This window comes from Vicia villosa, linkage group LG6 (assembly GCF_029867415.1).
Source record: "Vicia villosa cultivar HV-30 ecotype Madison, WI linkage group LG6, Vvil1.0, whole genome shotgun sequence".
NCBI classification, from domain to species: Eukaryota; Viridiplantae; Streptophyta; class Magnoliopsida; order Fabales; family Fabaceae; genus Vicia; species Vicia villosa.
In genome coordinates this window covers 100,545,525-100,617,613 of record NC_081185.1, presented here as the reverse complement: position 1 = coordinate 100,617,613, position 72,089 = coordinate 100,545,525, and the positions used below count along the sequence as shown (strand labels likewise).

At 36.1% G+C, this 72,089-nt stretch overlaps 1 protein-coding gene across 1 annotated transcript; it reads left to right on the top strand.

Annotated features, from left to right (window-relative positions):
- The first annotated feature begins 27,793 nt into the window (after positions 1-27,793).
- On the top strand, positions 27,794-29,904 carry LOC131611954 (uncharacterized). The gene is made up of 5 exons (XM_058883776.1): positions 27,794-28,351; positions 28,622-28,698; positions 28,797-28,833; positions 28,943-29,015; positions 29,168-29,904. Exons 1-5 carry the CDS (start codon positions 28,069-28,071, stop codon positions 29,700-29,702), a joined length of 1,005 nt encoding a protein of 334 aa, XP_058739759.1. The 5' UTR covers positions 27,794-28,068; the 3' UTR covers positions 29,703-29,904.
- Positions 29,905-72,089: the final 42,185 nt, after the last annotated feature.

The following is a 72,089-nucleotide window of genomic DNA, read 5'->3' as shown; positions in this document are numbered from 1 at the left end:
ATAAGTTATGAATTGGATGCTTCCCTATATTAGGAATAACCCTTGATTATCTTCTTTTCTTTGAATCTAAACCACATTACAACCATAGAAAGACCTTCTGATTCTCAGATTCCACAGTACTTGATGCTAGCACTTTGGTGAACGTATGATATGGATTTTTGTTGATTTAATTGTTTGGATGAGTGTTTAACCCCTCTTTTAGTCATCATACTTTTTGATGAGAGTGATTAGTGCTGATTCAATTCCAATTGTGTAGTGTTTTGAACTTCTGGAGGTAATTTGCTTTCAAAGTTTGTTTCATGTGTATATTCTGAGTTTGCAGGTAGAAGAGGAGTATTTGACTTAGTTACTGTATTGAACCACTTGAGAAAAACTTTTTGAAAAACCTGTTGCATGATTGTCGGTAAACTTTGCTGGAGGTAAGTAATTTTGTTTAGGGACAAACAAAACTCTAAGTTGGGGAGAGTTTGTTAGGAGTAAATTAATGGTAAATTCATGTGTTAATATAAGTGATTTCTTCTCTAAACTAATGCAAATTGTGATAAATCCATAGGTTTTTATTAAGAATTGAACTGAACAAGTTTAGTTCATGCGTAAAGAAAATCGAATCACTTGTGGGTATTATTGATGCAGGTTTAGAGTTGAACTGGAGATTTAGGAAAACATGAAGAGGAAAGGAAGCTGGAAGTCTCAAAGGCAGAAGAAAAAGATGGAAATTGCAAAGGGCGCGCCGCAGAAGTCCTGTGAGGCGCCGCGAAAATATCTCTGTTTAAGGGCGCGCCGCGGAAGTCCTGTGAGGCGCCGCGAAAATATCTCTGCTTTGAAGCGCGCCGCGCCAGCCCGATGTCGCGCCGCGGCCTCGGCGTTAAAAGCCCAAAACTTCTATTTAAAAGCCCTAGCTTCCAAGAGAAAAAGAACTTTGGCAAGAGCGAAATTAGGAGAAATCTGAAGGTGCAGCCACAATTATCAATTGAAGACCAATTCTCTATCAAGTGAAGACATTCCTTTGATGAAGATGAATTCTTCCATTAATCTTTATGTGTTCTTCATGTCTATGGAGAGCTAAACCCCTCTTGTTGAATCTAAGGTAGTAGTTAACCTATGAATATACAATACCATTAATTAATTCCTGTGAACAATTGTTTGAATTCATTATCAATAAGAAATCTCGTTTTTATTCTTAAATTATCGTTGAATCTTTGATCGAAAGAAAGGATTTAACTTTTGCCCTAGGTTACTATATTGATTCAATACCAATTTGCAGAGATGGAATTGGGATTGAGTTTTCATAATTATCGTTCTTAATTACTATTATCGTTATTGATATTTGGAGAGATCGAATCTCATACCGGTAAGGGTTATCTAATTTGATTTGCAGACATGGAATCTTATTTGAGGATAAGTGAAGATAATGATTCAAAAGATTGTTCAATTGTGAATTAATTGATAATTGTATAGGAATAGGTTGATGAACCCTAAGGTTCAACATATTTCTCTAATCGTTAACAACAGTTCATTACTCGCTTTTAATTTATTGTTTACTTTTGATATTATTAGAATCATAAAACAAACCAACTCAATTTTCCTAATTCAAAATAAACAACTATAGAACGGCAGTGATATTAACCAATCCCTGTGGATACGATATATTACCGAAAATATTTACCCAAAAATACTTTCAACACCAAGCCAAGGAGGGAATCCAATATAAGCATAATTAACTCGGAGTTAAACTCCCCCGTTTACAACTCCTCACTTAAAACCTACCCAATGTATTCCAATCTATTCCTAGACCTGAGTATCTCCACTCACTCCCCCTCAATCACAACAGTGATTACACATAAACATTGCATAAATTCAAAGAGAAGACACACTTCAAAAACACACCTTGATCTGCTTAAAAGCTTCAATCAAGAGACACACTTTCGTGCTTAAAAGCTTAGAGTGACAATTAACAAAAACAACCTATTCCAATACAATCATCAAAAGGCAATTGCTTGGAGTACAAGAGACAGCTACAGAACTATGGTTCTTCACAATTAACAATTTACTCTCTCTGCGTTCCAAATTATGCCATCTGGTTGTTACAGAATGTGCTGTCAGCGAAATCTTCTGGACGAAATATTCAGCACACAATAAAAGGTTTCCTAAATTGTAGATTGAGAGAAATCAAGAAACACAGTTAATAAAATATAACATCTCCTGCTGTCAGACAAGGATGTCATGACATCGGTCATGACATTCACTAACAGAGCCTGTATTAGCTTAACACATTTGCAACCTGCATAGCAAAATATAAAACATGTCATGACATCAGTTAAGACATTAAACACTCAGGTATATGTTTTACCACAAATACAGCCAACATGAAAAACATCTACAACATATATCAACAACTCCTCAAGAAACGTCAATTGCCACACACTACTCAAATAGCCCTACTGTCATACCCCAAAATTTTCTCACTGTATTTCAAGATAGTTTGGCTCAGGTAGTTTCCACAGGCTCATACAATCTTTAACTGCAAGCATGTTCACTCTCCTCCTAAGCAATGAGGACCAAAATTAGGGTTTGGATTTAATCAAGGTAAAATCAGTTTCTGATACCTCAAGTGGACTTCATGGCCTCTCATATGCTTCAAATTATCATCATGCCAATTTCCAAGCCCTGATTCATAAGATTGCTCATTCAACTGCTCAAATTATCAATAGTCGACCAGTTTGACCTAAAAGTCAACTATGGTCAAATCACAGTCAAAACTCCTGATTTTTGGTCAACATCAACATTTTTAAATAAAATTCATCATTTGATCAAGGGTTGATCATGATTCATTAAGGAAAGCTCAGAAATCATCAAAATTCAAAGGTTTTTAAATTAAGGTTTTAGGAGAAAAGTCAACCCAACTTTGACTGATCATATCTTCCACATACTTTATCAGAAATTCCCCAACCAAAGCTCATTCTCAAGGAAATTCAATTTTATACAACTTTGATGTTGGGTCCAAAGTCAATAAGTTCACCATTTGAGAGATATGAGCCAAAACATTACAAATCCTTCTAGAAGCTCGCAAAAAGCTGTTTTTTGTCAGGAGCCATATCTTCAAGATAAAATTCTCAAATGCAAAAAAGGTTCTAAAGTGGCTTGTAAAGGACATCTTGGGCTTTCCAAAAATTCCTAGATCATCCCCATATGACAAATATTGATTGAGTTATGGCTTGCACAAGTTGGTCAATTTTGAGAAAATGCATGAAAACCTAAGTGAAGAATTTTGCACTTTTGAGTAATGGGCCTATTATTGCAAGTAACCCACGTGGATTTAAGATCATCAAAGTCCCATGAACCATTTAATTCTTATTTTATGGTTTTTATTTATTTTATTTTAAATTTATTCATTTAAAATCAAAGTAAATCAAAATAAAATCATTATTTAATAATAAAAAATGGTATGATTATTTGTAAAACCATATAATCAGATGGAAATTGATCTAATGGCTAGGATTGAAGGAAAAATATGCAAGACATAGAAGTGAACCTAAAATAGAAAGAATTGGTACAAAATCATAACATATTTCCTTCCAATCAAATCTTTGATTCTTTCTCAAACTAAAAACCCTAATATGCTCTCATATATATTCTGAATGATATTGACTCAAGAGGAGGATGAATTTTGGAGAGAAAGGCTAGGGTTTCAAAGCTCAAAATATCCAATAATAGTGCAATTTTTGTGTGCCTCCTTCGGACTGTTTCAAAGCAAACCAATCGTCCCAATCCACTCCTAAGGTAATAAGAAGTAAGAATGCGTCACTAACCAGGTCATCTAACTCCTGAGATGTTCATATCATAATCACCATTTTCATACGCATCTTGATTTCTTCATATCTTGCGTTTTAATTTGTTTCAATGCCTGCTAACCATATATCTGAGTTCTTGGCATCATTTAGGGTTTTTTTGAATCATTGTTCGTGCGTTTTAACGCAGGGGAACACATATGCCATTTTTAGGGCATAAACATGGGCGAGCTTTGTGTGCCATGATACAGGTCGATTTGGTGGAAATAAATACCACCATGAAGGTCGCAGGGCCCCGTTTAGACGATCTGGGCGATTTATTTTCTTGTTTAACACTGATTTTGTAGGTTTGAAGACCTGCATAAATCGCTACGAAAAACAATCGCATCAAAGCTGTAGCGAAACAGTGGCAGAACCATAGCTATTTTTGGTGAAGATGATGAACAGGATCGGAGACCTATGGGTCACACGTGTGACGCTATGATTCGTTGGTCAACAAAACAGACTTCTCTCTCCCTTTTTCATTCGCCGGTCAGACATGCGAGGGCCCCAGCTCTGATCCTTTGACTTTTCTATTTTAATTCTTTGAGTTTTGTATTTATTTCTTCTTGGTTAATACATTAACAACGTAAATCCTGCAGCATAGTGGCCAAGAACGCAAATCTATAACGCAAAGGATATGGGTTCTATCCAGCTTCTTGCATTTTTATTTTTCCATTTATTTGTTCTCATGTGTTCACATATCCTACGCCCCTGGCTCATACAGGCTCATGGTACGCCTACCACTCTCTACCATTGGATCTCCACACGTTCAGGTCTGAAGGCCCAGGAGCGATATTCCACCGTGGACCATCAAGCCGTGCCACACTGGAACCAAACGCCCCACTTTCTTTGCCTTCTTATTTTTATTACTTTTGTTTTCTTTTACTTTTATTTTGTTTAAACTTAATTAATTACCACTAACCATTAATTAACCAAAAAGAACCAACTAATTTAGTAATTTAGGTTTATTAGTTTTATGTTTTATTTTTTAGGACTTTAATTTAATTTAGGAATTAGGTTAGTTATTTAATAAATAAATAAAACATTAGTTCTAGGTTTTTTAATTAAAATAATTTTTGACATAGTTTTTTTAACTTAATTTAATTAGTTAGTTAATTAGTTTTTTTTAGCCAAGATAATAAATTTAATTAGTTGATTAACTTAGATAATAAATTTAATTAGTTCCTCTCCAACCGAGAGTAGTTAAGTCCCATTGTCTCACAAGAGCTTTTCATTATAATCAGAACCTGATTACAATTTGCTCAATAAAACTAGAAAAAGACTTCTCCTCAAGCTCGCAAGCAAGAGACTTCCTTGCTCAATCAATCCTGAAAGAAACTTCCTACTCAATCGACCCAGCTCAAGAGTTCCTTGCCTAAACACTCCAGTTTAGGACTTCCTTGCTTAAGCAACCTAGCTCAAGAATTCCTTGCCTAAACACTTCACTTCAGGAATTCCTTTCTCAAGCAACCTAGGTTAAGGCTCCTTGCCTAAATACACTAGTTCAGGACTTCCTTGCTCAAGCATGCATGCAAGAGACTTCTTTTTAACAATAGAATCTGGTATCAACCTTTGTGTTTATATGAGTGCTTCTTAGTTAAGCAGATACACAAAGATTTGCACTTTGAACATAATATAAAATGACTGCTCCTAAGTATATAAGAATGACATATTCATTCATTCATTCATCCATTCATTCGTTCATTCATCCATTCATGCATTCATCATCTTCTTCTTCTTCTTCTTCTTCTTCTTCTTGTTATTGTTGCACATATGATATTCATTGTTGTGCCTTACTGTTCTATTGATCTATTGATCATATTCACATTTTCTTTCTTTTAAGCCATTTACATTGTAGTAGAATGAGCTTGTATTATTAATGGAAATGGAAAGCAATTTCAGAAGTGTACGAACAGCTCATGAGAACAATTGCAAAAATAGTGGGATGCTGATACAGAGTAGAGAGAGAAGAGAAAATGATTACTCACTAACAGCATAAAAAATACCTCTACCCCATTACCCTTACATATAGACTACTGCTTCACAAATTCATCCCACATGGGGTGGTCCCGTTTGCTCCTGCTGCTACGTCTCAAACCAACATTTCTGGTCCACTCCCTTTCCTGGCGCGTGCTTCCCACATTCTCTGACTCAGCAACATCTTTTCCTTCTATTGTATTCTCATTCATAACATTACCATCCCCTTTAAAAGCAACCTTGTCCTCAAGGTTGAGATTAGGGAAGTTGTGCACAACATCAACTCTGTCTTCCCATGTTGCCTCGTTACTTGGAATGCCTACCCATTTGACCAGCACTTGAGGGACCTGTTGGCTGCCTCTGAAAACAGTCCTTGTCTGCAAAATGCTTTCAGCTTGTATAATTGGACCTTCCTCCACTGTTGTGAGTGGTAATGGCAAGTAAGGGTCAGTGACTCCCCCTTTGAATTTCTTAAGTTGAGACACATGAAATGTGTTATGTATCTTTGCTGCATCAGGTAATTTTAGTTTGTATGCAACCAGTCCCACCTTAGCAATTATAGGAAAAGGACCAAAGTACCTCATTCCCAACTTCTGATGCTTCCTCAAAGCGGCCGAGTTCTGCCTGTAAGGTTGCAATTTCACCAGCACTAACTCTCCCAACTCAAAATTAACGTCAATCCTCTTCTTATCAGCATGTGATTTCATCTTCTGTTGAGCTCTCTGCAAATTAAATTTCAAGTCAGCCAAAATCTTATCACGCTGTATCAGCTGCTCTTGCAATTCTGGTGGCTCATTTGAGCTAGGGTTGTACTTCACTACCATTGGAGGGTCTCGGCCATATAAAGCCTTAAATGGAGTCATACCAATGCTTGTGTGAAAAGAGGAGTTATACCAGTATTCGGCCCAATTCAACGCCTTGTACCATGATTTGGGGTTGTTGGTAGTGAAACATCTCAGGAACATTTCCACACACTTATTAACTGCTTCTGTCTGTCCGTCGCTCTGAGGGTGATATGCTGAACTCATAGCCAAGGTTGTACCTTGTAATTGAAAGAGATGCTGCCAAAACTTGCCAGTGAACACCTTATCTCTATCGGACACAATAGATTTAGGCATGCCATGTAACTTAACAACATTCGCCATAAACGTTTCTGCCACTGATTGGCTTGTATAATCAGTCTTAAGGCCCATAAAGTGAGCATATTTTGTTAATCTATCTACCACCACCAGAATTACAGTAAAGCCAAAAGATACAGGAAGTCCAGTAATAAAATCCATTGAGACATCGTCCCATACCTGAGTAGGAATCGGTAATGGCTGCAAAAGTCCAGCTGGGGATGTATTCAAAGTTTTTGCTTGCTGACACACCAAACAATTCTCCACAAATGTCTTTACATCTTTCCTCAATGAGCTCCAGAAAAATTGAGGAGTAATTCTTGCCACAGTCCTCATAATACCTGCGTGTCCTCCAACCGGGGAAGAATGAAATTCGTGTAATATTTGTTGAATCAATGGACTCTGTTTCGGTATGACAAGTCTTCCATTCCACAACAATAACCCATCTTTCACAGTATAGGGCCCTGTAGATCCAATCCCTTGACACTCCTTCATAGTAGCTTGTAATTGAGTATCCTGAGCAGTTTCGGCCTTTAACTGTTGTACAAAAATCACTTGTGGTTCAGACCAAGCTAAGTTCATCAATCTTGATAGAGCATCAGCAACTTGATTGTCTTTCCCAGGTTTGTACTCTATCTTGAAGTCATAGCCCATGAACTTGTGGAGCCAAGCTTGTTGTTCAGGCGTTTGTAGAGATTGATCTAAAAGACTTCTCAAACTCTTTTGATCTGTTCTGAGAATAAAATGGTGCCCCAGTAAATAATGTCTGAATTTGGCAAGAGCTGATGTAATGGCATGAAATTCTCTCACATATGCAGACTGATTCTGCATCCGTGGTGCCAATTTCTTGGAAAAATAAGCAATAGGATGGCCTGCTTGGCTTAAGACAGCCCCTATGCCTGTTCCGGAAGCATCGGTTTCGGGTACAAAAGGCATTTCAAAGTTGGGCAGAGCTAAAATCGGAGCACTAGTGACAGCTACTTTAAGTTCTTGAAAAGCTTTTTCTGCATACTCAGTCCAAACAAAAGCTTCTTTTTTCAGTAAGTTAGTTAATGGAGATGCTATTGAAGCATAAAATCGGATAAAACGCCTATAATATCCTGTGAGACCCAAGAATCCCCTGAGTTGTTTTAAATTCGCTGGCCTAGGCCAATCACAAACAGCTTGGACTTTGGTTTCCTCCATTGCTACGCCCTTGCCCGAGACCATATGTCCCAAATATTCCACCTCCCCTAGCCCAAAAGAGCACTTGGACAGCTTTGCATAAAGCACATGTTGTTGTAGTAACTGTAACACAGTTTCAAGATGTTTGAGATGTGAATTCCATGTAGGGCTATATACCAAAATATCGTCAAAGAAGACTAAGACACATTTCCTTAACAATTGGTGAAAAACCTTATTCATCAAACTTTGAAAAGTCGCAGGCGCATTCGTAAGACCAAATGGCATTACTAGCCATTCATAATGCCCGTGGTGTGTTCGAAATGCCGTCTTGTGTCTATCTTCCGGTTGGACCAAAATTTGATGATATCCACTTCTAAGATCTAACTTAGAAAAGTATTGAGCACCATAAAGTTCATCAATCAGTTCATCAACTGTAGGCATTGGGAAACTATCCTTAACTGTGATAGCATTAAGAGCTCTATAGTCGGTACAAAACCGCCAAGAACCATCTTTCTTCTTAACTAGAACTATAGGTGATGAAAATGGGCTAGTTCTAGGTTGTATGATGCCTTGACTCAACATATCTTGTACCATCTCTTCAATCTTTGCTTTTTGGCTATGCGGGTATCTATAGGGTTTAACCTTCACTGGTTCTGACCCTTCTTTCAAAGAAATGACATGATTGTGGTCCCTGGTTGGAGGTAAACCAGTAGGTGTTTGAAACACATTCTGATATGTGTGTAATAGCATCACCATATCGGGTTCCATGTTGGAAGGTAAGTCCAACCACCTATCTGTTGAATGCTCTGGCTCAATTAATTCCAACGTGAAGCCTTCAGCAATTGCCTGCATTTGCTGGAATCTTCTAAACAAATGTAACTGAGCCACTTCGGGTTTCTGGTTTTGTTCCCCTTGTAATGTAATAAATTTACCCTTCAAGTAAAATTTCATCATTGCTGTCGCATAATCAGCCACATGGGGTCCTAATGAAGCAAGCCAAGGTGCTCCCAAGATGACATCAGCACCTACCACAGGTAATAGGTATGCAGAAACCGTAATTTCTTGCCCATTAATTTGCAGAGACAGATCTTTTACCATGCCTTCAGCTGTCATTTTCTGGCCATTTCCCACTAGTACTTGCCACTTTGGAGCTGGTTCCACAGGTAACTTTAAACAATGGACAATTCTAGGTTGTATAAAATTGTCAGTGCTACCTCCATCTAGCAGTATAGAGACTGCCATTGACCCAATTCTGCCATGAAATCGGATAATTCCAAAACCTCCTGAGCCTTTCATTGCATTGAGGGATAAATGATGTTCAGGTGAGTCTTGTGTTATGGTTGAGTGAGGTATATCAACTGGTGGGGTTTCTTCAGTGGTGTCAGGCTCTATGTCTTCTGTTTGGATTAACATGAGGTGTTTGTTGGGACATTTATGAGTAAAAGAGAATTTATCATCACAAAAATAACAAAGGCCCTTCTCTTTCCTTAATTGCATTTCAGCAGGGGAAATTCTTCTAATGTTTGGGTTTTTCTGGTTAAGGTTCATGGGTCTAGTGGGTGGGGTGTTTAGAACAGGGGGGTTATTTGGTTTGTCAGAGAATTGGGTTTTGTTTGGAGTGAAGTGAGCTCTAGTGTTTGTGTTTGGGTTGTTTGAGTTGGTTGGTTTAGTGCTTAGGCTGGTTTTCTGGGCAATTTGTTTTTCCTCATAGACCTTAGCAAGTGCTGCGGCTTTGACAATGGAGGTTGGTGTATGTATCATCACATCCCTGCGTATATCATCATCTAATCCACTAACAAAACAATCCACAACTACATCATTACTTAGCCCATAAACTCGGTTAGACAAGCAAGTAAATTCCATATAATAAGCATTCACAGTAGTTGTTTGTTTCAGTTTAAATAAAGCACCCCTAGGGCAATCATATAATGAAGGGCCAAAATCTAATTCCAGTGCCCTAGTAAATTCTTTCCAAGACTTAAAAGGGGTAGTTCTTTGTAACATTTGAAACCATGGAACTACATCTTCATCCAAATTAACTGAAGCAATAGTGATACGATCAGCATCCGATGTATTATAGTACCCAAAAAATTGTTCAGCCTTAAAGATCCAGTCTAACACATTTTTTCCATTAAATCTCGGAAAATCGAGTTTGATTTTGCTTACCTGAAACCCAGCAGTCGTTGAGTTCTTTACACCATGCTGCACAGTTGTACCCTGTTCCCGCTCCAATAATGCTTCTAGTGCCTCGGTGATTCGCGTGAGTTTGGCATCCGCAACGGCTTGATTTGCTTCTATTTTGGTGAATCGTGTGTCATTCGATGCTGCCGCAAGCTCAATAGCCTCAGCGTTCTTTTTCAGATCTGCGTACAGTTCCTTCATTCGTGTATTGTCAGCCATGATGTAGATGAAAGCACCAATGTAATGATACTATAATGAATAGTAGAATGAGCTTGTATTATTAATGGAAATGGAAAGCAATTTCAGAAGTGTACGAACAGCTCATGAGAACAATTGCAAAAATAGTGGGATGCTGATACAGAGTAGAGAGAGAAGAGAAAATGATTACTCACTAACAGCATAAAAAATACCTCTACCCCATTACCCTTACATATAGACTACTGCTTCACAAATTCATCCCACATGGGGTGGTCCCGTTTGCTCCTGCTGCTACGTCTCAAACCAACATTTCTGGTCCACTCCCTTTCCTGGCGCGTGCTTCCCATATTCTCTGACTCAGCAACATCTTTTCCTTCTATTGTATTCTCATTCATAACATTGTGCCTTACTGTTCTATTGATCTATTGATCATATTCACATTTTCTTTCTTTTAAGCCTTTTACATTTTCTCTTTCAATATAGACTAAGAATAAACCCTTTAGAGAGGGAAATATTGAATCTTCAAACAACAGAAATAGCCGTTGACTGTTTACTATTTTTTTATCTTAGTATGACCATTAATTGTCATGTTATTCACACACACTAAGGCAAACAATAATTGATACTTGTAGCTCCTTAGAACTACGCTTTATATTTTGAATCATATATTATTTATCAACCCCTTTGAATCATTTATTTTTCTTTGTTTATAAACCAAATAACATTGTTGTGTATTATAATAATCTTGTAATTGCTTTTATCTCCTCAAAGGTAAGTAGTCATGAGAAAAAATCCTAAGCATAATATCATTTTAAGTTTAGGTTGCTTTGAAAAAGCATGTTTCAAGTTTGGAGTGATGGTTTTAATAGAAAATAATGCCACTTAAAGAGAATGAAAAAACTATTGAGAAAAAACTAGGTACCTATCATAAAAAAAGAAAAGACAAAAAAAAAAAAGAATTAAGAAGAAAAAACTAATGAATACTAATAAAATAGAGTCTCATATAGCTTAGGCCCAATCCCTTAAAATTGTAATGGTGATAAAAGAAACAAAAAGTTTAACGGATGGATGAATGAAGAAATTTAGTGCCTAACTTCAAAATATTGGCTTACTTTGCTTAAGTTCATGTGACCTTAACCCATGTCACGTTCCAACCTTTAAGACCTCAAAAGTGTGTGTAATAACATTAATTTGATAATTTGTTTTAGAAAAATTCCCAAGCGTATGGTATAATGATATTTGCATGTTGATTGAGTGCATCTTAATCATTTGAGTGAATTAGCCAGAAGAGAAAAAAAATGAATATATCTATTTGAAGTCTTCCGATTTTTCCATCTTGAGATATGAGAAGGGAAGTATAACTTGAGCAAGATCATGTAAGTACTCTTGTAAGTAGCGCAAAGCATAGAAATTATCATCAAAGAAAATAATTGCTCATATTTTATTTAAAATATCAATTTTAAAGCTCTTTCCTTGGGGACAAGGAAAGATTCAAGTTTGAGGTTGTGATAACAATTCGTCATAACATGTTTTTAGTATGCTTTTTAGTTAATTTAAGTGATTTTTACTTTTAATTAATTTATGTATTTGTAAGAATTAATAAAATCACTTTTAATTCGAATAACCTAATAAGGCGATATGAATCCTTGACAAGGTTCCAACAATATTACCTAACAAGGCGACGTGGATCCTTGATAAGTGTCTAACAGTATATCCCTCTAGAGCGATTGCTTTTGATAATTATGATTTCATCGAATAACATTATAAAACTTCTACCAAGTGGTGGTTTGGGGGAACTATATATTCATTCTTTAAAAGATGTATTACAATCTACACTGGCATGAAAGATACCAACAATGAGAGTACCAATAATATAGCCAGCCTTCAAAGGACTTATCTTGTTGATCAAGTAAGGAATTTTTTACCTCTCTCGCAACAAAAAGATGGCAGGTGATACAAAATGGTGTTCTAACAAATCTTAGGCGTCTCTGTATCTATGTTGATCATATAAGTTTTTTATCATTATTGATTCTTCTATTGGAGAGGTGACTTGCCTCCACCGCATTTTAAAGCTACTTCTACCCTACTTATTTAGATTATAAAATCATTATAATTTATCACAGACTAAATATATATATATATATATATATATATATATATATATATATATATATATATGAACAATCATCAGTCCTTACATCACTTTCATGAATCATTCAACGCCATAACTAAGTTGAAAGAGATATCCACCCTTTAAATTACAAGCGACACATATGAATTACGAACTAATTATAATATACCTTATGTTTGAATGATTTATCGTCGTTTAAATGTATAATTATCTTTGATGTTATCTGTGTTCATATTCAGTGAACCTTTGGTTCTTCATTTCAACTAGTACATCATTTATAATTGGAATGCAGAATGGTGCAATTGTCCTAATATACCCACCATCATATCACTAACCACTAATAATGGCGTCATCTTAGTTTCCACTAGTGTATGAGTGGTTTGAACTTGAGGCAACCTTTGTTGTTCTCTTTATCCTTAAGCTATCCTAATAACCCTTGTGTGCGGTCTCCTGATCTCCCTGAACCACGCTAATTCGCCTGTCCTCCAAGGGGTACTTCATGCTCAAGTAGAGTGTAGACACAATGTCTTTTGGGAGGTTAAAAGAGGGCAGCCCCTTAGTAATGTGAAGGATGAAAGTGAGTTAATGATAATGTATATAACTTTGATTTCCTTAATGTTATCTTCTAGTATGAATATTATTGTAAGGGTAATGTAACCCTTCACTAGTAGTACCTATTCGCTCGAGAAACCAATCAGAGACTCGGTGAATGCAAGCATGTCAACTAGATTCAAGTTCAACCCTTAAAAGGCGTCCTAGTACAAGACGCCATCCGAGCTTCCAAGATCTATCAAAACTCGTTTCACTTCCCAATCATACAATTGGACGGTTATAACCCTAAGGTTGTCTTCATGGAAACAGATCCTTGCTTCGTCTTCATGAGATAAATTGGTCTCAGGCTCTAGGGTTGATCTTGGTATAAGACGATAATCTTCAACAATCATGACCCAACATACATATCTCCTTTCGGAAGAACTGGACTTTTCGCCACAAAAAAACTCCAGGGCTATGCTATTGAGTGTATGGCCAACGAACATGTCTTATTTTGCTGAAGAATCAAGATACTGTCTTATAGGATTTGCTTGTGGCAAAGCATCTTCTTCATAAAAGCTCATATCTCTACCATGGCCTAATTGTTACAACTACTATCGTTCTAGTTGTTGTGGTTCCTCGGTGTGTCATGATGTTGAAACATATGACCGAGGAAAATGACAGTTAGATGCAAATGTGGCATGTGTTAGTATTATTGAGACACCATGGAAGATGGCAATTATGAAGGTGGAGAAAAATACAAGAAAAGGGGGTTTCAATTGGGTTTTCAATAATTCCCTTTCTTTTAGAACTCTCGCACGGAAGCTTACGAGGTTGCTATTCTTCAGAAGCTATAAGCTCTCACTTATCATAAGCTTATCATTTCTCAAAAGCAGTTTACCTTCTTAGAAAGTTAAGCCTTCTTTGAGCTTCTGATAATTGGAAAACATTAAACATTAAATAAATGAACACCAGATATATTCTGGTTCACTTGAGAGAATCTCAAACTAATCTAGTCCACCCTTCTGAGGTGATTTTGCCTTAAACAAGGTCTTAATCCACTATAACCAAACTGATTACAATTGCACGAGCCAACTTCCGGTAAATAACGTTGCACAGACAACCCTGTGACTAATAACTTGCACAGGCAACTCCTGTGACTAACACCTGCACATGCAACTCCTGTGGCTAACATCCAATGACATGTTCAGTGATCTAAGTTAACAAATATAACATTCATTGTTCCCTGCACAGGAACCCCTGTGACTAACTACCATTTGCACAAGTACCTCTTGTAAATGACCAACAATGAACTGTTCAGTGATCCGATCCACAAATATAACATTTATTTTTACTTGCACAAACCACCGTTTGTGACTAACACACTTGCACAAGAACCACTTGTGACTGACCAACAATGAACTGTTCAATGATCTGATCCACAGATATAACATTCATTGACCCCTTTAGACTCCTGACCTTCACTCGGTCTTCTAAGAGGATTTCCCACAATAACCTCAGTCACTGTCTTCTCAAGCCTCTGACCTTCACTCGGTCGCTCAAGGAACAATCAACATTCAGTTGATAAACTTGTGTTTACATGAGTGCTTCTTCTAAGCAGATTACACAAATACATTAAGCACATATTGTTTAACATAGATCTGAGCAACAAATCTTATGTTAAAACAATTTACAAGAAGAATCCTAGATCTAAAACACTAAAGAGCAACAACTCCAGTGTTCATTACATTGTTCTACAAAGATGTAAATGATAGAAAGTTGAGTAGCATCTTGTAGTGGTCTTCTTCTTCTTCTTCTTCTTCTTGAGCAAGATACGAGAAGCAGCTCCTTGCTTCTTCTGATTTCTTCCTAGATGCATCTGATGATCGTTGAATGGCATCTTGAAGAATCTTCTTCTGATCAGCTTCAGCATAAATAACTCAGGCTTTAGCAGCAGCTAAAGTTCCCAACAACATTTTGATTGGTGTGTGCTTTAGCTTCTCATTATGACATATGCTTCTTGATATTAGCTTGTTAGCACAGTCATCTTCTTCAATAGTATGTTCATGTTAATTTGTGTTGGTTGAGTTCCATTTCAAACCAAATCACAATTAACAACTGCAACGACAACAACCATTATAGAAGTAAGAACATAAGCGTGACATCTATTTTTGTAGCAATGCCAGCGACATCAGAAGCTACGCATAGATGTGAATAACAAAGTTGTTCCCAATGTCATTACATTGTGTTGGGTGATTCAATCTTCTTATATAGTTTTCAAAAAGAGACGTTGAAGGTTAAGAAGGTCTTTTGAATCCCAACGGCTAGTCCCCAATGGATAGAATCAAGCTTTTGTTGTGGATAGTACTTTATTTTGTCTTGTAGCTTGATATGTTGCAGTTGGTGGGAGACAGCTTATGAGGAATAGTATGTACAGATGGTTGAGAGATGTACTACTATACTATTTCCTTCTTGACCAAGTTCTTTAATCTTATCCTCATATAATGTACTTCTGGTTCTGAAGTAGTAAGCTCGGAGGAGATCAACTTGTCTTCTTCTTTCTGATAATGATTCTGATGTGTAGTTCAAAAACTACTTTGAGAGAATAGTATAATCATTATCTCATGAGAGTCAGAGTCTCGTTTATCAGAATTGATAGCAACAGCTCTTCTGAAGAAACGATACTCGACTTCTGATCAGGAGTTGACATGTGACATTGTAGCTTGTCTAGATTTTGCTTCAGAGTCCTTAAAGTTAGAACCTTGCTTTCCAGATATTTATGACAGCAACCAATCTAAAAATGAGTTCTTCCTTTGATGAAGACACTTCTAATTCTCGGATCTTCGTCTTCTGATCTTTAATACATCCTTGAGTCTGATCTTCTTATGCTTGACTTGACCTTTGATGTATCTGATTTGTATTCAGAATCTTCAACTTTGTCTTCAGAAATGGAGGCAACAACTCTTTTGACGAACAAATCTCAACTTCTAATTTTGGCTTGAAAGCTCGATCTTGCATGCTGATTTCTGATGTTGGAGTACTGGTTCTGACTTTGACTCCTTCTGATTACTTGCAACTTCTGAAGCAGCAGCTTGTGGAGAAGTGCACAGTAACTTCTTCTAATGATCATTCAGCAACAAATAGTGTTTCTGAGTTGCATTGATTGTTTCTGATGATTCTTTGCGGATAACAATCCAAAATCTCTTTGAACATAGTATCTGTACACTCAAGAAAACTATTAGAAACTAAATTATTACATACAAAATGTATGTGCTGTTATCGTCAAAACATTAAGACTTATGCTTGAACAAATCTTGTTCTTACACATTATACTTGTAAAAATACAATGAGGGGAACATGCTCACTGTATAAATACAAGAGATTTTTTATATGTTATAATTGTATTTGTAAAAAATACAATGAGGGAAACTTGCTCACATTTATGGATGCAAGAGATGTTGTATATATTGAATCTGTGAAAATAGTGAATCACCCCTCCAAACCCTAAGGATCGACTATTTATAACCATGCCATGTCGGTCGAATCGAGGGTAAAAATTGGTCTTTCCCTAACTCTACAGAGAAACGTGGAAATAGATAGACTTGTTCTTACTCCTATCTCGAAGGAGAAATTCCTTGTGGTCACGATTAAATCGACCATTTCTCTAATACTTTATATGTCACACAATGAGACACTTAGCTTTTAATAGATGTGGGCTCGGGTTTGGAGACCCATGATTTGCCACCTCACAAACATTTGATTTCTCCTTTGACTCTTCAAATCATTCTTGGTCTGATTGGGTTTTTTTGTTGGTCTTTTCTAGGATTCAATTAAAACAACTCAGTTCAAAATTGAATTTCTTAAATCAAACCAAACTGCGTACCTATATTTTAATACTTTTTATTTTTTCTTAGTATGATGTATTACTTTAATCTAATATTATTTTATTTTAACTTTTTTAATCATAATTCGGTAGTTTAATTAGGTTTTTTTAGGGTTTTATATGCTTCAAAGATAATTGATGAATTTCATTATATAATATCAAGTTCTACTATGCTATATGTTATATTTTATTTCAAATATATTGTTACTTCATATCTTTATAATATTATTATTAATTAAAAATGATAACTTTAGAAAAGTATAATTCCTGAAAAAATAAATGTTTTCTTGTAGGGCAATGTTCCCTCATCCGAAAATAAAGTAGGGGAATGCACGAACCAATGGACAACAAAGAGTAGCTATTTGAATTCAGGGTAAACAATACTCAAGTATTTCCTCCAATTATGAGAGTAGTTAAGCAAGAGAATTAATGGAGAGACCCCAATGCCACAATGCACGATTAAAAAGTTGACATATAAGTTGGATTTGCACAACCTACCATTTTCAAGAACCTCGTGATTGATAGAAAATGAAAAGCAATTTTCCTTTCCATGTCTTTTGTTGAAACGAGTCATGCACGATCCATGCATGCAAAGATGCCCCACACGAGTGAGGAATGAAAAAGGTGCATGCTTACCTTTGTATCTCTAACCACAAAATGCATTCCCTTAATTTGAAACCAAAGGAATTGAAGAATATATAACCACATAAAACACGAAAGTAGGAATCTATATGACTCTCTAAATAGAAAGTTACATGAAGATAAATTGCATATTTAATGGCATATATTCAAGTCATGTAGGCATAGTATGCTAAATAATTAACAATAAAATTAAATCTACCTAGATGTAATTGAAAAATCAAAAGAAAACAAAAAACTGAATAATAATATTGAAACAAAAACATAGATTAATTTGTAAATATATAGATAAGGAGGAACAAACCCCGTGATTCCCGACGAAAGAGCATATAGATTTATTTCATATATTATAACTTTTTTTCCTTAAAAAAAAGGTTTGAGTCTGTATCAGAGACAGCACAGCATTGATCATATTTCACAGTCTCACCACATGACATCCCCACTGCTGTCTATTAATTCATACATTTTTCACTGCTTTACAGATATATTGTAGCTGGTAACTATTTTTTATATTTATATTTACAACAAATAATATTATATTATGTTGTACTACCAACCCAGACTAAATTTTCATTGAATATAAATGAACGAATCATATTCATCCTATTACTGCATAGTCTGCATATGTATGTACATGGCTAGCTTAAATTAGGTATAAGAAGAATCAATGTTATATAAGTGTAAAAATATTTTACACTGTCTACCAATCACAAATAGGAGCGGCAAAGCGGGCGGTCTGCCCCGCCCCATCATATGTCCGCAAAAAAAAAAAAAGGGCCGGACAAGCCCGCAAATTGAAATGGACATAAAAATCTAGCCCGCCCCGCCAAGGTGGCGGGTTAGCGGGCGGCGGGCTTGTCCGTCTATTTTTTTATTTATTTATTTTTCATTTTTTAATAGATTTGTTTATATTTTAATTAGATTTTTCACATAGTTTTTAGAACAATTTTTTATAAAGCATTTTTTAACAAATTTCACTTAAAAATATTGCATACATCCACAAATAAATATATAAAATAAAATCATCAAGAATTAGAATTAGTAGAATTAACTTTAAAAATAACGGATTTTGACGGAGTGGAGGGTTTTGGCAGGCGGCGGGCTTTGGTGGGGCGGACTATGGCTGACAGCGAATTTTGGCGGGCGACCCGTTTTGCCACCCCTAATCACAACCATGTGATCAGTGGTTTTTACACATGTTTTTACTGTTATGTTTAGTTGTCTTTGAAGTATTTTATTTTATGTTTCAATTCATTATTCGTCATTTTATGCTTTGGTTTTGTGTTTAAGTGTTTGCAGACTCAGATGAATGAAGTGGAGAAAATCAGTGAAAAAAATGAAGAAACTGAAGAAAAGCACACATGCTGGTCAAATGCGTCCCTGGACGCGTTTCCTAGGTCCACACGCGTGCCCACACGCGTCCAACAAGAGAAAAATGTGCCTCCTGCCCACACGCGTCCCTGGACGCGTTTCCTGAGCTCACACGCGTGTCCAGACGCGTCCCAGTCACCAGACGCGTGCCCACACGCGTCCCAGAAGCCAGAATTGCAAAAGAAATGCCTCCCCCTGCCAGGACGCGTCCCAGAACGCGTGTCAAAGCACCAAACACGTGCCCACACGCGTGTGCACGAGAAAATTTGGGCTTTCTTGCTGAAAAGCCTAGTCAGTCAGAAATAAAAGGAGCAGAGTGCGTTTGGACAAGGGTTGGACAGTTTTGGGTGCGAAAATACATTGGAGAAGCTGGAGAATTCAGATTCTAAGCAAGGAATGAAGATTTCCATGAGCATTCGCGATTGAAGATCTGATTCCCTTTGTTTATCTGTAATGTCTACAATTCAAACTATGTTTTCTATTATTTTTATGAGTAGCTAAACCCCCCATTGCTAGGGGGGTGACCCTGATTTGGATTGTGATGAATTTATTCAATTGATGCAATAACTATTTTACTTTTCATAATTGTTAATTTGTTCTTCATCCGTTAATAATGCTTTATCCGTCGGAAAAACGGATTCTGAATATGAATGAATAGTGTAGCTGGACGGCATATTATTTGTGGACATGATTAAGAACATATAGTATCTATATCACCTAGGACTAGGGATATCATATTGTAACCGGAAATTCTTGTTATTGGAATGCTTGATCATAACCGTAATTATCTATGGACATAGTAATTAGGTTGTGAGGTCAAAGATCTTTTCACTAAGGCCTTAGGATTAGATACTCTAAAGAACCGGTAATTAACTATGAAAAGAATGTTGTTGCATTGAGACAGGAAATTCGTTGCATGAAGAATCATTCACCGTCCCTAGCAATCTACTCATCTCTGTTCATCGTTCTATTATTCTGTATATTTACTTTATTTGCAAAACCAACCAAAACCCCTTTTGAACTTTTTGTTTAATTGAAATATTGATAAAACTCTGTATCGTCAAGCAGTCCTTGAGATTCGATACTTGGGATTTTCCCATTACTACTACATAGGCAAAATAGTACACTTGCTATTTTACCGATCACCATGTATCCAATTAAAACACAATTTTAATTTAAAAAAAATTAATATGACATGGTAAGTGTAAGAATTTTGATTGGTTATATGTGTAAAGTTAGTTTACACTGTCGGTGCACTATATATATATATATATATATATATATATATATATATATATATATATATATATATATATATATATATATATATATATATATATATATATATATATATATATATATATATATATATCAAGTGACAGCACTTTTAAATGAGAGATGAGAGGATGAAATATCAGATTCATTAAGAGAGAGAAATTAATAGCTTCATTAATGTATTAACATTCTCTCTCTTGATGAATTCAATGGTTGATATTTCTTCCTCTCAACCATAAAGGTTATATACCAATGATCAGTTCAATCAAATTATTGGATTATTGAGTCATTAGTCAGATCAGTGGGATCATTGGTCGGGTCACATGATGATTGGTTCACTATATATAAAAATAAAAATTTTAATTGACATAAAATTGTGATTATAATGTTTTTTTAAAAAATATTTATAAAATCTTAACAAATTTTCAATACACACGTCAAAATCAAACTAAAGATCTCAAATAATCAAATTCGTATAAATTAAAGATAATTTTTTTAATAAACGATAATACAAAATTATAAATATATAGTCATTATTTCATTTCCATAACCCTCTTATCTAAAACTCTTTAGCAAAACTAAACTCAAACGATAAATTTTAAATGCAAAGCAAAAATGAAATATTAAAATTTTGAATAACAATAACAATAATGCAAATGAAGATAGTAAATTTAACAACAATAAGAAGTTAAATAATAAACACTAATCCTATAATAAGGAATGAGATTGATTATGTGAGTGAAGAGTTAGAAGTGGATTAATGGATGAAAGGTAGATTTTTAGATTTTAAAAGTTTGATATTATGAGTTTAGACACGAGGGAGTAAATGTTGTTTCTATTTTGGAATTTTTTTACTCCTTACAAAATGTGTTAGTAAAAAAATATAATCTGCCGATTCAAACAAACCCACAAGTTCACTGATTTGATTGTTGAATCGACCAGGTCACACCACTTGCCATCGGGTTAATTGCATATTTGTCCTGTTTAGCCACTTTGCTTAAAGCAGCTATAAAGGTTGAATGTCCTACAATAAAGCCTTCAATCCTTAATCTCAAAAGTTGAGAAACCTCAATCAAGTCCATACTAGCATATTTTTCTCATGCCCACACGTACATCAACACATATGATGACTGAAATATCGATCTTCCCTCATGTGGTTCAGTCAAGAAGTTCGCATGTGCCTCTTTCTTCATAGATATTCTCAATCGCCAAGATATATCAAAAATTAAATTCCTAATAAAGCCATGTCGATATTGGAAGTCTAGAATCTCCATAAAATGAACAATGTATTCCCCAAAGGTCTCTAAGAATGCCTTACGGCAAACAAGGTAAACCTAATCAGTATAAAGTAATAAAATCATGAGGTTATACATAAGGATAATGACTTATACTACTTGTGACATATGCTTTTCTAATCCATCAATAGGATAGGTAGAAGAAAATCATGAGCATGTGCTACTTCCAAACACCCAAAAATTCTTTTATGTCTTATGGTCATGTCAAACTTAACTTCTATATCCTGAACACTTTTACTAAAAACAACACTCTCCTAAGTATGATGGGCGTTAGGAGGAATGATATCATTGCTAGTAAAACTGTTAAGGTCAAAAGTCATTATCATACTAATAACACCATCAAAAACTCTGTCAAAATGAGATTTCATATCTCGTGACTCATTGTCTCTCAATAAATGATCCTGTAACACCTTAAATTTGTCCTTGGAAGCCACTCAAGAATATGAAGTAATCTCTACTATAGAGAACAAAATAAACACCAATCCTAATATGTAAAGAACCACACCCTTCATTGAAGGCTTCCAAAGAAAGGAAATTCATAAACAATTATTTCTTCAACTTCCCCTTGTAAATCTTTATAAAACTAAATACATGCCTCCTCTGCGTGAATCAGTTGGCACGTCATCATGCCAAAATAAAGTTTGGGGATACTCATGCAAGATTATAGTGGACGAATCTCACAATGAGAACCACTTAATTGAGGAAAAATATGCATTAACTCAACATCCATATCAACATTCTTCATGGGCAACCCCTTTATAAAACCTTTATCTCGGCTAGCAGCTCCTTCGATCAATTTAATCCCGAACAATGACCTCTCATTATATATATGAAACAACCCTTCATAATGCTTACAACCATCACATGCAGGCCAAAAGATCCAGGTCTTACAAATATTAAATTCATGGCCTAATCCTAGACCCATCTTTCAATTTATGCCAAATATTTTAGCCACTCCCTATGAATTTTCTATGATGGTCCCATCATCAAGATCACAAAAATGAAGAAGAAGCTTGCATTTGTCTATGATATTATAAATAAATGGATGTTGCACAAGAGCAAAAAAGGAGAGGCCCAAACGACTCTCCTTGTTGCAATCAAGTGGATGACATAATAAGTTCATCTCCAAGGTACAACCTTGTTTCTTGACCATTAAGAAACTCAACATCCCGCTCTCACCTCGCGCAATAGTGGTGATTAATAAAACATGTTGAAAGAATTTGAGAAATTTATTGTGAGAATGTCCAAAGAATTATATTCATCTCACTTGCTCAACACCCTAATTGCACTGTGCAATAAAGCCTCAACACCACTTGATACCCCAGCCACAAACTAAAAGTTATTGAGATGTTCACCACATATTTAACAACTCCTTTCATAGAAACCTTTGATACTAGTCACCCCTAATTTGCTAACTATCATCACATTAAGACCAAAATATCTCAGTCTTACACATATTCAATTCACGACTTAATCCTATACTCGTATTTCAAATTACACAGTGGCTTTAGCCATTTCCTATGAATCTCCTATGACAGTCCCATCATGAAGATAATAAACTTGCAGAATAAGCTTGCAATTATCTGTGATATTATGAAAAAATGGATATTGCATAAGAGCAAAAAGGAGAGGCCCCAACTGGTCTCCTTGTTTCACTCAAGTGAATGACATAATAAGTTCATCTCCAAAGTACAACCTTGTTTCATGGCCATTATTTAGAAACTTATCCCATAAATAAAATCATGAGCATCTCAACTTCACCTCGTGTAGCTGTGGTGATTAATCAAACATATTGATAGAAGTTAAGAAAATTATTATGGGCATGGCCAAAGAACTATATTCATCTCACTTAGTCAACAACCTGGTTGCAATATGCCTTAAATACTCTACACCACTTGATACACCAACCACAAACTGAAATTAATTGAGATATTCCACCACACCTTTACTAACTCCTTTCGTAGGTACCTTTGATACTAGTCACCACTAATTAGAACCAACAATAATAATGTGTGTCTCACCATCAAACTTTAATAATAATATCAAGGGTGTGGAAGCTACTAACTCTTTCAAACTCAGTAGATATCTTCCTTTAAACCATATGTTAACTACTGAAGTCATCACACTTAAAATATCTCTTGCCTCAATAGAACATTCTTTACAAAGTGAGTCTAATAGGTGTTGATCTTGAAAACCATATTTATTAAATGATGTCCCTTTGGAGAACAGTTTAATGCACCTAAGAATAATGCCAACTTCCTCCACAAGGAGAGCTTAAACGAACACTATGGTCGGCATGGAGGGAGGTAGCATGTATGAGTGTTTACCCTCCAAAACCTTCATTGTATCTCCATTATAGGGGGTTACTCTGGTTCCAACACTTTAATAGTTTATGTGTCCATCTATAACCATAGGAAGACATTGTATGATGTTAATGCTCACCTTTTTATCTTCATCTTTAATATGATCTCCTCCATGACCCAACCTCTCTAGTCTCTAGTTTCCTAACATACTATCAACTAACTTAGTGAGATTGTCTGATTCTCTCAATGTAGCCAAACCGCTTCAAATGTGATGTTATTATACAGGATTCTGATCACAGACCTACAATCCAACTTATTCTAAGGTTTAACCTTTAAAAGTGTAAAAGTAACAATCAAACAAAAGCATCTTTAGATCCCGACTCAACGATGATCTTTTAAAGTGTAAAAATAGTCATTAATCTGAAATTAGTTATTAATTATATTCGTTTAAAAAAATCTAAGTCAAATGTAAAAGATTAAATATTTGACAATTTCTTAATGTGCCGAAATATAAGAAAAAGATTAATGATTCGACAATTTTTTTAATGTGTCTAAATTTTATTTATCAATTTCACCAACCCCACATTGTCAAATAGTCTTTTTAGTAGAAAGTAAATATATTATTGAGGAAAAAAGGGATTACACCCTACAATATACAACATCAAAGTCAAAATGGCACAAGAAATGTCAAGGGAACAAAGGAAAGAAATGAAAAAAAACATGAAAAACACCTAAAAGAGCATCCAGAGTACAAAAAAGAAACATTTACAAGAACTAGAAACCCATAGAACACCTACTCGGTAAAAGTTCCACCTAACAGAGATCTGGCTAAAGCACAGACCTCCAGAGCCATCATTAACATATCAAATGGGCAAGCAACATTAAAACCACAAAGCACCTTAGGAGCAAGGTCAGAACTTTTGGTTTGCTTTTAGACACATGATAGAGTTATGATGACAGTCAGAGAAGGATGATGAGTTCAATAACGGTTAAGAAACCAATTCCAAGAAAAAAAACTATTTTCCTCCGCCTCATTCACATTTTTTTACTTACTATAAAAACACTTATCAATACGCATAGACTAAAGGGATCACACCGCTACATGCCAAATCAAAAGAAAACCCCCCTTAACTTAACCTTAGCACCTAAAGAATGAAAAAAATAGACCTAAGATCTCTGATAGAACCAATTGCACCCCTAACCACCTAATAATCAAATACTAAACACTAGAAGTCAAGCTACAAGTAATAAAAAAAATAAGAGGCTGATTCAAGCCACTTCTCACACAAGACACAAGAGATCCTCTCGAGGTCATCAATGGCCTTCGACTTAAAAGGTTTTCTCTAGACGGACACCTAGTAGAAGCTACTAGAAAAAAACTACACCTTGGAGGGAGCTCAAACCTCCAAAACAAGAGGCACATTATGATTCACTCTGGCAACAAAGGCCATATTATAAGGACAAAGATCTGCTTGGACTTGATAAACAAACGCCAAATAGAAACAAATATCCTAGAATAATTTCAGATACACCTCTCACTCTCCTCACTAAACTAGAAAATTTGAAGAACTATAAAGAACTCAGAGACTCAGGGTTCTATTCTTCATGAACGAAGAAATATCTTCTCTATCTAAAAAAGAAATTCTCCTCTCTTTCAACCATCTAATCTCACCCCACAACTGCATCCTAAAATTGGAAGATGGTGAAGGGTATGTGGAACCTAAACCCTAGCAAGAAAAACTCCCTATTCAAGGGCTATATATATATATATATATATATATATATATATATATATATATATATATATATATATATATATATATATATATATATATATATTTACTCCAAGTAAATGTAAAAGATTTACTCCAAATCTTAACCATTAATTTTCATTAATCTAACGGTTTTAATTGACCATTTATATAAATGGAACACTATCTAAGGGAACTACCTCATAATATTTTGTATTTTGTACAAATTTGTAATTGATTTATAGCTTATATATTTCATAACATTATGTAATAAACAATTAGCTAATTAGCTAAAAGAATTAATTTTGGGATTTACAATCGAAAGATACGTACACTCTGTATCATATGGATACAAAACAAACTCTATGTTTGACTTCGCATGCAGCTAAGAATTTTTGGAGTGAGACGTACAAATAATTATTATTTTTTCTTTGAATTTTAATTTTCCAATATTGGCAAAACATTGTATTCTTATCACCACAAGAAATAAACTAATGTTTCAAATTTTTATTAGTATTTTTTATTCTTACCTATTGTATATGTTATGTACGGGCCCCTATTATATCCTTATAATAAACAAATATAATATATATCAAATAGCTAATAGTTTATATTTTATTATGTCCCAAATTGTTATTCAAGTTGATACGATAAAACTTGGAAATTTCTTTTTCTACCTCCCTCTTTTCTTGGCCACCTCTGGTAAAAAACCTAAAATACCCTCACTTCGGAAATGCATTTCCGAAACGCTTTTTTTCTTCAAAATTTGTCTTATTTCGGAAATGCACTTCCGAAAACACGAAAAAAAGGTGTTTTCGGAGATGCATTTCCGAAAACACCCTTTTTTTGGATCTTCGGAGATGCATTTCCGAAAACACCTTTTTTTGGGAGGGGGTGTCTTCAAAGATGCATATCCGAAATATTCCAAGATCAAATTGGTCTTGGAATGTTTCGGATATACAGTTCCGAAAGAATTCAATAATTATTAAAAAATTAAAATCAAGGTGAATCAATATAGGTATAAAATCAAGGTGAATCAATAAAATGAAGGTGAATCAATAAAATCAATGTGAATCAAAATTTCCTAAACAATTTTAAAGTTCAAAATTATTTTTAACTTATATAAATCAAAAACATTTTAATTCCATAAGTAAATTTTAAATTATATAGAATTAAATATAAAATTTATTCATTAAATAAAATTAAGACAAAATCTTTTTTTAATTTTTTTAAACTAAATAAAAAATTATAACTCATTTTTAATTATGAATCAGAATAGAAATATATAAATATATAATAATAATTATTAATTTTGTAAGTGAAATATATAAATATATAATAATTAATATATAAATATATAAATATATAATAATTATTATAAATTAAAACACTCATTTTTTTTAATTTTTATAATTATTATATAAATATATAAATATATTTATAATTAATATATAATAATTATTATATAAATATATAAATATATAAATATATAATATTTTTTATAAATATATAATAATTATTATAATTATATATAAATTAAAACACTCATTTTTTAAAACTTTTTTTGTAAATACATAATAATTATTATAAATATATAAATAAAAATTATAACTCATTTTGTAAGTAAAATTATTTTCGTTTTTTAATTAAAATTATTTTAAATTTTAAAATATGAATCAGAATAAAAATATATAATAATTATTATTCATAACTCATAAATTATATCAAAATATATAATTATTATTATTCATTACTTATAAATTATATCAAATTTATGATATATGAATTAATTAATATCCTAAAATTAATTTTTGAGACTTTTAGATTTTTTTTTGTTTTTTCGGAGATGCATCTCCGAATTAATCAAAATCCTAATTTTTGGAATTTTTTCGGAAATGCACTTCCGAAGTCTGGAAAAATTTAGAAAAAAACTATTTCGGAAATGTATTTCCGAAGCAGGGGTAAAGTGGGGTTTTCACTGGGGATGACCCCGTAGGGAGGTGGATAAAAGAAAAAAAAGAAAAAATCTAAAACTTAATTGTCCTCACATGAAATAATCAAGTATATTCTTCCCATTCCTCGATTTCCATGCATATAAAAATATACACACCAACATCCTTACGATATGAAAAATAAATTATTTATTTATCATCTCAAAAGGGCCACAAAGAGAAGAAGAGAAATAGTGTTAGAGAGAGAGAAGGTATTCTAAATTCTATTTGTGAAGGTGAAGATCCATCTTAAGATGTTGCTAAGATCAAGGGTTTTCATTTTCAATGTCCAAGTTTGAAGGAGGAAGTAGATAATATAATAATCAATCTCAAACTATTTCATTTTATGAATTTTTTATTTGATTATTCTACCAATAGATTCATCAAAGAAAAGCGTAGAAGATTGAAAGTTGTGGAAGCTACTAGCTAGATGGATATGAAGGAGGAAGAAACATGTGGCTCAATATGTTCAAAGACAAGTGATTCAATTAATGAAGATGGTTGTGAAATTAGTGAAGGAAATGAAGATGATAAAGAAAGTAGTAAGCATAACAATGGAGGAATAAGCTCAAGCAATAGTACAATTGAAGAGATTTCGGAGAAGAAATCATCGGTGAGACCTTACGTTAGATCCAAGTTTCCTCGACTACGTTGGACTCCCGATCTTCATTTTCGATTTCTTCATGCTGTTCAAAGACTTGGTGGACAAGAGAGTAAGTTCCACACACATACAATAATTTTTTTATTGGAATGAATCAAATTCGATATCCTAGAGTTTACAACGGTCACACATTCTGATAGATTGTGGTGATCCGCGTCCGCATGGACACTCTGCTATAATTTTTTGTGCAATTTCTTACTTTCATTTTTATCTTGGGGATCTCATTAGTTTTAGGTAGGTTTAACAATTCAACGATTTGATTTTTTTTGGTATGTATTTTATATTTTTGAAAATGTATTATTAATAATTTTCTTGTTTGTAGGAGCAACTCCAAAATTGGTTCTTCAATTGATGAATATAAAAGGTTTAAGTATAGCTCATGTGAAGAGTCATTTACAGGTAAAAAGCTATAGATGAATAAATATTGTTGCAACCTATTTATTTTTGAATGTTTATAATAGTTAAATTAACTTCTTCACATCTATCTCTTTTTCCAGATGCATAGAACCAAGAAAGTAGTTGACACAAATCAAGGTACAATATAAGTTTTCTTTTTTTGTAAGAATTCAATTATCCATCACCAATAAGTGATTTTATTAGGGTTTTGTGCTTACAAGTCATTTTTATGATTGTATTAATGTAGACAGAAATGTTTATAATCTCACCCAAATTCCTATGCTTCAAGGCTATACTCCAAATCAAAGTTCATCATATAGGTATGCAAACTACATATACTACTTCCATAAGGTTTTTTTTTTCATAATAATTTTTTTCTTAAAACTTAGTTCGAAGAGGAATCTCTTCTGAGACGGTTGTAAAATGATCATTATAATAATTGTTTTATAATCGATGTTTCGATTTTTTATAGTTGTGGATATGGAGAAGCATCTCTTTCTATATATGAAAACATGGTCCATATGAGTTCAATAAATGAATCTAGAGCTGATTTCTATGGAAAAATGATTGAGAGAACCAATAATAAGTATCAAAATATTTTCCAAGTGGATTCTTCCAATTTTAGAGAACTATTACCAACAAGCAAAGTTCATGAGCCTAATGAAAATTTCCTCTCATTTTGTGGCCATGAATCTTCAAGAGAAGATCTCCATACTCAGCCAATAGCACAAGACTTCATGCAAAAAGATAATTTGCCTTCAAATCAAGTTCCATTGAAGACACTAAAAAGAAAAGCTTCAAATTTGGATCTTGATTTGGATCTATCACTTAAATTAAATTCAAGAAACATCATTAGTGATCATGATAATCAGAAGCAAGGAAGTATAGAGGATCATCATCATGAAGTTGACAGCAATTTATCTCTCTCTTTGTATACTCAATCCTCTTATGATGAATCAAAGGAGCAAGAGAAAAGAGTCAATGTAGGTTTGGATCTAACCATATGAATGAGACATATTCTAAGTGAGATTTGAGGTACTTGTCAGAAAAATATGCATATTGTAACAAAATTATTACAAACACATATCATAACCAGACAAAATTATATTTTCATTCTTGTCTTTTTCTATATATGGACAGTGAATAACAATTTGTTTATTTATGTTAGGTAGATGCTAAGAAAGAACCATGGTATCAATAGTGTTAGTTTTAGACTTTATATTACCATACAAGTGTAAGTTCAGTGATTATATATATATATATATATATATATATATATATATATATATATATATATATATATATATATATATATATATATATATATATATATATATATATATATATATATATATATATATATATATATTATGGCTAAAATTACAGTAAAAAACCTAGTTGAGAGTTTTTTTTCTTGTTATTTTTTTAAGAGGATAAACCTGCTTCTGTGTAACTTGTTTATTCATTTAGAATATTTATTAATAAGTATTAAGTGTTAATTGTAAAGAACTAAGTGTATATATATATATATATATATATATATATATATATATATATATATATATATATATATATATATATATATATATATATATATATATATATATATATATATATTATGGCTAAAATTACAGTAAAAAACCTAGTTGAGAGTTTTTTTTCTTGTTATTTTTTTAAGAGGATAAACCTGCTTCTGTGTAACTTGTTTATTCATTTAGAATATTTATTAATAAGTATTAAGTGTTAATTGTAAAGAACTAAGTGTTTTACAATGAACACTAGCGTATTGAAATGAAAAGAGTTTACTTAATAATAAGAGGGAGGGTTTGAAGTGAAGTCCTTAGCTAGTATGATCACTCATATCCATGTTTTATGTTGTGGAAGGATATTTCTGTGTTGGACAACTTCTAATTAAAAAATATAGGTCGGAGTGTGTTGGTGCACAAAGAATAAAGATGGTGACAAAGAGAATAACGGCGCAAACATTAATGAGAGAGAATAATATCGTTGTTGTTAATAAATGATAGCTCCTACAAGGTTATTTATACAAAAGAAAAATCTTGCCACATCAGCCCTAATAAAGTAAACTTAGTGAACAAGTCTAAAGGTACACATAGTACAAAACTAACAAATACTAAAGTACCCTTACTAATAAACAGCTAAGCTAATGGGACCCAGAAGATAACATCTTCTGGTCAACAACATCTTCTGAGCAATCATTAGAAGATCAGCCCACATCAGAACTTCTGATGCTCATCTTTTGATCAGAACTTCTGATGCTCATCTTTTGAATATTGAATTACTCTTCAATACCATCCCTTAATTCATATTCTTCAATCAAAGCTGACAACACCAATTTCATCCCTTAAGAGCAGAAATTGATTCGTCTTGATCGCCTTCGTCAGAACATCTGCCATTTGCTTCTGGGTGCTGCAGTGCACAACTTCTAATGTTCCATTCTGGACTTGGCTTCTCAAGAAATGATACTTAGTCTCAATATGCTTGCTTCTTCCGTGTAACACAGGATTCTTGGCAAGATTGATTGCAGACTTGTTATCAATCATCAGCTTCAGAGGCTTCTTTACTCTAATCTTCAGATCTTCTAATAGATTCAGAAGCCACACAGCTTGACATGCAGCTACAGCACCTGCGATGTACTCAGCTTCACAGGTTGATAGAGCAACAACAGTTTGCTCCTTGGAACTCCAAGAAATAGGACCTCCCAGAAACATAAACAAATATCCAGAATTACTCCTTCTATCAACTCTGTCTCCACACCAATCAGAATCAGAATAACTCAATAATTCTGATTCTTCCTTTCTCTCAGAAGGAAACAATATGTCATACTTCAGAGTTTCCTTGACATACCTCAAGATTCTGACAGCAGCTTGGTAATGGGACCACTTAGGTTTACTCATGAACCTACTAACCAATCCAACTGCATAGCATATATCAGGTCTGGTATTACACAAATACCTCAGAGAATCCACCAGCTGTTTGAAGATCGTAGCATCAACATCTTCACCTTCAGAATCAGAGTCCAACTTCTGATTCGTTTCTGATGGTGTAACAGCAGCCTTGCAATTCTCCAGCTTGAATTTCTTCAGAAGTTCTAACTCATACTTCAGCTGATGCAGAATGATACCATCTTCTGAGTATAGAATCTCCATCCCTAGAAAATATGACATTTTCCCAAGGTTTGTAATTTCAAACTCATTCATCAGCACCTTCTTGAACTTCATCAGATCTTCTGAACAACTCCCTCTCATCAACATAAAGACACAACTGAATCATATTTCTTCCAGAATGTTGCACATAAACTCCCTATTCCTTCTCAGACTTCTGAAACCCTTGCTTCTTGAAAAATGAATCAATTTTCAAATTCCAAGCTCTGGGTGCTTCAATCCATACAGAGCTTTGTGTAATTTGTACACCATCCCTTCCTGATTCTTTTTCACAAAGCCAGGGGGTTGTGACACATATACCTCCTCTTGTAATGGACCATTCAGAAATGCAGACTTTACATCCAGATGCATCAAAGACCATCTTCTGTTCGCAGCTAACGCAGTCACCAGTCTGATTGTTTCGTGTCTAGCTACAGGAGCAAACACTTCAAAGTAATCTAGTCCAGGTTTCTGAAGAAAACCTCTAGCCACTAGCCTTGCTTTGTGTTTACCAAATGATCCATCTGGCTTCAGCTTTAACTTGAAAATCCATCTGACGCTGATGGCTTTCTTCTTCTTTGGAAGTTCTGTCAGCTTCCAAGTCTTGTTTCTTTCTATAGCCTCAAGTTCTTCTTTCATTGCATTCAGCCAGACCTTCTTCTTGAATGCTTCTTCTATACTCACTGATTCAGAGGCTACTAACATGGCACACTGAATGACCTCTCCTTCTGAGTTAACTTCTGTGTCTTGCAACATGTCAAAATCTGCAAACCTTCTATGTATAGTTCTGACTCTTTGTGGTTGCTGAGCTACTTCAAAGTCAGCTACTCCAGAGTCACCACCTCCATGATCGTTTCCAGAAGCTTGTCCTCCAGAATCTACATCTTCAGAGTTTTCCCTTCCAGAATCATGACTACCACCAGATTCTGGATCATCATCAGAATCTGGATCAGAATTAGATTCACCATCTGACTCATCTTCAGAAGATTCTTTATCTTCTGATTCTAACTCTTCTTCAAAGGTTATCTCTACATCAGAAGTTGGTTGAGACTCTCTCCAATCCAAAACTTCTGATTCTTTCACAATGACGTCTCTGCTGACTTCAACTTTGTTAGTCTCTGGACAATAGAGCTTGTATGCACCTGTACTGTGGTACCCCACCAATAACATCACTTTGCTCCTATCATCCAGCTTCTTCCTTCTAGCTTCTGGAACGTGTTTGTAACACACAGAACCAAAAACCTTCAGATGACTAACACTTTGATTCTTATTAGTCCACTTCTCTAAAGGAACAATTTCCTTCAGTTTCTTCGTTGGACACCTGTTGAGCACATATGTTGTAGTAGCAACAGCTTCTCCCCATAGATTATGAGGAAGCTTATTCTCTTTTAGCATACTTCTCGTCATATCAAGCAAAGTACGGTTTCTATGTTCAGCAAGACCATTGTGTTGAGGAGTATAAGGAGCAGTAACCTCATGCTCAATTCCATTATCATCACAGAACTTCTAGAATTCTGTAGAGTTATACTCACCTCCACCACCCGTTCTGAGAATCTTTATCTTCTGACCACTCTGCTTCTCAGCCTTCACCTTGAACTTCTAGAATTCTGTGAACACCTCAGTCTTAAACTTGATAAGTGTTACCCACGTCATTCTTGTGAACTCATCCACAAAAGACACAAAATACCTATTTCCTCCAAGTGAAGGTTCTGGAAATAGTCCACACACATCAGAGTGCACTACTCCCAGAGCATGCTTTGCTCTTGGAGCAACTTCTGATACAAATGGAAATCTGGGTTTCTTGCCTTTCATGCATATCTCACATGACTTCTCAAGCTTCACAATCTTTTGAATGCCATGTACAAGCTTCTTAGAACTTAGATGCCACAGGCTTCTATAGTTCAAGTGCCCCAACCTCTTATGCCACAACTTACTATCACCTTCTGAGCCTTCAGCACTCAGACATTCTGTTTCAGCTGTTTCTACATTCACCTTGAATGTTCTGTTGCTTCCTGTTCAGATTGCATAATCAACTTTTGATTGGAATCGTACAACTTCAAGAGGTTGTTTTTCATAACAACTGAGAAACCTTTCTCAATGAGCTGACCCACACTCATCAGATTGCTTCTGATTCCAGGAACATACCAAACGTCTTTGATCATAACATTCTTCCCATTCGTCACTTTGACTTTGACATTTCCCATACCTTCTGCATAAAGATACTTATCATCAGCACATATGATCTTTGTCCTCCTTTCAGAGTCAAAGTCTATCAGCCATTGTTTGTTTCTAGTCAAGTTATTTGAACACCCAGTGTCCATATACCACCACTCTGACGAGCATCTTTCGTCAGATTCTGAAGCCATCAATAGCACATGTTCATCATCTGAACCTCCTCTGGCTATATTTGCTTCTTCTGATCTCCTTCCATTGTTTGCCAAACAGTCTCTACCAAAATGGCCAAACTGTTTGCAACAGTAACATTGAACTTTCTTCTTATCCTTTCCCTTCTGATATCTCTTCTCATCAGAAGTTGAGGCTTCCTTCTGGAATCTATCACCACGTCTATTCTGCTTCTGATCCTTCTTGACAAAAGAAGCCTTCAGAGCTTGCTCAACTTCTCTCTCAGAAGTTCTCTCAGTTAGACGCAACTCTTGTGCTTCTAAACTGCTTTGCAACTCTTCTATTCTCATGGTTTCCATATCTTTAGAATGTTCAATAGATACAACAATATAATCAAATTGAGGAGTAAGTGACCTCAATATCTTCTCTATGATTACTTGTTTAGAAAGAGTTTCTCCACAAGCCTTCATCTCATTAGTGATCACAATCACTCTAGAGATATACTCAGAGACTTTCTCATTGTTCTTCATGTTGAGATTCTCATATTGCTTTCTCAAGGATTGAAGCTTCACCTTCTTCACTGATACGTCACCACCGTAACATCTGACCAGTATATCCCACGCCTCCTTTGACGTCATAGAATCAGCAATCTTCTCAAACACATTCACATCCACACACTGATTGATGAAGAGCAACGCCTTTTGGTATCTCTTCGTCTCTCTCTGCGCTTCTCTTTGTTCTTCCGTTGCATCTGCTGCAACCATAACATATCCTCACGTGACAAGATCTAGAACATCTTGAGCACTAAATAATACAAGCATTTGAATCATCCATCTATTCCAGTTTTTACCATCAAGAACTGGAAGTTTGGTATTCAAATTGCTTCCACTCATCTTTAAACTTGTGCAGAAAAAATAGATTTCACTCACACTCATACAGTGTTTCCCAACCCACAAACATCCAAGAGAAAATGTGATTCAACACAACTTTGTTTCCCAGAAACAAAATCAATTACACAGTCACACAAACTCACGTTCACTCGTGTTTCCCTGTGTTTGGAACCGGAACACTAGATACCAATTGTTGGTGCACAAAGAATAAAGATGGTGACAAAGAGAATAACGGTGCAAATATTAATGAGAGAGAATAATATCATTGTTGTTAATAAATGATAGCTACTACAAGGCTATTTATACAAAAGAAAAATCTTGCCACATCAGCCCTAATAAAGTAAACTTAGTGAACAAGTCTAAAGGTACACATAATACAAAACTAACAAATACTAAAGTATCCTTACTAATAAACAACTAAGCTAATGGGACCCAGAAGATAACATCTTCTGGTCAACAACATCTTTTGAGCAATTATCAGAAGATCAGCCCACATCAGAATTTCTGATACTCATCTTCTGATCAAAACCTCTGATGCTCATCTTCTGAATATTGAATTACTCTTCCCTAATTTTGAATATTGCTCGTGATTTTTTTTATTGTAGAATTGAGACTCTTTCTTTTAAGTATGTTAGTTTGCCTATTACTATACTTAGAAGAGAAGTCACATGGAACCCCTTTGTTAACATGCTTTTTAAGAAGTTCAAGTCCTTGAAGTATAGATATATTGTTAGCTTAGGTGGTCGAGTGGGGTTAATACTGTGTTTGAGGTTATTCCCATCTTCTTCTTGTCTTTTTTTGAAAATTCCTATAAAGGTCTAGCAAAAAATTATTCACATTCATAGAAGTTTCCTATGAGTAGGTGTTAAGAGAGATACTAAAATCTATTTGATTAGTTGGCTAATGTGTGCAAACCTAAGAATAAAGGTGATTTGGGGGTTAGAGACTTTGTCTAGTAAACTTAGATCTTTTGGCTAAGAGGAGGTGGCGTCTTAACTTGGCCACCTCTGGTCTTTGGAGGGATGTCTTTGCCCTTCATTATGGCGCATTTGTTGTCTCTTCTTTAAGGGACAATAGAGATTATGGTTTTTGAAATGCCTCCTTTTGATGGAAAGAAGTCTCTCTTCTTGGTTCAAAGCATGAAGACCATTTTGTTTGGTTCGTGGATAGCATCATTAGGAATGACCCTTGGGTTGGTAGTGTACATCTTAAAGATAGGTTTCCTAGGTTGCTTACGATCATGGACTATCCTTAGGAGAGTGTGGGAGATGTTGGTAGATGGGTTTATGAGATTTTAATTTTGGATTTTAGGTTGAGAAGACCTTTCATTTTGGATTTTAATTTTGGATTTTAGGACAGAGATAAGTGAGTTTCTTTCTCTCGATGTCCTCTACTTATCATTTTCTTTTGACTTCTTCTAACCACCTTTCCTCCGATTGTAATCAGAATCATCCCTATATTTGGGGTAGTCGGATACCTTATAAAGAGATTGTATTCTTCTATAGCTTATCCTTGATATGTTTTCCTCTAAAGAGAACTTATTCATGAGAAATGTGGTTGTCGACCCTGGTCTTAACTTGTGTCCCTTTTGCAGTGTTTATGTCTTGACAACTTCTCACTAATTTGTAATTTTGACTTGGTCATTATGTCTACTATATGATTTTTAGTTGGTTGCGTTGGCAGATAATTCTTCCTAGGGTCCTGACTAGTCTTTTTGAATGTTTCCTTTCTTTATGTGGTAGAGCAAAGTCTAGGGGGTATCTCTATGATCTGTCATGTTGTGGTTTGGACTATTCTGAGGGTTCTAAGTGAGGTCGTGCTATTTGGTTCTTCAACTGTTAGCTGAAGATTTCGTTTTACAAATATGATCCTTCGAAGGGTGAAGATTCGAAGGAGGATGGTTCCTGATGACCGTCTTTGAAGATAAAATGGCTCCTGATGGCCATGTTTCGAGGATAAAGAATTTTTAAGTCATAACGGAGATAGTGAATGTTGAAGCTAGTATGAGTGTATATCTTCGAGACTCAGACAAATTTTACGAAATATGTTAAGTAGTGATGCTTAGTGTATTTCCGTGGTATTTTAATGTTAAGTTATATTGCCACGCGTCGAAAGAGGATTCAGGCGGGAGGATTTGAAATTCGAAGAAGTTTTCATAACTGTCCAGAGACAGATGGCTTTCCGAGGATTCTCATGAGAAACGTGGCATTAGATTAGCGTAGGACCGTTAAGGTCGAAACTAGTATAAATAAGGGTTCTAATGTTAGGAATCAGTGTGTTCATTTTGTACAAATCACTCACATATTACTCAAGTATCAAGTGTTAAGAGAAAGAGTTCGCTGAGAAATGTACGTATGACACCACCATCATTTTAATACATGTGTATTTTCCTTTACTCTCAAGTATCTTTCGATATTATTGCATTTCGTTTACTTCTTGCCATTTACATTCCTGCATTCTTTATTTTCACGTTATTTATCTTTTAAGTATTTAACATTTCTGCACTTTAAGATTTTTGCACTTTTATAGTCTCTTATCCTATGTTTTATCTTGACTTACTTTTCGCTGGAGTTATATTTACGCGTATAACTAAGTGATTGTTAACCTTTACTATTTCGATTGAGTAATTCTTATTTTTAAGACAAAATCATAAACATGGATCGAATAACAATCTTTTTGACTATGTCCTAGGATCAATCTAGTCGATCCTGCGAGTAACCAAATCATATTCATTATAGTTTGGAAGACTAGCGGTTGTTTACCGGAAATCACCGTAAACAAATTGGCACACCCGGTGGGACTATGTCAAGCAGATTGTTTTTAATCAATTGTTTTATTTTGTCTAGACAATATCAAGACCTTGTATGAACCTTAGGAACGGTAAATTAACAAACAGTGCACAACCGATTCCCAAACGAAGGTACAACAGGAAAATGGTCGTCACGACCAATGCAGGGGGAAATCAAGATCCCCCACAAAGCTCAGGATCAGGAGCGGCAAATTCTGCCCACGTTTCGACTTCAACTCAAGGAGCGCGGGATACACCGGGTCCAAATGGATCGAGACCCACGGATAGTTCCCAGGCTATACCTGAGAATAATACAAAACCATCAGGGACTATTCCAGTTTCAGTGTCGACTACCGCACCTGCATCTACAAGCGCAAACGAGATACCACTTTTCTCGACAAATGCTACAAATAACTTATTCAACCTAGGGTCGAACTCCGCGTTCGAATGGAGGCCAAACTACCCATACGGAATGCCATATCCATATGGAACAGGCGTACGAGGGGCAGGACCTACATATACTACAACAAACAATGCGACGTTTTCGCCAAATGTTGGTTCAGCGGGTCGAAGTGCACAAAATACTGGCTTCTCTGCCTACCCAATTTCACCACAAGTAATCAAGCAGCATTCCGACAAGAAATGGATGCAAGCAACCATGATATGTTAGGGGTCCTGGCCAAGGAACTGGCTTCAATTTTGAATCCACTAGCAACAAATATTACTAGTACGAATCGAGAGAATGTGGAGATTTTCCAAAAGATATCATCTCAAATGAATCGAATGGCAGAGTTCATGGGAGTTCCATACCCTAAACGAAAGGACAAGCAGCCCTTGTATCGAGAAGAATGACCCATTATGGAACGTATTCAAGATGTGGTCCCTCCGTCTAAGACAACCACTAATAATGTAGTTGCCCCACAAAGAACAGCGGCAACCGAAGGGAACCAAGTAATAGATTTGGAGGCTTCGAATCAAAGAGCTGTTCCTGTTCAACAGGAGATGGAGGAAGTAAGACCCAGATTAAGGATAGTGGGTAGGAACGAACACCCAGATGAATTCGTTCAGAGAGTCAGAAGAGAAAATCTGGCTATAGAAAATAACTTTACTGCCATGATAGAAAGGGTTATGGCCAATAATGGCCTTAGTACTGGACTTCGACGTCCAAATTATACATCCCCTATATCAGATTATGTCATGCAGACAGAGTTACCTAGAGGCACTAAAGTACCCAAGTTCACAAAGTTTTCTGGCGAAACTAGCGAGTCAACTGTGGAACATATTGCCAGATACCTGATAGAAGCAGGAGACTTAGCAAGGAACAAAGATTTAAGGATCAAATATTTTCCTAGTTCGCTAACAAAGAATGCTTTTATTTGGTTCACTACTTTACCACCAAATTCGATAGATGCTTGGGCACACTTAGAAAGGTTGTTCCACGAACAGTTCTACATGGGCCAAACCAAGATAAGTCTGAAAGAATTGGCCAGCATTAAGAGGAAGTTTACAGAACCAATTGATGATTACCTGAATAGGTTCCGACTATTGAAATCAAGGTGTTTCACAACAGTCCCAGAGCATGAATTGGTCGAAATGGTTGCCGGTGGTCTAGATTATTCAATAAGAAAGAAACTAGATACTCAGTACCTTAGGGATATGGCCCAGTTGGCAGATAGGGTTCGACAAGTCGAACGCCTGAAAGCGGAAAAGGGTAGAGCAAACAAGGGATATAAAAAGGAAAGGGTAGCATACGTCGAGGCGGAAGACGCCGATGACGAGTCTTTCAGCGACTCATATGGCATAGAAGAGGTCGAAATAGATTTAGCCGAACTGAAAGAAGCGCCACCTTATGCTTGCAAATTACTCAATCCTGCAAATGGAAAAAACCCAGTAGAAAACGATAAGAACGATAGATTCCCTAAGAAAACTTACACATTCGACGTCACTAAGTGTGATGAGATATTTGATTTATTAGTAAAAGATGGCCAAATGATACTGCCTCCAAATTCTAAAATTCCTCCGTTAGAACAACGGAAGAAGAGAGGGTTTTGTAAATACCATGGTTTTTTGGGCCATAAAACCTCACAATGTTTTCTTTTCAGGGATCTAATTCAAAACGCTATCAAGGATGGACGTTTGAAGTTTGCTGAAAAGTCTAAGAGTCACATGAAGGTCGACACAAATCCTTTGAATATTGCTGACGCTAGCCTGTGTGAACCACTGGATTTCAACATGATAGAGGTATCTGAGGTGAACATTGCGAAAGCTGAGACAATGTTAACTGGAAAGCAGGCTACTGAAAGCCTAAATGACGATACGGTCTTCAATACTGATGTTGAAGAATCCCCAAAGACAGAGGGAACTGAAGTTTCGAGAGGGAAAAGCAGTGAGGCCACTGAAGACCTCAGGGTAAAACTTCAACAAATCCAGATTTCTGAAGCCCCTCCAGCAGTTGTTAACATGGTCAGTGCCAGACGACCAGTGTCTGAATTTGGCGAATTGGAAACATGGTTGACAAGACAAAAGGGAAACATAGAAATTCCTCCAAGAGGGGAAAGTCTCAAAGATTACCTCTGGAATTGCCATGAAAGGAATGGCGGAAAACAATGGATGTGTCCAAGATGTTCGATCATGCTGAATCGAAGGGTCGAAGCCAACTTCGAAAGAGCTCGACGCGAGAGATGGGAACACCCCGGGAGAGAACCAAACCCGTTGCTACAAGTGTACCCAAGGATGGAAGAAAGCTTAGTGGGATTTTTGGTCAGATGTCACAGGCAAAACACTGAAGTTGCACTGTGCCCCAGATGTGGGGCAGTGTATGATGAAATGTTGGCACGATCATTCGAGAGAGTGTACTGCTACATGGGTCGAGAAACTCAGGGATTACGTCCTAACCTGTATGGTTTCGATATATGGACCCCAACGAAGAGACCTGACAGCCCACATCCTAGGGCTCGAAGGGTAACATTCAGAGTTCCTGCAGATGTACCTAGGGATAGATGGGTGCAAGCTGGTGCAAGAACCAACAAATGGCAAAGTTGGGACCAAGGAGGAAGGACTGCAATGGCATATAGGAAGCAATTTCAAAACTCAAATCGAGAGATGCATCGGTTGGAGAATTACAAGGGAAAAAATTCTATGTCCAGATCCCAGTGGAAAAGGCACCAGAGAATGAAAAAGGCTCAAAGAGAATACAGACCAAGAGAAGCTGGAGAGTCTAGTAGCAACCAAGTCCCACACCAAGGGGCGAAGGCAAGCAAACCTCCGGTGGAACGCAGACTATTCGAAGCTGAAAATATTTTAGAAGAAGAAGAAAAGATGCATTCCAACCCTTGGAAGGAAGAGGATAGAATGACAAATGATTTCGATTCTGACGGGGTGTCATCTATAAACCTTAACTGCAACGTTGTGTCTGTACTCCCTCATGAGTTTAATCAGGAAACTGAAGTTGAAGACTGCGAAGAGGCTGATATCGAAGAAATGGCGAAACATAGACCTGTGTGTTACTATGTCCTAAACAACGGTGCAGTTGAAGAGCAGAACGCTTTCTTCGAGAGGCCCGATGAAGGTATGCGAAATCATTTGAAACCACTCTACATAAGGGCTAAAATTGAAGATGTTGGCATTAATAAAGTCCTAGTAGATGGGGGGCAGCAGTGAACCTAATGCCCCAATACATGTTGAAAAGAATTGGTATGTTTGATACCGATATAAGGCAACACAACATGGTTTTGTCTAACTATGAAGGCAAAATAGGGCAAACCTTGGGAGTTGTCCAAGTGAATCTCACGGTGGGATCAGTCACAAGGCCAACTATGTTTATGGTCATACCTGCGAAAGCAAATTACAATCTCTTGCTCGGAAGGGAATGGATCCACGGAGTTGCAGCTGTGCCATCGATAATGCATCAAAGGGTAACCATTTGGAGGGAAGATGGTATAGTAGAGAATATTGAAGGGGATCAGAGTTATTATATGGCTGAAGTTAATCAAGTTAATAAAACTAACTTCGATAGGAACTTGGCAAACATAGGACCTTGTCATACTGCAGAAGAGATGTATACCCCGAATAAAAATGCATTGTACTACTTAACTTTAAACCCAAATGGTTTCCAGTGGAATAGGGAAATAATGGATGGCCCAGAAGATACCCCACCAATGGAGCATCATCCAACAGTACGGCCAACAGGCTGGGATGACGAAATTGATGATGTCTGAGTCATCATTTTTCGAAAGGATTTCGGCTTATGTAGCCGAGAATAAAAGAAAGACGGCTCTCGAAGCCGAATCGTCAAACATGTTGTTTAATGAAGGTCTGAAAAAAGAAGAAGCTCCAGAAATGGGGATAGATACGATCCCTCACCTGCCTGAAGATTCAGTCCAGGTCAAAGAGATTTCAAGAGAAGAGATAGGTCAAAGATTGGATGCAATCTATGACGAAGAGCCTTTGGGTTTCGAAAAGGACCCAATGGGATCAAATACCAAGATGTTAGCCCAAGATCCACTAGAAGAAGTAAATCTCGGAGATGGAGATCAAAAGAGGGTAACATATGTCAGTGCAAAACTAGATCCAACGCTGAAATCAAAAGTGGTCGCGTTGCTGAAGGAGAACAAGGATTGCTTTGCATGGGATTATGATGAGATACCTGGTTTAGGGCGCGATTTGGTCGAATTGAAGTTACCTATAAAGGAAGGAAAAAAGCCCATCAAGCAAACTCCTAGAAGATTCGCACCAGAAATTCATTCGAAGATTAAAGCAGAAGTCGAAAGACTCCTACGGTGTAAATTCATCAGAACCACAAGGTATGTCGAATGGATTGCTAATATTGTACCAGTTATTAAAAAGAATAGCTCATTAAGAGTATGCATAGATTTTCGTGATCTAAATGCAGCAACTCCTAAGGATGAATATCCCATGCCAGTGGCAGAAATGTTAGTAGATTCAGCTGCAGGTTTCGAGTATCTGAGTATGTTGGATGGATACTCCGGTTATAATCAGATTTTCATTGCAGAAGAAGATGTGTCTAAAACATCTTTTCGTTGCCCAGGGGCAATAGGCACCTACGAGTGGGTTGTGATGCCATTCGGTTTAAAGAATGCTGGGGCAACCTACCAGAGAGCAATGAATTCTATATTTCATGATTTTATAGAAACGTTCATGCAAGTATACATAGATGACATCGTTTTTAAATATGTCTTAGATTGCGATCATCTAGATCATCTAAGCCAATCATTCGAAAGAATGAGAAAACATGGCTTAAAGATGAATCCCTTCAAATGTGCTTTCTTTGTGCAGGCTGGAGATTTCCTGGGCTTCGTGGTTCATAAAAAGGGGATAGAAATTAATCATAATAAAACGAAGGCTATTATGGAAACCAAGCCTCCATCCACGAAGAAAGAATTACAGTCCTTGCTGGGGAAGATAAACTTCTTAAGAAGGTTCATCTCTAATTTGAGTGGACGCACACAAGCTTTCTCCCCTCTACTTCGTCTAAGGGAAGGAAAGTTCGAATGGCGTGTCGAACATCAAGAAGCTTTTGATAAAATCAAGCAATACTTGATCCATCCACCAATCTTATCTCCCCCAAATGGGAAGAAACACATGCGTCTGTATATTTCAGCTTCAGATAAAACAATCGGCAGCATGTTAGCACAAGAAGATGAAAATGGCATCGAAAGAGCCATTTATTACTTAAGTAGATTACTCAATGATGCAGAGACTAGATACACTGCGATAGAAAAACTCTGCCTTTGTTTATATTTCTCTTGTATCAAACTTAAGTATTATATAAAGCCAGTTGATGTTTATGTTTCATCTCATTGTGATGTTATTAAACATATGTTATCAAAGCCAATATTACATCGTCGAATTGGCAAATGGGCTTTAGCCCTCACTGAATATTCACTAATATTTCAGCCTCTTAAGGCAATGAAAGGACAAATTGTGTCAGATTTCATTGTTGACCATGCAGTAGTTGAGAGTCATCAATAGTATGTGGATTTGAAACCTTGGAAGCTATACTTCGATGGTTCGACTCATAGAGAGGGAACTGGAGTTGGAATATTGATAATTTCTCCTGATGGAATTCCAACAAAGCTCAAGTATAAGATTGAAGGTCCTTTATGCTCCAACAACGAAGCTGAATATGAGGCACTAATTGCTGGACTTGAAGCTTTGTTAGAATTGGGGGCAACTAGAGTCGAAATTAAAGGAGACTCCGAACTGGTGATCAAGCAACTGACAAAGGAATACAAATGTATCAAAGAAAATTTGATCATGTACTTTGTCATAGCAAACAGGTTGCTCAAGAAATTCGAGTATGTTGAATTAAAACACGTTTCAAGAACCAACAATCAAGAAGCAAATGATTTGGCACAGTTAGCCTCAGGATATAGGGTATCAAAAGAGAAGTTAGAAGAACTGATCAAAGTAAGAGGGAGAGCAATGTCTACTAAACTTTCCCCAAGTGATCTGGAGGATTCACAATTAGGTTACGCTAACAAAGAAGAGTTCGAAGTATTAAACATAGACTCATTGACAGATGCAGATTGGAGAAGTCCAATAGTAAACTATCTTAAAAATCCTTCGACAGATACAGACAGGAAGGTGAAGTATAGAGCCATGTCATATTTCCTGATGGGAAACGAATTGTTCAAGAAAACTCCTGAAGGGGTCTTGTTAAAATGCTTGGGTGAAGCAGAAGCATATTTGGCTCTTTCAAATGTGCACAGTGGAGCATGTGGTGCACATCAAGCAGGACACAAAATGAAATGGCTTCTGTTTCGTTATGGAATGTATTGGCCTTCCATGTTAAAAGACTGCATAGAGTTTGCGAAAGGATGTCAAGAATGTCAAGAACATGCAGGTATCCAACACGCCCCAGCAAACGAATTAAGTTCAATAGTAAAACCATGGCCTTTTAGGGGATGGGCACTAGATTTGATTGGAGAAATTCATCCCAAATCATCTAAAGGTCAAAGATACATATTGGCAGGAATAGACTACTTCACAAAATGGGTCGAAGCAATACCACTTGCGAATGTGGACCAAGAGGCTGTGATTGAGTTTATTCAAAAACATATTATATACAGATTTGGAATCCCAGAAAGTATAACTACTGATCAAGGATCAGTGTTCACTGGGCGAAAGATGCAGGACTTCGCCAAAGAAATAGGGTTCAAATTGTTTACTTCTACACCTTACTACGCTCAGGCAAATGGACCAGTTGAAGCAGCAAACAAGATAATAATTGGTCTTATCAAGAAACATGTGGGGAGGAAACCCAAGAATTGGCATAAAACTTTGGACCAAGCACTTTGGGCTTGTCGAACATCTCCAAAAGAAGCTACAAATACAACGCCTTTCCAACTGACGTTTGGTCACGACGCAGTACTCCCAATCGAGATACATCTGCAGTCAGTAAGGATACAAAGACAGGCAGAAATCCCTCCCAACATATACTGGGAGTTAATGATGAATGAATTAGTAGACCTGGACGAAGATAGAATTCGAGCATTGGAGATGATAAAAAGGCAAAAGGAAAGAGTATCCAGAGCAAACAACAAAAAGGTGAAAGGTAAAACGTTTATCAATAATGACTTAGTTTGGAAGGTTATTTTACCTATAGATCGAAAGAATCAGGCACTTGGTAAATAGTCCCCACACTGGGAAGAACCCTTTCGAATCTTAAAGGTATTTTCGAACAATGCTTACGAAATCGAAGAATTAGCAGAAGATCGCAGGATCTTAAGAGTAAATGGGAAGTATCTGAAGAGATACAAACCAAGCATGCATGAAGTAAAGATTGCAAAAACGTAGATATTTAAGGTACTACGTAAGCCAAAATGGTTGAACTAATGCCAAAATGGCTTTGTGATCAAAATATACGGTAAATAAAGTAAAGAGGCAAAGAAACAGCAAAATATTTGTCATTAGAAAGTAAAAGATTACAGGCATTACAAAATGAAGCCAAGCATGACCCAAAATGTTGAAGATTACAAAAGAGAAAACATAAAAACCTAAACCAAAACACCCCCTAGTTGATCCTCTGGTCTAAACCTTCCAAAGCCAGCAGGGGCAAGCTCTCCGATTCGAACATATCCATGGACCCGGAGCTGCGCATCCTTCTCACTATACCCTTTTTGAGGAATATGTAAGATAGGAGTCTCCCATATGGAAGACACGTCACAGCCCCTTGACGAGCAGCATCCATAGAGACTGCCTCAACAAGCCCTTTGAAGATCATCAAAGGAAAGTTGATTTTCTTCCCACGAAAGCCACAGAGTATAAACTCTAAATCTTCCACCATGATGCTATTTTGATCATGGTTTCGTGGACGAAAATTACCCACAAGGAGTTGGTGCCAAATCCTGATGACCTTGGCGCTGAAAGGGTCGTTGTCCATGAGAGTCCTCAACAGAAGATGAGTGGTCATGTTGAAGCTGTTATCATAAAAGGTTTCCCCAGAGTTGTTGCATCTCATAAGGTTAGAGATAGTGGTGGGAGTGATCCTAATGTGGGCACCTCGAACCTCAGAGATTATGGTGGTTCTACCTTCTGGATCTATGCGTAAAGACGCAAACATCCAGAAATCAGCCAGCATGTTGGGATAAACTGGTCCCTCCAAGATTTCATAATAGAAATCAAGCTCTTGGTTGACAAAGAAAGCACTAATGCTTATGGAGTTGTTTTCAAAGTCTTCTTCAGAAACCTTGAACTCCTTTTTGATGCAAGCTCTGATATTGTTATAAGTGAGGGGTACTGCCATTTTGTAGAAAAAGTGGGAAGTGTTTTTTTGGTTTTTTGTTGAAGAAAATGCAAAAGGATGCAACGAAGGTTCAAGATAAGGTTCTGTGGAATAAAGGTGAAGAAAAGAAGTGTGATGTTAACCACTTATATAGACTTGGGGGCAGGAGTGGAACGGTTTAATTTTTAATGTGTGATTAGACTGCGTTTGGTATTCTAAAGAGGAGTTATGGCTTCCGCCGTTTCCCGCCCTTGGAAGTTGAGATGCAATCATGAAAAACTGATGCACGCACGTCTTAAAGAGATGTTTTGGAGAAAGTGATGTCATCACTTAATAATGATTACGGCTAAGGGAGTGGAAACGTCAAGTCTAAGTTGAAAGGTGCGAAGGATGGTCAGATCATGTGTTTTACATTAATTAAAATTACTGTGGCAAATCAGGAAAGAGATTTTGGCGAAATCTGGAAGATTTGCTAAGATTACTGTTTGCGAAGATTGCACAAATATGAGCAAAGTGGAAGATAAAAGCTAAGCAGATAAAAGTTGAGCATACATATATATTCTACGAAAAGTTTGATTATAAGGCAAAAGTACAGCATGATAATGAAGTACAAGGTTTGAGATAACTAATTAAAATCTTTAGGGAGACTGTCTTTTATCTTCGAATATTGAATCTCCCAGGAAGACATGCGAAGTTCAATCAGGGCTCTTTGTTTCTTCAGTTCGTCAATTTCAGGAACCAGTTTTCGTGCAGCCTCGAAATGTTGGATTCCTAAACGTGCAACTTCAGTCAATTCCTGCTCACTGGATTGTTGAAGGGTTGCCTTACGAGATTCAACCTCCTTTATCTTCTCTTCGAGCATTTTTATCTCTTGCTTCCAGGAGTTGATGCTCTTCTCACATTCGTCATATGCTTCCTGGTTCTTCGAATATTTAAGCTTAAGGGCTTCACCCTGTTTGGTTGCATCAATAGCAGATTTCCATGAAGAATTATGAGAGGCCATTTTCGCAGTCAGCTGTTCGTCGACATTGTGTTTTCGAAGAATATTGGCCTGGAGTTGTTCGATCAGGGAACCCAGCAAAACAATCACCTCTGAGACTTCTTTTGAAACTAGGAGTAGATCCACCTTTTTTAGAAGTTGATTCAAGCTGTGACTTTTGATGGGATCCTTGCTAAGAGTTTCGACGAGGTTGGTTTCGAAGAACTTTTCCTTTATCTGATGAAGAAGGACAGAAGTATCCTCTTTACCAGAGTCTGGCTGTACAACTGGAGAAGTTTCGAGCCCAGAAGGTAAAGTATTATCAATATCCATCATAGCCTTGAGGAAGCTGAGAGGATCGGCTTGTTTAAGCTGCTCCAATTCTGAAGGAGTAGGCTTTGTTGGGGCAGGAGTCGAAGTAGTTTCAGGAGAAACTATGGTCCCGAAAGTTGTGGTTTCGTGAGGAACTACTGTGGTTAATTTGGAGGTTTCTTCCATGACATCTTGTTCAGATAAAGTGTCCTCACTACCAGTTGGATGACCAGCTGCATTGTTGCTACCGGAACATTGTTGGTCTGCTTTTTCGCTATTGTGGGTAGGTGGAGAATCAGTCGAGTGGCTCTCTTCGACTGCTGTACTAGGAATGATAGTTGCAAGAGGTTGAGCATCTTCGATCACTGGTGAAAGCACATGAGATTTACTTGCATGGAATAATTAGAACATGTCATGGTAAGGAAAGTCGCAAGAAATTTCTTCGCTGTAAAAAGAATATTCATTTACCCTGAAGTTTATCAAGATCGATATTAAGAGTGAAGGATTTGAGGTCGGAAGTGGCTGTGCCAACATCATCCTACAATCATAAGGTAAAACGTTAACTTAATTATTTTAAGTTAAAAAATTTATAAAGATGAGCAGGTTGGGAAATCCAAATACCTTAGTTAGGATGTTATATGGGCTCGAATTGTGGCTCTCGACAACAAAAGCGTTACTACCACCTTTCAAAGGTGATTCTTCAGAAGATACCTTGTCAGTCGGTGAAGTAAGTTTCGAAGACCCAGAGCCTTTTTCTTTTCTTGAAGGAGTAGCGGCCTTCTGCTTTTTCTTTTGGGCTTGTTTGGTTCGAGGTGGAGATTTGTCATCCTCATCTGAGACAACTACTGGAGAGGTTATTCGCTTCGAATGTGGTGGAGGTTTCGAACTCTGAAATTATAAATTGGGTAAGGTAAGGATGATTCATATAACATACAAATGAAAGATAAAGTATGTATATACCGTGGTTTTCTTGTCAGCAGTGAAAGAATCACTCTCACTGGGCTTGTTGCTCTGCGAAACTTCAGAAGCTTTTTGCGCAGGGAGTTGTTTAATCTTTCTCCTTCGAGCGACAGCTGTAGTTGGAACTGAATTAGTATTTCAGCGGAAAAGGAACGTTAGTCAAAGAATTTTGTCTGAACCCAAACCTTCAGGTATTGGAGTCAAGATACGAACATGTTCAAGATCTATATGGAGATGTCCTTTGAAAGTATCCAGGGTATGCTTAGTCGGGACCACTCGTTCAGTGCGTTTTTTAGTACTTTCTTGAAGAATTTTAAAAACATTCCCACACACGAACCAGTCTAGGAAAGGAGGGCTTAAAGCCACACCAAAATCAGCGCTTGGCAGTGAAGGGAATTTCGGAGGATTAAGTTTGAAAGCCACTTCATAACGTAGTTCTGGTCGAACAGACGAGGGCAGTTTCAACTTATCCAGTTTAGCAGAAAACTTTTCGCGCAAAGTGACTGCAGCTTCACGAACGGTCCGACTAAGGTCATCAGGCCTGTAAATGGTTTCAAAGAACTTTTGAAAGGCTTGTATTTCTTTAATATGAGTCGAAGTACCTTTTTGAAATTTTTCCTGCACATCAGCAAAAGCTTCAGTTAGTTCGCGAGTAAGGCTCTCAGCGTCAAAGATTTGCGTGGTGTAATAGTCCGTCCACCATTGTTGAAAATCTGGAGTAGAGTAAAATACGGGATCGAAAGGGATAGGCGAAAGATTGGTCACATCAGCATATCTAGCAATTTTTTACTCACATTCTACTTCAGTCAGATATAAAGTGTGCAAACACATGTGGTTCCTTTTCTCGTATAGACACTTGGGTTTTATTTGAACCAGTCCAAATTGTCTCGAAACCAGATTTGGTTGGTAGCAGAGGAGAACGTATTGGCTTTTGGAGGGGCGAAGACGATGATAGAATAATCTTGGGGTAAGGAAAGCTCCCCAAATAGTCATGGATTCAGTCTCTTGATCTTGAGATGTTGGTGGAAACTTTCGAGTGAACCATTCGGGACCCACTGTCCTGTTTACGAACGGAGCCATCGAAGGGTTGAATTGATGACACCGAGCAAACATCATGATATATGCTAGAAAGTGCTCGCGAAGTTTACCAGTCTCTTCTTTTGGAGTTAGCGAAGCCAACCTGGTTCCTTCTACAGTTCGATTTTTAATATCCAGATTTTCTTCGTTCACAACACCTCGAAATGGGAGCTGAGTCTCGAAAGTAGCATTGAGCCATAGTTGTAGCAGCCAGAAGGGGCCAGCAAAAAGCAAAGAACCTGTTTTATAATTCTTTACAAGGTCTGTTGCTTCACCTAGGTTCTCGTAGAGAAACATTAGAATTAACTGGCTCAGGTTTAGTTTTGTTCCAGCATGGAGTTGATTAGCCATACAGAGATATCTTTTTTGCTACTTGTATGGACCTAGAACAGAAGACGCACCTCGAAAGCCATAAGGCTAAGAAAGCAATGTGCTCTTCGTCTGAGACTACCTCATTATTTTTGTCATGATACTGTTGAATGAATGCAGTATAAGTAAACGTTGCTTCATTGAAGTTAATAGTATCAGTGTCCATGACATTGGGGTCGAAGGGTTTTCCAGTTGGTCGAAGCCCCGTAATGGCAGCTATGTCAAAAACTGTGGGGGTGACCATTCCACATGGAAGATGGAAAGTGTTGTGGGAAGCATCCCAAAAATAAACTGACGCAACTAGCATGGTTTGATTGTATTCTAAACCAGTCTTGGACAGTTGGATTAAATCATAAATGCCCAGTTCTTTCCAGAAAGAAGCCTTGTGTTTCTCTACTCTTGCCAACCAGGCATAGTATAGTTCAGGGTCTTTTGCTAAAGGAATTGACCTAAAAACTTTCACAAAATTGGTTACATAATCTAACCTAATTTTCTCTAGGGCTGAAGGGCTTTCGGTCGAAGATTTTTCCGTATCATCAGGCTTTGCTGAAATAGGACATCCATCTTCATCTATTTTGTTCTTACTAACTAACGGCCTAGTTTTATAATAAGCAGGAAAAAATTTATTCAGAGAAGGGTTAGTTTCTCCTGGTAACGGACCCATGAAAGCACGAGTTTTCCCAGAAAGTTCAAAAGGAATGATTACCTGAGAAGCGTAAATGGCGCGCACTTCCGCAAAATTTGGGTTTGGTACGCACTCTTGATCCCCCATCTGTGTAGATTGTTGAAGTTTCAGAGCTGGTTGAAGAACATTTGAGGAGGACGCCATGAGTAAGTTTGATTTTTTTGGAATGGGTTTTGAATATAATCAGGAGTATTCTTTTTTGTGGAGAAATAAGGAAATAAGAGGTGAAAGTTATGTGAAGGTTAAAGTTTCGGTATTTAAAGGTCTAATGGAAACCCTTTCAAATCTTTTGGGTAAAAGCCAAGAGACACGCTGTAACATCCCGATTTTATTAATATTTTTATTAATTATATTAGTAATTATATTATTTGGTGTTTTTAATAATTATTTTCCTAATTTAGTAATTTGTAATGTTTATTGAAATTTTCGCTTTTTGGGATGATTTAGTCGGTATTAGTTCGGGATAGCGGATCGATATTTAATTGAAAATTTTAATATTTTTAGTATTAGAAATATTAATGCGTAATATTTAGCGTTTTGAGAATTTTTCGAGTAACTAAGATTTGACCGAAAATATGAGACATTGAGTTATTAGAGGATTTTATCAGTATTTATTTTACTATTTTATTTGACTTGTTTGGTGTGTTAATTAATTAATTGATTGTTAGATAGTATAATAATTGATTATATTAACTAACTTGGTGTGTTAATTGATGTATATTAATTAACTTGGTGTGTATATTTGTGTCTATTTAATTATTGGTGTTATTTGATTTAGTCACTAAATAGAAATAATAAATAGAATATATTATATTGGGCTTATTTATTGATGTTAGGAGTAAATAGGGAGTGTTATATTTAGGCCCATATAGCATATGATAGTAAGAGTTAGAATGAGGGAGTGCCACATTTTCCTTCTTTTTCCTTTTCATTTTCGGATGGCAGAGAAAGAAAAGAAGAAAAAAAAAGGGAAAAGAGAAAGGGGAAGAACAAAGAGGAGCTAGGGTTTGAAGGAGACATTGAAGAGGTAAGGGGGAGAATCCTTATTATTATGGGTTAGTATGATTGGGTCAATGGGTAGAAATATGTTTGGGTTGAAATCCCTAATTTTTATGATTTTGACATTGTTAGGTCTTGATGAATAATTCTCTTTTATGATAAACTGTTATATAGCCTTGCATATGTGAAGCGATGGAAATTTGTGAGAAGAGAGATATTGTATTTTGATTTGTTTCTTAATTATTGTACAGTCTGCTATGCTTCTGTTAATATGTGTTGTTTAAAAAGAACATTGTAAAGAAGATCATGTGTCATATGCTAAGTGGATGAAAAATAAATTGAAAAGTTAAATGTATAAAACAAACAAAAAAGAAGCTATGTGATTTGGTTTCAGTATATCTACTTCTTTATTTTTTTTCCGGGCTGGTGTGATTTGAATAACAACTAAGTTCTTTTTAAAAAATTAATTTCACTTGCTGTTAGTTTAATATTTTAAACATTAAACCACCTATCCCTTATAGATATCATTAACATGTCATTTTACTCACATAATAACTATACTACTATTTAGTTGGGATTTCATACATTTTCATACATTGATTTATATATGTGCTTAGTATCAATTATACTAATACATACTGGTTCAATGAGATATACGAATATATATAGATAAATTGAGAATGTCAATTTGTTTTTCTTTGTAGCAGCACTTAGGAAATATATTGATATGATACAAATTAAAAATGAGGAAAGTATTTATGAAATGTAAAACAGTCTTGTTTGATCGAATAGCCGAATTTAGCGGTATAATTAGTTGTTCGGAATTTAATAAAAATTTACGTAGTAGCTAAGTTTAATTAGTAGATTAACATGGTGGCGTTATTTTGTTGAAAATGTGATATTTACGAACCGACCAAAATAGTGCGGATTTAAATATCTTTTATATTAAATATTGGTTTTGGAATAGAAAATGAATTAGAAACTTGTAACTAATGTAGTGTAATTATTAATCGGTCGATTTACTTAATAGTTGAATTAATTTCAATAAGTCTAAATTGATTGGAATATAATAGATATTGAATTGATTATTTGTTTGTCGGTAAATTACGGTATCTTGAGAATTTAACCGTAATTGTATTTTTGGCCAAATACTAATGAATTAATAATTGGTTTGGAAGTATATTCTTATATTTTGTTGGCAATATGAATTAACATGAGATAGTATGATTTACTAGTGTTAATTGAATTTTGTGAATCGTAATTGATTAATTGGCCTTTTATATTTGAATGATATGTATGTGTTGAGAATGTTGTGTACAATATTGTGGATAATTCATAGAGTGAATTATTGTGATATGCTAAATATTAAGATGGTAGAGATGATCTTAATTGCATATGTTTGATTAACATTGTACATACATTCATATCATGGTGTGCCTTGAAACAAAGGTGGTTTGCTTTGAAACAAAAGCGAGGCTTAGATTCTAGAGTGAATCGGAAGCGGTAAACTATATGTTTACATTTTGGTGGGCTTTGGTCTTGTCCGGATCGGAAGCGTGGCTTGGATTCTAGATATTGAATCGGAAAGCGGTGAAACGTTGGGTTCACATTGCGGTACCACATGCATAGCGTCACATATCTTGCATTGAGTCACATTAGAATTATGCGATAATTGATTATGTGAAGTTGATGTAGTTGTGATGTGTGTATGAGCTTGATAATTAAAATGAGTGATGTTTGAATGCATATTTGATTAAATGTGTGAATATGTGATAATTATGATTGTGTGCGTAATTGAGAATATAATATTGGAATTGAAATATTATACTCTATATACTTGTTGTATACTTGATAACATGTGAAATATTGATCGATTATTATTATCTACATGGTTATACATAGTGTGATTAATTACTTGAATTGTTGATTTAACCATTGTATCTTATTATACTTTCTTCATAATGATTCGTATTCTCACCCTTCTGTTTTAATGTTGCCCTCGTTTGGCGACATGCAGGTTCTGGAGTTTAGTAGCTCGTGTGTGATCTAGCCGGAGATTCTTCTGTGTTTGTTAGAGATTAGGTTGTGAGTCGATGCTCTGGTCATGTAACACTGGGTAGACTAGGCGTGTTGAACTCATGTTTCTATTTGGTTATGTATTATGTTACAACTTGTGAACCTGTTTATTTGGCTACGTGTTGTTGGAGAGGCTTTAAGCCAAATATTCTGATTATGGTTTATTTTATATTGAGAGTGTTATTGAGTTATGATCATGGTATGGGACATGAATCATTTTATGAAATACATGAGTATTTTAGTATTTTCCGCTGTGAATGCATATTCTGTGTGAATTGTAATTAAATGTTTAGGTGTTATTTGAAATGACCAGGTGTATCGTATATTGTAGATAAATGCTGTCGGTTTTTAAAAGCTTTTTAGTTTTTGAAAACGTCGATGTGACGCCCTTTTGGAATTATATGCATGCTAATTCTCTGATTCTATGCTTATTTATTTTGGGGTATAAAAGGGGTGTTACATTAGTGGTATCAGAGCATGGTCGACCAGTTGGTCAAGGTTATTAATGTCTTTTATCCTGTTGTATTTGATTCGTGTATCTAACACGATCGATACTGTTTTATCTGGTTGTTTGGTTGTTTAGGACGATGGCTGCAGGAAGGAATGTTGACATTAATGTTGAGGCAATGATGAGGTGGACTGGTGCGATCGGACAAGCGCCGCAAGAGAATGTCGGTTATGGAGGAAAGGATGAGTTCTGTGCTCTTGGAGACTTTCAAATGTGCAACCCGCCGATCTTTGAAGGAGGGTATGGACCGGACAAAGCGCATGTATGGATGAGAAAAATTGAGAAGATCTTTCAAGTCGTGAGTTGTAGTGATGTACAGAAGGTACAGTTTGGTACTCACATGCTGACAAAAGAAGGTGACGTTTGGTGGAGTAATATTGTGCGGAGATTTGAAAGAGAAGGTATCGAAGTTACTTGGACTCTTTTCCGTAATGTATTTTTGGGAAACTATTTTCCAGAAGATGTGCATGGAAAGAAAGAAGTGAGGTTTCTACAGTTGAAACGAGAAGGAGGACAGTTTCGTGGGAAACCGTATGATAACCAAAAGGAACAATTTGGTTTTGTCAAGAGGCTAAGTGGGGGAGGGACTCCTACTCCACTTAATTGTTACAGATGTGATGTCGAAGGTTGTAATACGGTGAACTGACTTTTTTATCGAAATGTCGCGGATAGCAAGAGTCGCCACCGACTTTTATTTTATCCAAACAATATTCGGAAAGGCAAAAAGAAACAGAAAATAACCTTTTAAGAAATCCAAGTTCGGGGGGTAATTTATGCAAAGGGAAGGTGTAAGGCACCCTTTGCATCCATGGTTTTCCATGGGCTCTTAATTGCTTTGCTTGCTCGTTTGTTTTTAGAAAAAAGTAGATGGAAGAAAAAAGTGGACTTTAGCTCGTAAATGAGCATAGCCAGTTTTCGAAGAATTGTGAGAAAGAATATTAAAGATGAGCATTGCAAGGCAATTAGGGGCAATTACCTTAAACTTAGATGATAGGTCTCTTTTTAGCCTTTCAGAATGAAAGGGTCTATCCTTGCCATAAGAGGGCAGGAAGCCTTTCATTTGGAGGTTGAAGGGTCGTCGAAGCATCCTTTGCCATAAGACTGTCCCATGCCATAGAAGGGCAGGTAGTCTAAGGTAAGGATCAGAATAAGCCTTTTCGTAGGCAGCCAGAAGATACCTCAGCCTTTTCCGTAGGCAACTTCCGAGGGTCGAGGTCATATTTGTGTATCGAAGGCAGCATCATTAGGGTCGCATGACCTTTTTATCGAGGCAACATGGCTGAGGTATCCTCATATTCGAGGGACATGGCTTACTCTGCAAAAAACACAAAGGCAACAGGCAACAGGCAACAGGCAACAAAGCAACAGAGAGGTTACCCCAAAAGCGTGCGTGTGTGCAACAATCACGTGATTATATTCAGATATTTATCTTTTAATTAGTTATTCTAATTCAGTTTAAGGCTTGCACTCCCTAGGATTACTAACCACGCAGTAATATAAAGCAATAAAGGGGGCGGGAAATTGTAACCAGCGGATCCCTTATCAGGGTTTGACACAAGTAATAATAATAAAGGGCATAAAATAAAATGAGGCTTAGGGTTACCAACAACGTAGCTTTGGCAATTGATAAACCCTGAAAAGGAAAAAGACAAGACAGAAAACATATAGTGAGTGCATTATCAAATTCGAGGGCAAACCTCATTAACTACAAAAGAAAATAGGATAATAAATTAAAAAAATAGAATAGGGAGAAGGTACTTAGCTTGGCATTTGCCTGACGGGGTTGAGGGCAAGGGTTTGCCAGAAGCATCGACTCTGACCATTAGGAATGAGCAAAGAAACAAATAAGGCGTGAGTGTATAGGCAGTTCATTGATATTTAATTTTATCCCTAATTTATTAAGGAAACAAAATAAAATGAAAAACGATTATTTGAAAATTAGATACGGGATAATACTTAGCTTTTGAATTTGATTTGATATGGTTGCTAAGGCGCCTTTAGGGTTGATCCTGAAAAAGGTAAGGCAGAAGGGATGAATGCAAAACAAACCCTAATATTTAAGATAAACTAAATGAAATTTAAATTGAATTAAATAAAATTACTTAACTCTGGGTTTTTGATCGGGCGCATAGTCGGAAGGAACCATGTTGATAACCCTGAAAAGGCATAAGAGAAATATTCAGTGCAGGGCAAACCCTAATCAGGATTCAAATCGAGTGTAATGATGAATTGATTTAATTAATTATTGGTCTCGCGACCTAATTAATTAAATCGGGATGAGAAAATAAAGTCAAGCACAAAAATATTTTTTTTGGGATTTTTTTGGAATAAAAATAAGATATATATGAATTTTTTGAATATAATAAATATATTTTAAATAAAAGATAATAAATGACTTAAATCAAGTAATTTAAATAAAATAAGTATTAGTTATAAATAAATATATAAGAGTAAAAGAAAATATATATATATGAAAAATAATTTAAACAATATAAATAAAATAAATATATTAAAAGAAATATTAATATATTAAAGAAAATAATAAAAATAAAATAATCATTATTATAAAAAGAAAGTTTTTAGAAAAAAAAAATATATATAATAGTTATTGTATAATAGGAAAAAAAAAAAAGTCAAAAACAATATATATATATTAATATGTAAAAAAAAAAATTAAAAAGAAAAAAAATTAGAAAACTTAGCGTGGGATTCAGTGTGGCACAGCGCTGAGGGAGCATGGTAGTCTCGCGCGTTCTAGTGCGTTGGATGGATCTGAAGCCTGATCAGACGGTGGAGATTAGCCAGGTACATGGTAACGCGTGGATGACATGCACATAGACCATGGCGCCAAAATTCTTTTAAAACCAGCCAACGAGATTCCACCACGCCATCGTCTTCATCAATAATTCCACCTGCAAACTTAGCTACGAATCCTGCTAGAGATTAGCTACGATTCGGTTTCGTAGCTATATCGATCGTACCTGCAAAAACTCCAAACAAGCAAAGAAATTTTTCGCGACCTACCCAACGTGATCGTCCAGGTTCTAGGAGCTTGAATCAACCTGCGATTTCGTGAGATTTTACCTAGAACCTGAAGCCCTCTTTCAAGGTCCTAAACCCTAGCAATGGTGATTATCGATATAAGCAAGCAACGGCCCAATTAATCATCCAGAAACAACAAGTACATCTCACTGATCAATTATATGCAACCAAAAACAATTTATGCATCATGAATAATGGTATGCGAATTCAAGAAATTTTGGACAAACCGAAGCTTATTATGAGCGATTCTGGACGTTCCCAACCTTGCTAGCAATTGCAGTAGCTTCGATGATGATCCAGCAACGCGTTTCAATCGATCTAATGCTTTGAATTGGTCTGAGAAGCAGAATTCGCTTTTTGAAATTCTTGTGAATTTTTGAGCTCGGAATCGGGACTCTTTTGCTGCAAAAACAACGTCAATCCTTGTTTCTGAAGGTTTTGTCTACTTATAGAAGTGATTTTAGGTCAACCATACTGAATAAAATCCAATCAAATCTTGATAATTGTTGTTTGAAAAATTTGATTGAAATCTTTCTATTATGGGCCAATTTCAATCTTTCTCAACTCCATTCCTTGTCACTGATTTTGCATTGTTTATTTACCATTTATGAGATTATATTTGATTGGAAATAAAAACAAATATAATCTCCTTTTAATTTTATTGTTTTATATACTTAATTTTATTGATAAAATCATAAAAATAAATAATAAAACAAATAAAAATAAAAGGTAACTTGTTTTGGGGCGTTTATGGACTCAAAGTGAAGATTGGATTAGTAGAACATAGGCCCATTTGGAAGATTTTAGATTTTGGGACCTTTTCTCTTCACATTTCCCTTACAAAATAGTCCGACTTTGACAAGGTGTATCTCCCTCAATTTTTGAGGTATGGAGGTGTTCTAGGACTTTTTAGAAACCTCAGAGAGTCCTCTAACCAGTGTCTTTGGTCTCATATCAAAATGATTTTCCATGCTCATTTTATGTCCTTTTGAAAAAAGTGTCTTTTTGTTGACTTTTGAAAAGGACCTATAATGTTTTAGTCCATATCTCTCAAATGAAGCATTTTTAGACTTGGCATGTGAGACACAATTTTGTAGAAAATCAAATTTCCTTCAAAATGAGCTTTGGATAGAAAATTTTGGATGTTCCATGTGAGAGTTATGGCTGGTCAAAGTTCCGCTGACTTTTTCTGTACAAAACCCTAATTTAGAAACATTTTGATTTGTTGATTTTTGGTCTTTCCTTGATGAACCATGATCAAATATTGATCAAATGGTGAATGATACTTCAATAGGAGGATCTTGACAAAAAATCAGGATTTTTGACTTTGTTTTGACTACGGTTGACTTTTTAGGTCAACCAGTCGACTGTGGACTTTCTGAACTTTTGAATGACCATAACTTTGAGATAGGCCTTGATACTTGTCATGGAGATGATGTGAGATATATCGAGCCATATGAGATGCCTTGGAGCCATTTGATTCACTGATTTTTTCTTTGAATAAGCCAAACCCTAGTTTCTGAGCCTTGTATAGGAGAGTGTGTCTAGGAGCTTTGTGTATTGATTTGAATTTGAATAAGAGAAATAGTATGGGCAAATTTTGAGGTATGACAGCTGCCCCTGTTCAATTATCTTAAACCTGAAGATGTAGAGTGGTTTGTAGGCCAGTCGGTATCTGAAGGTGGAAGATGATTGAACACTAGAATACCAAGAAATTTGCCCTAGCTGAAGTAGGGACGTTTGTCGGAGATGGGGTTGAAGATGCCATCCAGGTGTTTGGGAGTCAGAATATGTCGTACGTTAGACTGTTTCTGAGGAATAGACTTAGGTTGTGTCGTACGTTAGACTGGGTCTAGTTTGCATCAGCAGATGTCTGGAAAACCGTGCGTTAGGTCGAAGAATAAATCGTGCGTTTGGACTATTCTCAATTGCATCCTCAGATGTCTGGAAGACCGTGCGTTAGGTCGAAGAATAAATCATGCGTTAGACTATTCTCAATTGCATCCTCAGATGTCTGGAAGACCGTGCGTTAGGTCGAAGAATAAATCGTGCGTTAGACTATTCTCAATTGCATCCTCAGATGTCTGGAAGACCGTGCGTTAGGTCGAAGAATAAATCGTGCGTTAGACTATTCTCAATTGCATCCTCAGATGTCTGGAAGACCGTGCGTTAGGTCGAAGAATAAATCGTGCGTTAGACTATTCTCAATTGCATCCTCAGATGTCTGGAAGACCGTGCGTTAGGTCGAAGAATAAATCATGCGTTAGACTACCTAATTTGCATCCGTAGATGTCTGGAAGGCCGTGCGTTAGGCTTTGCTTTGAATAAGATTCGAACTTTTGTAATGTACCTGTCAGATAATACTCACTTGGTAACAATGTCAGTTTTATGCAATGTTCATGATGTATGTAATGAATGAGATGGAGTTCTCACAAATAAATGGGGCGCTTTGTATGTTATGTATGAATTATAAATGCATTCGAGGTATGAATATGTATGTGATGTATATATGATGTATGGATAAGATTTGTGTTACTCGAATTCTCTTGATTGAGAAGATAAATCTCTATGTCACTGTGATCTTGTCTTGAGGATGCTCAGCTGTGGATTTATGATTCTTGCTTGGGGATGGTCAGTAACTTGATATACCCTGATTGGGGGATTTAGAGATATTAATAAACCGTGTTGGAGAAGAACAAGGTGTCGGTGGTGTTGAAGATGTCAACTCTGTTGGGGAGCCATGTATTGGTCGGGACGAGTATGTTTGAAGATATCTTCTTGAAGGATTGCTCTGTGGGGATATGATCTTGTGAACTTGGCTTTGTGGGGAAACATAGGTGTCTTGACAGTTGCCCCCGGTATTATAGCACTTGCCATTCCTGGATTTGTATTGATTAGAACATGCCAATGAGTATTGATTGAAGATATCAAACTGGACTTGCATAGATTTGCCCCCAGATATTAGGGAATTTGGAAAGATTCGCCTCGCGAGGACTTCATGAGATATGCACTATGGGTGACATGCCCCTAGTAATTATAAACTTAGGACGATACCACTGACTGTTTTTGCTTTTTAAGATTCTCGGAATCTTGACTTGATTGCCCCCAGATTGATTGGGAAATAGTTTGAAACCCACTTGGGATGTATGCCTCTTGACTTTTTGGCATTTGAGAGATTTTTGACCGGATTGCCCCAGATTAATTGGGCAAAGCGTGTCGTGCCCTTTGTATATGTAGGAGACATTGCTTCTCGGAGTAATCTTGTCTGTCGGGATAACTTTCAGTCATTAGTTGTACCCTGTGCAAGTTCTTTCTGATGCTAACATTTGAAATTATGTAGCAGAATATGTTTAATAATGAATTCATGAGATGCAATGCATACGTTTGTCTTGAGTTTTTGAAAAACCTTTAAAACATGAGATGTAAAAACACGACACTTGTAAAAAAAATGATATTTGTAAAAAATGAAATATCAACTCAGCATTTTTGATAAACCTTAAGGAGTCAGGATACCTTTTTGGTGACAGTATGCTTTCGAACTAACCATGCTTCAATTAGGACTTTCAAGGGTTGTAACGTGGCTTGGTTCACGGTTTAAGAAACAAAGGACAAAGGCTCAAAATTTGATTGTACCCACCCCTCTTCGTGATGTTCTTCATTCCTAAGTTCAGTTGGTTCGACTTATGCATTCAGGTTCCAAGAGACTTTTGGATTTGCACCTTTGATAATGATGATGGTTCACAAGCAGAGAGAACTTTTGGGATGGCAGTCACTTCTTCCTTTTGGTAGTCACAACATTGTGTTGTTCAGGAATTTATTGACTTCTCTTTTTTCATCTTATTGATATCCCTAAATTTTGCCTGAACTGTCTATTTTGGAGCTTACAGTCAGCGGGATGCCTTGATTTTTGCCTAAGTCATCTTTTTGATTTTGACTTAGCAGGCTTTTCTTTGTATATATGTTTTGTCATCATCCTTTTTTCTTTTTGAAAGATATTGACTGCCTTGCTTAATGATTGGTGAACCATCATTGGCCTTTGATTGATGTCTCCAACACTTCTTTGGTGTGTGTGGATGAATGCTTGTAATTGAAACATTTGTTGAAAGGTGTACTGAATGATTCTCTTAAAATAGAATGCACAGCCCAATTAAACTGAGAACTACCCTGCCCCAGGTTATGATCAAGGGTTTTAATTAGTACAAGAAAGAAACTTCTACTTCTTAGGCTCAAAGGGGTTGACGAGGGATTAACATCCTTATATCTCCACTGTTTAGGAATTGAAACAATGCCTGTACATCGTCAGCATAGTCCGTTCAAAAGCATACTGTATGAGGTTGCGGTATCGTTTTCGTCATCCTCCCTCAGAAGGCTTGCAGCTTAGCAGGAGTTGAATACCACAAAAACATATGCGGAATAAAGACATAATTAAAAATGAGTGATAACGAAATAATTTATTCAAGACAAACATATGCAATGCACTGATGATGATTATTAAAACAGATAATGTCTATCATGAGTCAAATGTTTAAACAAACAGAATAGAAATTGCAAGAGAAAGTAAATCTAATGATCTAAAGAGTTCATCCTTCTAGCCATTCATAGTATTAGCAATCTTGTTGTGATTAGGCATGGGAGCAGTGATCACATTAGGAGTTGCAGGAGCTTCGAACTCGATCTCCCCAGCATCTATCATATCTTGAATTTTGTTTCTCAGGGCCCAACAACTATCAGCATCATGCCCAGCAGCATTGGAGTGGTAAGCACATGTAGCTTTGGGATCGTAAGACGGGCTTGCAGTGTTGGGAAATTTCGGAGGATCCTTTACGGTGATCAGATTGGCTTTCAGCAGATGTTGTAGGGCTTGAGATAATGGCATGTTGATCTTAGTGAATTGTCTCCTTGGTTTATCAATCTTGCGTTGGTAATCTTGTCTAGGAGCTTGTTGAGATATTGGTGCAGAGATGAGGACGGCACCAACAGACTGATTCTGATCATCCTTACCACGGCCCTTTTGACTATGAATAGCATTAGACTCATTTCTCCCTTGATATGGCTTCCTTGTAGTACCAGAGGATGAACCCACTTGGATTTTTCCACTTCGAATACCATTCTCCACACGTTCTCCAGTTAAGATGAGATCAGTAAAACCAGATGAAGAACTTCCCAGTAAGTGACTATAGAACGGCCCAGTTAGCGTGCCCATGAACATATCCACCAATTCCCTATCAGTCAAGGAAGGTTGGACTCTCCCAGCTAGATCTCTCCATTTTTGAGCATACTCCTTGAAACTTTCTTTAGGACCCATGGACATGCTTTGTAGTTGCATGCGAGTCGGTGCAAGATCAGAGTTGTATTGGTATTGCTTGTAGAATGCCACAACTAAATCTTCCCAAGTACGGATGCTAGCACCTTCCAGTTGATAATACCATTCGAGTTGAGTTCCAGATAAACTCTCTTGAAAGAAATGGATCCAGAGCCTCTTATCAGCAGTGTGAGGTTGAATCTTCCTCACATAAGACCTCAAATGCATCTTGGGACAAGATATTCCATCGTACTTAGCAAAAGCGAGAGTCTTGAACTTTGGAGGAATAACGACCCCAGGAACGAGTCCTAATTCTTCAAAGTCCAGCCCAGGTACTTTCTGAATTTCCACGCTTCTCAGACGCTCTTCCAATAGCCTAAACTTCTCATCAGATTCATCCTCGTCTTGAGGATCCTCTTCTTCATCCTCACCTTGACCATCAGAGCCCACATTACTTCCAGCGTCACCATCATGTTCTTCTACTTCCTCCTCATCCTTGGGAATTTGAGCTTCTTCAGCTTTCTTAGGACGACCCTTGAACCTTCTCCCCAGATTGATCACTCCTTTGGGTTTCTGAGTCTTCGTCTTTTTAGTCAGGAGAGTTTTCAGTTCATCTTGCCCCTTGGACAAGTTCAGGATCAAGGCTTGAAATTCAGCATTCTGAGTTTGGAGATTCTTGACAGATTGTTCGAGATCCATCTTTCTTACTGAAATAAACAGCGGAAAGATGAGGCACTTGTTTTTTATGAAACCTGTGATGCGATGTTTATGAATGATATGATTATGCATATGCAATGTTTTCGAGGATCTTTAGGCATTTAGTTAGCACCATTAGAAAATGATTTGGCCGCGTCCTTATTTGAAGAAATCTGAACTTTGTCTCTGAACGTCTTTCTTTGAGAATCAAGCTCACCATATCGAGTGGGTCATCGCCTCTGATTCGGGAGACTTCTGAATTTGAAGATACATGGCTAGAGAAAAATAAATCCTCTTGCCCCTTGATAGGTACTGAGTCTTTGAATTGGAAGGCATGCGGCTTGAGGAAAATAAATCCTCTTGCCCCTTGATTAGGAATTCAGTCCTTGATAAGAGCACCTGAAATAGTGCGCCCTAAATCCCTAAGATCCTTGAAAGGGTCAGTTAAATCATGTTATGCTTATGATGTCATGATGTTATGCGAATGCAGTTCATTAGGCATAGTGTGAGATAGTAAGGACAAACAAGTCCTTTTAACAAAACCTGCAAGGAAATGAAGGTTAGTAGCAAACACAAACAGGTCACACAAGTCACACAATTTTTGGCTTAAGTCTTGCATGAAGTCTGATCAGGTGTCCTTCCCAAGGGTATTTCTATGGATGAGGAGATTTCAGCAACGGGTTCTACAAGTTATCCAGAATTGTCAGCCCTTCTAAAGCACCCTCGGACATGATGCATTTGCACCATGCAATGATACTTTGAGAAAGAACCTATCTGAATTGTAGCATCGGGTAGCGACTAGTTCTTAACATTTGTCAAGAGTAGTCCCCCCACTACGTTCCTAAAGGCCAGGATGGGTTAAGGGTAACTAAAGGTCCTTGAGCTCCGGCGCACCCACAGACACATACATAGACCTCCCTCATTTGAGAAAGGTGTGCATATGCTATGGAGTCCTAACTCAAGCGTGAACTTCATATTGACTCATCTCCCACATATGTGAAAGAGGCCTCCATGACTATGCCACTCCTAAACTTAAGTGTTCTTGAATCCGGGAATAGGATTCGTCCTTCAATTTTCCCAAAACGCCCCTGAAAAATAAAACAAACAAAACAAACAATAGAAAACATTTAAGTGAATCCTAAACTTTTAAGGTAACCCCTCTTTTAATCGAAAATCCCCAGCAGAGTCGCCAGTTATGTAATACGGTGAACTGACTTTTTTATCGAAATGTCGCGGATAGCAAGAGTCGCCACCGACTTTTATTTTATCCAAACAATATTCGGAAAGGCAAAAAGAAACAGAAAATAACCTTTTAAGAAATCCAAGTTCGGGGGGTAATTTATGCAAAGGGAAGGTGTAAGGCACCCTTTGCATCCATGGTTTTCCATGGGCTCTTAATTGCTTTGCTTGCTCGTTTGTTTTTAGAAAAAAGTAGATGGAAGAAAAAAGTGGACTTTAGCTCGTAAATGAGCGTAGCCAGTTTTCGAAGAATTGTGAGAAAGAATATTAAAGATGAGCATTGCAAGGCAATTAGGGGCAATTACCTTAAACTTAGATGATAGGTCTCTTTTTAGCCTTTCAGAATGAAAGGGTCTATCCTTGCCATAAGAGGGCAGGAAGCCTTTCGTTTGGAGGTTGAAGGGTCGTCGAAGCATCCTTTGCCATAAGACTGTCCCATGCCATAGAAGGGCAGGTAGTCTAAGGTAAGGATCAGAATAAGCCTTTTCGTAGGCAGCCAGAAGATACCTCAGCCTTTTCCGTAGGCAACTTCCGAGGGTCGAGGTCATATTTGTGTATCGAAGGCAGCATCATTAGGGTCGCATGACCTTTTTATCGAGGCAACATGGCTGAGGTATCCTCATATTCGAGGGACATGGCTTACTCTGCAAAAAACACAAAGGCAACAGGCAACAGGCAACAGGCAACAAAGCAACAGAGAGGTTACCCCAAAAGCGTGCGTGTGTGCAACAATCACGTGATTATATTCAGATATTTATCTTTTAATTAGTTATTCTAATTCAGTTTAAGGCTTGCACTCCCTAGGATTACTAACCACGCAGTAATATAAAGCAATAAAGGGGGCGGGAAATTGTAACCAGCGGATCCCTTATCAGGGTTTGACACAAGTAATAATAATAAAAGGCATAAAATAAAATGAGGCTTAGGGTTACCAACAACGTAGCTTTGGCAATTGATAAACCCTGAAAAGGAAAAAGACAAGACAGAAAACATATAGTGAGTGCATTATCAAATTCGAGGGCAAACCTCATTAACTACAAAAGAAAATAGGATAATAAATTAAAAAAATAGAATAGGGAGAAGGTACTTAGCTTGGCATTTGCCTGACGGGGTTGAGGGCAAGGGTTTGCCAGAAGCATCGACTCTGACCATTAGGAATGAGCAAAGAAACAAATAAGGCGTGAGTGTATAGGCAGTTCATTGATATTTAATTTTATCCCTAATTTATTAAGGAAACAAAATAAAATGAAAAACGATTATTTGAAAATTAGATACGGGATAATACTTAGCTTTTGAATTTGATTTGATATGGTTGCTAAGGCGCCTTTAGGGTTGATCCTGAAAAAGGTAAGGCAGAAGGGATGAATGCAAAACAAACCCTAATATTTAAGATAAACTAAATGAAATTTAAATTGAATTAAATAAAATTACTTAACTCTGGGTTTTTGATCGGGCGCATAGTCGGAAGGAACCATGTTGATAACCCTGAAAAGGCATAAGAGAAATATTCAGTGCAGGGCAAACCCTAATCAGGATTCAAATCGAGTGTAATGATGAATTGATTTAATTAATTATTGGTCTCGCGACCTAATTAATTAAATCGGGATGAGAAAATAAAGTCAAGCACAAAAATATTTTTTTTGGGATTTTTTTGGAATAAAAATAAGATATATATGAATTTTTTGAATATAATAAATATATTTTAAATAAAAGATAATAAATGACTTAAATCAAGTAATTTAAATAAAATAAGTATTAGTTATAAATAAATATATAAGAGTAAAAGAAAATATATATATGAAAAATAATTTAAACAATATAAATAAAATAAATATATTAAAAGAAATATTAATATATTAAAGAAAATAATAAAAATAAAATAATCATTATTATAAAAAGAAAGTTTTTAGAAAAAAATATATATATATAATAGTTATTGTATAATAGGAAAAAAAAGTCAAAAACAATATATATATATTAATATGTAAAAAAAAATTAAAAAGAAAAAAAATTAGAAAACTTAGCGTGGGATTCAGTGTGGCACAGCGCTGAGGGAGCATGGTAGTCTCGCGCGTTCTAGTGCGTTGGATGGATCTGAAGCCTGATCAGACGGTGGAGATTAGCCAGGTACATGGTAACGCGTGGATGACATGCACATAGACCATGGCGCCAAAATTCTTTTAAAACCAGCCAACGAGATTCCACCACGCCATCGTCTTCATCAATAATTCCACCTGCAATCTTAGCTACGAATCCTGCTAGAGATTAGCTACGATTCGGTTTCGTAGCTATATCGATCGTACCTGCAAAAACTCCAAACAAGCAAAGAAATTTTTCGCGACCTACCCAACGTGATCGTCCAGGTTCTAGGAGCTTGAATCAACCTGCGATTTCGTGAGATTTTACCTAGAACCTGAAGCCCTCTTTCAAGGTCCTAAACCCTAGCAATGGTGATTATCGATATAAGCAAGCAACGGCCCAATTAATCATCCAGAAACAACAAGTACATCTCACTGATCAATTATATGCAACCAAAAACAATTTATGCATCATGAATAATGGTATGCGAATTCAAGAAATTTTGGACAAACCGAAGCTTATTATGAGCGATTCTGGACGTTCCCAACCTTGCTAGCAATTGCAGTAGCTTCGATGATGATCCAGCAACGCGTTTCAATCGATCTAATGCTTTGAATTGGTCTGAGAAGCAGAATTCGCTTTTTGAAATTCTTGTGAATTTTTGAGCTCGGAATCGGGACTCTTTTGCTGCAAAAACAACGTCAATCCTTGTTTCTGAAGGTTTTGTCTACTTATAGAAGTGATTTTAGGTCAACCATACTGAATAAAATCCAATCAAATCTTGATAATTGTTGTTTGGAAAATTTGATTGAAATCTTTCTATTATGGGCCAATTTCAATCTTTCTCAACTCCATTCCTTGTCACTGATTTTGCATTGTTTATTTACCATTTATGAGATTATATTTGATTGGAAATAAAAACAAATATAATCTCCTTTTAATTTTATTGTTTTATATACTTAATTTTATTGATAAAATCATAAAAATAAATAATAAAACAAATAAAAATAAAAGGTAACTCGTTTTGGGGCGTGCATGGACTCAAAGTGAAGATTGGATTAGTAGAACATAGGCCCATTTGGAAGATTTTAGATTTTGGGACCTTTTCTCTTCACATTTCCCTTACAAAATAGTCCGACTTTGACAAGGTGTATCTCCCTCAATTTTTGAGGTATGGAGGTGTTCTAGGACTTTTTAGAAACCTCAGAGAGTCCTCTAACCAGTGTCTTTGGTCTCATATCAAAATGATTTTCCATGCTCATTTTATGTCCTTTTGAAAAAAGTGTCTTTTTGTTGACTTTTGAAAAGGACCTATAATGTTTTAGTCCATATCTCTCAAATGAAGCATTTTTAGACTTGGCATGTGAGACACAATTTTGTAGAAAATCAAATTTCCTTCAAAATGAGCTTTGGATAGAAAATTTTGGATGTTCCATGTGAGAGTTATGGCTGGTCAAAGTTCCGCTGACTTTTTCTGTACAAAACCCTAATTTAGAAACATTTTGATTTGTTGATTTTTGGTCTTTCCTTGATGAACCATGATCAAATATTGATCAAATGGTGAATGATACTTCAATAGGAGGATCTTGACAAAAAATCAGGATTTTTGACTTTGTTTTGACTACGGTTGACTTTTTAGGTCAACCAGTCGACTGTGGACTTTCTGAACTTTTGAATGACCAGAACTTTGAGATAGGCCTTGATACTTGTCATGGAGATGATGTGAGATATATCGAGCCATATGAGATGCCTTGGAGCCATTTGATTCACTGATTTTTTCTTTGAATAAGCCAAACCCTAGTTTCTGAGCCTTGTATAGGAGAGTGTGTCTAGGAGCTTTGTGTATTGATTTGAATTTGAATAAGAGAAATAGTATGGGCAAATTTTGAGGTATGACAAAGGTCATCGTGTTTCTGAGTGTAAGAAAGAGGTTACTACTTGTTTCAAGTGTGGCAAGCTGGGTCACACAGTTGCTAAGTGTAGAATTGGTTCGAGTGCGACTTGTTACAATTGTGGTGAGCGAGGTCACGTTCGTACCAAATGTGATAATCAAACAAGGAGCAAGTGGAAGGAAAAGTGTTTGCGTTGTCTGGTGGTGAGACTACTTCTAAGGATAAGTTAATCTGAGGTACGTGCTTTATTATTGATAATGGTGCAACACATTATTTCATTCTTTGGATTGTGCTATAAGATTGGATCTTGTTTTATCTTTTATGCATAGAAGTATCGTTATTGATACAACTGTTGTGGCTTTATTTCTACTCCTTTTGCTTGTTTGATTTATCCGTTGAGCATCTTTGGTAGAGATTTTGGGAATTGATTTAGTTTGTTTTTTGTTAGACCAAATTGATGAGAATTTTGGTATGAACTGTTTGGAGTTGAATCAAGTATTTGTAACTTTAAGAGAGATTTTGGATCTTGGTATTTTAAGTGATTTCAAGTACAAGTTCTGAAGGGACGATTGTAGTTTAGTAATGGAGGTTTATGTTTCATTATGATTGTCGACTGTCTATTGACAAATTGAGGACTTGGTCACCCTTAATCTATTGTTGATAGGAGACGAGATCATATTGGACGAGATAGACTTGTCTTACTAATTTGGTAGTGTGTAAAACGACTAAGGAGAAGTTGAAGAGTCGAATTGAGGAGTTGTTGAGAAGAGGTTCATTTGTCTGAGTGTATGGTCGTAGAGTTGCGCTTGTTTTGTCGAGTAAGAAGAAAGAAGGTTCTATGGGGTAAATTTTCTTGAGGATATTTTGATTCTAAGAGTGACGATGAACATCTTGAACATTAAGGATTGTGTTATTGATGTTGAAAGAGAATAAGTTTTATGAGAAGCTTTTTGAACGTGAGTTTTGGTTGGAAGAAGTGAATTTTCTTGGATATGAGATTGGAGATGAGGTGAGTTGATGCAGATATCGACAAGTGATAGTTTATGCTTCAAGGTAATTTTAAGTTCATGAGAAGAATTATTCGATGTATGCATTGGAGTTGTTTGCCGTTGTGTTTGTTTTGGAACTTAAGAGGCATTATTTGTTTGGATTAAGGTTTGATGTGTTTAGTGATCATAAGAGTTGCGGTAATTGTTTGATCAGAAATAGTTGAGGATGAGGTAAAGAATATGATTAGGATTCTTGAGAGATTGGGATTTTAGTTTGAATTACCACCCTGGCAAAGCGAATGTTGTTACCGATGCGTTACGTAGGAAATCATTGCATATGTCTATGTCAATGATTCGAGAATTAAAGATGTTGGAACAATTTAGATACTTGAGTTTGGATTGTGAGATGAAGTCTTCGTGTGTTAAGTTTGGAATGTTGAAGCTTACTTGTGGTATTCTTGACGAGGTTAGAGAGGTTCAAAAATTGGATTTAGAATTAATTGACAAGATGACATTGATGAAACTAGGAAAAAGGTAATAAATTTCGGATTGATGAGAATAGTGTCACGAGGAGTCATGATCGAGTTTGTATTCCTGATGTTTCAGATTTGCGAAAGAGAATTTTTGGATGAAGGGCATCGTAATGGTTTGAGTATACGTCATGATGCTACTAAAATGTATCAAGATTTGAGGAAAATGTTTAGTGGTAAAGTATGAAAAGGGATATAGCGGAATTGTGTATTTGAGCTGGACTTGTTAGAAACTGTTTAGTTGGTGCAACAATTATCTATTTTTAAGTTGCTGAGAACATCGAGTAATTGTGAAGTGATTTGGGTCATTCTGGATAGGTCGATGAGATGCGCTTATTTTATTCTAGTGAGGATGAATTATCGGAAGAAGAAACTTGCTAAGTTTAACATCGAGAGAATGGTGTGTTTGCATAGTATTCCATTCGAGTATTGGAGTGGCATTCTTGGAAGCTTGTATGGTTGAAGATGTGGAACGTTTTGTAATGGTATGAATCGGGAGAGAGTAGGTTTGGTTTCGGGGTCGAAATGGTTGTGTCGTTTGAATTTTCGAGGACGAAAATATTCTAAGTGGGGGAGAGTTGTAACATCCCGATTTTATTAATATTTTTATTAATTATATTAGTAATTATATTATTTGGTGTTTTTAATAATTATTTTCCTAATTTAGTAATTTGTAATGTTTATTGAAATTTTCGCTTTTTGGGATGATTTAGTCGGTATTAGTTCGGGATAGCGGATCGATATTTAATCGAAAATTTTAATATTTTTAGTATTAGAAATATTAATGCGTAATATTTAGCGTTTTGAGAATTTTTCGAGTAACTAAGATTTGACCGAAAATATGAGACATTGAGTTATTAGAGGATTTTATCAGTATTTATTTTACTATTTTATTTGACTTGTTTGGTGTGTTAATTAATTAATTGATTGTTAGATAGTATAATAATTGATTATATTAACTAACTTGGTGTGTTAATTGATGTATATTAATTAACTTGGTGTGTATATTTGTGTCTATTTAATTATTGGTGTTATTTGATTTAGTCACTAAATAGAAATAATAAATAGAATATATTATATTGGGCTTATTTATTGATGTTAGGAGTAAATAGGGGGTGTTATATTTAGGCCCATATAGCATATGATAGTAAGAGTTAGAATGAGGGAGTGCCACATTTTCCTTCTTTTTCCTTTTCATTTTCGGATGGCAGAGAAAGAAAAGAAGAAAAAAAAAGGGAAAAGAGAAAGGGGAAGAACAAAGAGGAGCTAGGGTTTGAAGGAGACATTGAAGAGGTAAGGGGGAGAATCCTTATTATTATGGGTTAGTATGATTGGGTCAATGGGTAGAAATATGTTTGGGTTGAAATCCCTAATTTTTATGATTTTGACATTGTTAGGTCTTGATGAATAATTCTCTTTTATGATAAACTGTTATATAGCCTTGCATATGTGAAGCGATGGAAATTTGTGAGAAGAGAGATATTGTATTTTGATTTGTTTCTTAATTATTGTACAGTCTGCTATGCTTCTGTTAATATGTGTTGTTTAAAAAGAACATTGTAAAGAAGATCATGTGTCATATGCTAAGTGGATGAAAAATAAATTGAAAAGTTAAATGTATAAAACAAACAAAAAAGAAGCTATGTGATTTGGTTTCAGTATATCTACTTCTTTATTTTTTTTCCAGGCTGGTGTGATTTGAATAACAACTAAGTTCTTTTTAAAAAAT

Excerpts from the sequence above, each read along its gene's own strand:
- LOC131611954 (XM_058883776.1), top strand. The coding sequence starts at position 28,069 with ATGGATATGAAGGAGGAAGAAACATGTGGCTCAATATGTTCAAAGACA. Across the intron at positions 28,352-28,621 it reads AAGACTTGGTGGACAAGAGA|GAGCAACTCCAAAATTGGTT; the intron begins GTAAGTTCCACA and ends TCTTGTTTGTAG. Across the intron at positions 29,016-29,167 it reads AATCAAAGTTCATCATATAG|TTGTGGATATGGAGAAGCAT; the intron begins GTATGCAAACTA and ends GATTTTTTATAG.